The 72,089-nt window shown below is 42.8% G+C and overlaps 1 protein-coding gene across 6 annotated transcripts; it reads left to right on the top strand.

The window, feature by feature from the left end:
• Positions 1–12,359: 12,359 nt before the first annotated feature.
• Positions 12,360–69,673, top strand: HGO (homogentisate 1,2-dioxygenase). Of its 6 annotated transcripts, XR_015189600.1 has the most exons (11): positions 12,361–12,754; positions 50,983–51,216; positions 51,441–51,520; positions 51,624–51,791; positions 51,978–52,153; positions 52,239–52,308; positions 52,427–52,581; positions 52,660–52,743; positions 54,002–54,201; positions 67,472–67,554; positions 69,295–69,673. XR_015189600.1 is itself a non-coding variant. In XM_086523069.1 (10 exons), exons 1-9 carry the CDS (start codon positions 12,549–12,551, stop codon positions 54,194–54,196), a joined length of 1,368 nt encoding a protein of 455 aa, XP_086379195.1. In that variant the 5' UTR covers positions 12,360–12,548; the 3' UTR covers positions 54,197–54,201; positions 69,295–69,672. The 6 variants fall into 6 exon arrangements, 5 of the variants coding, with proteins under 5 accessions (XP_086379195.1, XP_086379197.1, XP_086379193.1 ...); XM_086523069.1 differs by lacking the exon at positions 67,472–67,554 and having other exon boundaries at positions 12,360–12,754; positions 69,295–69,672; XM_086523071.1 differs by lacking the exons at positions 67,472–67,554; positions 69,295–69,673 and adding an exon at positions 54,302–54,514 and having other exon boundaries at positions 12,360–12,754.
• Positions 69,674–72,089: the final 2,416 nt, after the last annotated feature.

The following is a 72,089-nucleotide window of genomic DNA, read 5'->3' as shown; positions in this document are numbered from 1 at the left end:
ACATGGAGGCCCTCTCCTTCCTTGAAAATTTTAAGCTCCATTATATATAGTATAGATGTTGAAGTTTGATTGCACATAAAACAAAGGGGATAACTTTAGTGGAGATTTTGTTACTTGATGTGAATTTACTTTTTGAAGATATAACAAAAAAGAAAAAATGTAGTGATTTTTTTTTGTTTAATGAAAATGTAATTTTTGAAGATATATTTGGTTTTATCTTTTCAAGGGCCTTTTTTCAAGACCAATGTTGATATGTTTTACAAAATTTTGAAAGTATGTATTTCTTTAAAGAGCTTGAGAAAAATAAAAAAGCTCGCCTAACATCGACTTGGGGTTGTCTCGCTTTGAGGACATACATGACATGCAAATGCAGGGATCGTTATCCACATTATTGACCATGAGAGAGAGAGAGAGAGAGAGAGAGAGACCATCACATTGCATGTGTGCATACACATGTATATTTATGAGGGAGGGAGAGAAAGAAAGATTTTACCGTTGAGCTCACGCACTTTTCAAATTTTCAAAATATTATTTTTTGGCATTAGTGTATTTTTTAAAGGATAGCTAAAGTTTTTCACCCGTAGAAAATGGATTAAATGCCCGACAAAGACCAACCCTCACATTAACACCCCAAATGGGTAGAAAGATTTCCCAATTGATTTTTACCAATTCTTGGATATTTTTTTCTTTTCATTTTTAAGAGTTAACATGTAAGCCATGCTTAAAAATCTATAAATCCTTAAATTTTGGCAGGCAAGGGTGCCAATCTAAAATCAACAAGAGAGAACACCCAAAATGGCTAGAGAGATTTTCTAGTTGATAGGCCTTTTACCAATCCTTGGATATTTTGTTCTTTTCATTTTTAAGAGTTAACATGTGGGCCATGCTTAAAACTCTATAAATTCCTTAAATTTTGGCAGGCAAGGGTGCCAATCTAAAATCAACGCGAGAGAGAGAGAGAGAGAGAGAGAGAGAGAGAGAGAGAGAGAGAAGAGAGAGAGGGGGGGGGGGGGGGGGGGGGGGGGAGGGAGGGAGGACAATTGTTAAGTGTCATATTTAATGTGTTGAAATGCAAAGTCTAACAAATGACGCAAGAGGAGAGAGGAAGACATAACAAAATGCTCGCGTGTAGGAACAATCTAAACTTTGAATGTCATACTTATTGTATTAGAACAATAGCAAGATGCCTCTCTGTGACAAATATGACAAACTCAAAACATATGTGACAAATCTTTCCTTCAAGCATATATATGTGTGTGTCTGCGCTTGTGTGTGCGTGTGTACGCGCACTATGTGTACATATAGACATAATTGGAACATATCATGATGTCTCAAGACCTATGTGACAAATCTTCACTTCAAGCATATATATATATGTGTGTGTGTGTATGTGTGTGTGTGTGTGTACTATGTGTACATATAGATATATATATGTATACATACATCCATACATACGTACAAGGATAGAAGCAAGTAAGAGAGTGGAGCAGAGATATTGAATCCAATTGCGTTCCTATCATTGAAACCAATTCTAGAACTCACTCCATTTATAGCTAAAAGTTTTATTATTACATTGAATTCTCTTAGATTTCATCTCTTCACACCATGCTAACTTATCTAATCTCTATAATCAAGCTTGGTAGCATTGCTAGATCAAGGTAGACCAAATGAAGGAATTTCTCTCTCTCTCTCTCTCTCTCTCTCTATATATATATATATATATATATATATATATATATATATCACACACACACACACATACACACACACCCCAATAGAATTAGAGCATTCCTAAGTTTGTTGAACAAAGGCTAGAACCACATGAAAAATAATGTCTATGAGAAGCTTCCAATCTTGGTATCAAAAGAATGCTTTGCAGCATCTATTAAGAGGTCGTGTCATGCATCACTTTTATAAATGCGATAGACTATACGTGTAGGAAGAGAGTATTGACAGTGTTCCACTTGGAAGAGAAGATAACCCTATGAAAATAGAAGCATTGTTTCCTTGGCCGCAGCAACGAGCGGGTCACATACTAGTTATATATGAAGCAGCTTAAATTTTTCAAGCAAAGAGAAGGCATCCACGTGTCACTCATTGGTTCACTTCAAAAAAAACTTTGCAAAATGTTTCATTTATCTAATCTTGGAACCTGTGAACCATTTCAGCTTTCAAGCTGACAAGTTTAAAAAAATGGGATTGACTTTACTTTTTCTTTTAAGGCATACTTTACTTATACTTGTGAAAGCCATGGCTCCACGTTGCTTTTCAAAGGCCAATGGCCATAAAACTTAAAAATTTAAGGAATTGTTTGTATGTGCAGTGGCAAATTTTTAGCGGTTTACTTCAAGGCAAACTTGGGATCTAGCTAAGATTTTGTAATTTTAGACCTTAAAAAATATACTAAAGCCTACTTCTTACCTAACACCAGACTCGAACAATCTCAAAATGAAAGGATGTGTGTATGTGTGTGTGTGTGTGTGGGGGGGGGGGGGGGGGGGCGCCGCACGAAATCTTTTCTCATAATCGAAATAATTTAAAGTAAATAAGGGGCACACTTTTGAAGAATTGATGGCATTTATAAAACTTGCAAACTTTTGCTTGTTTTCTTCAAGGTAAGCTTAAATTCCTCGGGGAGACGTCACTATATGTAAAACCTAAATCATGTGTGTTCAAACACTATTTATAAAACCCTTAGCTGTGAACTTCTCACCAATAATAGGGAGCATTTTTTTATTCAATTTGTAAAGTTTTTTTCAAGAATAGTTTTTCAACACCCTTTGTATGTAAAATTGTGAAAAAAGTATATAATAAAATAATCCACAACATTGGACCCACGTGATAGGTATTTTTTTATTGTAGTGACCCACTCGAGTTGGAATCTATCTGGATTTTAACAATTTAAGATGATTAAAAACATAATAAACCTTGGTTTTTTGTGAACACTGATTTTGAATAGCCCCAAAATAGAAGGGGATGATAGACGTAGAAAAGTTGGATGCTTGGTACATCCAAGATTACTCTCCCCACCCTAAGGACATGCTTTGCGAAGAGAGGAGGGAAGTACATGTGGAAAATCTTTTAGATCCTCACGTGCAACACACACACACACACACACACACACACACAGGAGCCCTGGAAGCATAACCGTCTGCTCAATGAAGGGTGGAATTCTCGGGGAGAGGTCACTATATGTAAAACCTACATCATGTGTGTTCAAGCAATATTTATAAAACCCTTAGCTGTGAATTTCTCACTAATAAAAGGGAACATTTTTCTATTCAATTTGTAAAGTTTTTTACAAGAATAGTTGTTCAACACCCTTTTTTTGTAAAATTGTGAAAGAAGTATATAATAAAATAATCCACAATGTTGAACCCATGTGATAGGTATTTTTTTAATTGTAGTGACCCACTTGAGTTGGAATCTATCTGGGATTTTACAATTTAAGCTGGTGAAAAACATAATAAACCTTGGTTTTTTGTGAACACTGATTTTGAATAGCCCCAAAATAGAAGGGGATAATAGACGTAGAAAATTTGGATGCTTGGTACATCCAAGATTACTCTCCCCACCCAGAGGACATGCTTTGCAAAGAGAGGAGGGAAGTACCTATTGAAAATCTTTTGGATTCTCACATGCAACACTAACATGAGAGAGAGAGAGAGAGAGAGAGAGAGAGAGAGAGAGAGGAGCCGTGCAAGCATAACACTGCTCAATGACGGGTGACTCTATTTTTCCTCTTGAAGGCAATTTGAAAAGTGGCTCTAATTTTCCTTTTGAATGCTTTAAAGAAACCCCCCTTTTATTTTTACACAAATCCAAGAGAGCTCTCAAATTTGAAGGGTGACTCTATTTTGATGTTTTATCATTTTAAATATCTATAGCAATAGTCAAAAAGGTTAATAGATTAAAAGCACCACCAATAATTAAGCCTCATTGCCATTTCCATGAGCAGAAAACACAATTGACCATACCAGTTCACAAGGCTATCTTACAAGGAAGCGTAACCCATAACCAGGTACATGTATTGGTGCCATCACAAGGCCATCTCATTATATTGAGAAACATTGTGCCCATATGAACATGGACCATGAACCATACAAAGAAAAAGGAAGGAAGTCCTGAGAATAGCACATGCTAAGCTCTCCATGATTCCACACGTCAGGTAATGCTAAGCAAAAACCTTGTGATTGGCACCTTAATGCATAGCTATTCTACTAACCTCGAGGTCGTGTACACTACATGTTACAACTTCACCCAAAGAGGCAAAGTCAGATGGTCTCACAACAGGCTGGCATCACATGTGCCTCACATGGGACAACATAAGCATGTGGCATGTGACGTCTCAAATAGGGCTTTCCAAAAAAAAAAAAAAAAACCTAATCGAACTAATTTGCTAGGCTTGCCAAAAAAAAATCATACTCGAAGTAAGCGCACAATTAAAACTTTGGTTTTTAGGCCAAAATTTGAGAAATTACCGCTAAAACTTGCAAAACATTTCCAGTTTTTTTCAAGGCAAGCTTGGAAACTAGCCAATATTTTTCAATTTCAGCTGATTAAAAATATAGTAAACCTTGGTTTTTTGCAAACATTATAAATATATAAAGGCATAATAAAAGCTCTTTTGATTTTCAAGTCAAAATTTGAAAAACTGGCAATATTTACACTAAAACTTGGAAAACAATTCCGATTTTCTTGAAGGCAAGCTTGGAATATAGCCCAAATTTTGTAAGTTTATCCAGTTACAAATACACTAAACCCTAGTTTTTTGTAAACATGGGTCTCAAATAGCCCCAAAATGGAAGGGCATGATGGATGTAGAAGGTCGCAAGCTTAGTACATCCAGTGTCACTCTCTTACCACCCTAAGGATAGTATGTGACAAAAGGAGGCGTGCACCTATCAAAAAGTTGGTACATCCTCACGTGGGGCACCGACATGAGAGAGAGAGAGAGAGTTTCCCCAACAACCAGGTAGCCAACCAAAATCAATGACATATTATTTCAAGAAAAAAGGGAGTCAATTTTATGATAAGAAATGCTTCATCTACTTATATTATTCTTTCTAATTGTAGTAATTTAATAAATAAGGACACAAATAAAACTCCTCTAGATTTTAGGTTAAAATTTGAAGAACTGTCATTTTTCTTAAAGGCAAGCTTGGAAAGTAGCTTGGATCTTTCAATTTTAGCAGGTTAAAAATACACTAAGCCCTTTTTTGTGAGCACGGATCTCGAATAAACCCAAAATGGAAGGGTATGAGAGACACTAAAAACTTGAATGTACAGTACATCCTAGGTCACTCTTTTGCCACCTCAAGCACAAGCTATGCACAAAGAGGAAAGTGGACCTGTCAAAAATTTATTACACTATTGCATGGGACACTGGCATGAGAGAGAGAGAGAGAGAGAGAGAGAGAGAGAGAGAGAGAGAGAGAGAGAGAGAGAGAGATAGATAGATAGATAGATTTTATTATCATCCTCGGAGGTCAAATATGACCTATGGGACCAAAGTTACATGTGATGTAGTATGTGTACGGCTGATGAGTGACTCTCGATGCTCCAAAATTGTAGTGATGAGAGTCGCAATGGAGAGCCCACACTTTGGCTGGGAGAGGAAAGTGTGTAGGTCTAAGTTATGGCTGAAAATGTGAGAGAAGCAAGTTCGGATGTGATCAAAAGCTGAGCACTCTAGTAGTGTGTGGTACTCAGACTCTCGAACTTGCAGTGAGCATAATGTGCACAATCGATTTGACTCTTCTCCATTGCCCCAACGCCCTATCTCGCATCGAAGGAAATGGGAGCTAAGCCGAATTGCTGCGATAGTGCGTATCGCGGACAAGGGAATAGGCTCAAGCATGTAAGTGTGAGTACGGTTTCCTCTCTCAACGAAGAACATGGTTTTGTAGTTGGGGGCAATATAGGTGGTGTAATGTATGAAGCGTGACCCACCGGATTTCTCCCAAGCCATAATACATTGGCGTTGTAGAAAAGCTTCATTCACTTGAGAGTCAATTGAAGCATCATGTAGCAAGTGTAATGCATCCCATCTCCCAAACCACTTCTTTATGTCTTTCATCCATCCCGTGCTCAAGATCTTGCTTTTATGCGTCTTTTGAACTTTTTTGCTTGCTTCCCATGCAATTGTAGGAAGTCGATGTGAGGGGTTTTGACGCATCTTTATCATGTACTCCACAACCCTTTCCATGCCCATAACCTCAATTGGAAGAGATCCTGACTCAAGAAGTAGGAGCATATATGGTGTTTGTGTCTTAACTTGGAGAAAGTTTGTAAGTAAACGCTTTTGGACATTCTCAAACTCTTTCCAAGTAGACTTTGAGATGCTCCCACCCCACACTTCAACTCCATAAAGAAGAACCGGTGTCACCAATGCATCAAAAAGATACTTCTTGAGAACCCAACACTTGATGTTTCCCGCATTACACATGTTCTCAAATGCATAATATGCTCTCTTTCCCGCTTCCAAACGACGCATAGCACATTCATGCCACTTGTGATTGGATGGAACCTCAAGGCCAAGGTACTTAAAGCTCTCAACAACTTCAAGTGTCTCGTTGTTGTACACAATGCATGGCTTCTCCTTATGGTTGGTTTTCACAAGCATAACCTTTGTTTTGGATTCATTTACAATCAGTCCACTATGCAAGAAAAAGTTCTCAAGGACAACCGTAAGCTTTTGTGCATCTTCTAAAGTGTGTGCTAGAAGCACTACATCATCCGCATACAACAAAAGCATGATTACCGCATTGCAAATAGTGACCTCTTCAATGCCTTGTTCTTGCATAAAGTCAAGTATCATTTGTTCCAATTGATCGATGCATAGACCAAAGAGAGTTGGTGACAATGGACATCCTTGTTTAACCCCAATAGTGCTTACAAAAATTTCTGAAATTTCTCTTCCCATGCGCAATTGACAAATCACCTTCTCATAGATTCGAGAAACCGCAAGCATAAAATCACTTGGCACTTGGAGTTCTTCCATCCTTCTCCACAAATTGTTACGTGGAATCATATCAAAGGCTTTCTTAAAGTCCACAAAACAACAATACAATCGCTTGCCTTTCAACCGACTTTCCTCCATGAGAACACGAAGAGTGACAAGATGATCAATGGTGCTATGGCATCGACGAAAACCCGCTTGTCCCTTTGCACGCTTGTCATTCGCTTCAGCCCAATCACTCAATTTCATCTCCATTATGCACCCAAATAAATTTTCCATAAGAGACCCAATCATTATAGTCCGGTAGTTTCTTACATTCTTTACATCCCCTCCTTTATGCAAAGGCTTAACCCAATTAGTACTCCAATCATAAGGCATACCATATTGAAGTGCAAGGTTGAACATATCACACATCCACTCATGGGTAAAATCTCCCGTCCATTTGATCATCTCCGGCTTGATACCTTGAAGATCTCCCGCTTTGCGAGTGGCCAACGTTTCAAGCCCACCGCATACATCCTCAATAGTAAAAAAAGACGGCATACATGGGAGTGAACCATAAAATGGCATTTTTTCAGTATTTTCTTGCTCATATAATTGCCTACAATGTGTGTACATATCCACTAGACTCAAGTTACCAAAATTCTCAACCCGCTTGCCTCTCAAGTTTCTCCAAAATCTTCCACATGCATGTGCCTTTTCTTGGACTTGAAATTCTTGTTGCTTTACTTCCCATCTTCTTCTCTTCTTTTGAATCAATGCCTTGTATGTATGCAAATGACTTTGATAGTTGTCTTTGTCCATAGTTGCATCAAGCTTTATCAAGGACTTTCGAGCATCTTGACATTCTTTATCAAACCACCTTTTGCGTAATCTATCTTTGTTGATACCATGGAGATGCTTTATGGCAAAGCATTCTTCCGCACAAGAACAAATAGCTTTCTTGAAAGCTTCCCATTTAGTTTCCAATGGTGCATCACATTGAAGCTTTGTCATCCATAATTTTTACTCAACCATTTCAATGTACATTGGTGCCCGTTTGAAATCCATACATAGTGATAACTTCTCTTTCCTTTGGCTGAGATTATCATGCTTAGTTGCTTCTCCACATGAAAGGTCAATACATAAGGTGCGATGGTCGGATTCCGGGGTCCATTGACCAAACATAAAACTCTTTATGCGATACATGATGGCTTCAGAGAGTAGCATATAGTCAATCACACTATCCCCATTATGTCTTCTACATGTAAATCCATTGGTTCCACTCCACAAAGATACACCATTGGCAATGAGCATACCCGTGCTATTACACATGTGTAAAAGTAACTTTCCATAGTGATCCGGCTCTTTCTCATCCATTGAAGTACGATCATACAAGTGAACTTCCTCCAACTCCCTTGAAATGTATGGCATATCAAATTGTTGAGTATCATGTTGCAATGTTTTTGTGCGAGCATTCATATCCCCAAATACAATAACATCACCTTCACCTTTGAAATAAGCAATGTCCTCTTCCAAATCAGAAAATGGTTGATCTCTATCCATGCAAGCATAAAAGGGAGAATCATGATGAGGAATGTAGCAACCGGCTACAAAAATGGGTGCTCTTTTTGGTGTCATAATTTTCAGCCATACATAACGTTTGTACTTGTCATCTTTCACAATTGATACAAAATCTTCCAATCCTTTCTTAACCATACATGCTAACCTCCTTGTCCTCTTCGTTGCTTGAGATTCTTTGACCACATCAATGAATGTACATTGTAATCCTCGAAGCCGTTAATCCTTTGTGTATCATGCTCCCAAGTTTCAACAAGAAGTACAACATCGGCTTTGCTTGTTAGTTCATCAATGCCAACCCCCGCATTCCATGGGTATCCATTACAATTCCAAAATCATATTTTCAATTGTAACTCGGTCTCATAGGTCACGCATCCCTATTTGCTTGAGAGACTTGCCTCCTCCTTGGGCACATTTTCTTCATGAGAGATTTCCTTGTTTTTATTATTCTTTTCCTCATATGCCTTGCGACGCATATTTTGTTGCTTAATAGTGCGATCTTCACATACAAAACATTTTGTATTCCTCAAATAGATCCAACTATTATCAAGGATAATCTTTCGCTTGGTCTTATCCGGCATGGTGCATACAATTGGCCGTTCTCCCGAGTGAGGAGCTCCTTGCTTCCCCACTCTATGTGCTCCATAGACCATAACTCCGTACATGCCAAAGTGGGTTTTGAAGAAATCTTCAATAACAATGGCAAGAGAAGGAGGTGTCTCTAACTTCTCTTCGGGAATTCCACGAATAACAATGTTCTTGGAACGTCGCTCCCGTTCCTTCAACTCCTCCACATCTACATTCTCAACATTCTTTGTTTGAACCATAGCTTGCATGAGTGAGGAATTAGAAACCACATTGCTACCACATACATCAGCCCAAGACTTGTTTGTGCATACATTTTTCATGTCGCATACATCCCGGCTCATAGTGTCAAATTTCTCCTCTTTCAATACATGGTCATGCTCTACTTTGCTCATCCGCTCCTTCAAAGCATTCAAGTCCACAAGAGAGCGTTTACATTCCTTGACTTCCTCTTCAAGTTGCATCAAACGTGTTGTTTGCATCTCAAGTGTCCTCTTGAGATTCTCATTCTCAACCACAAGTACCCTTAGTGTGCCATTCTCCATTGCAAGTGCTCGTAAGTCTTCGCCTTGTTTGTTTACGGTCTCTTGCAATGATACCAAGTACGCCATGATCATGGTTTCCGATGTCGTTGGTTGGGTGGTTGTGTTGCTATCTCCACACTTAGGAGATTTTGGATCATTTTCCACAATGGTTGTGGACCTTGTTGAAGAAGAAGAACCCTTGCGAGTGCCGGAAGACATTGTATGTAAAATAGGAGATGAGAATCAATTTTGTTGAACCTGTTCACTTCGGAAATGCTGCTACAGAAACGCCTTCCATAACTCTGAAAATTTCTGTCTTTACATCAATGCGTAGAGGACTTCGTGCTCTTCGATTGAGGCTATAGATCACCCAAATCGGAGTTCGGATGAAGAAGTTATGATCAAAAGAGTGGACTGTTGTCTACTAGGTCAAAAAACGGCTGCACTGAGAGAGAGAGAGAGAGAGAGAGAGAGAGAGAGAGAGAGAGAGAGAGAGAGAGAGAGAGAGAGAGAGAGAGAGAGAGAGTTTTCCCAACAAGTTGACAACCCTTCATAAGCAATTACATATTGTTTTTTAAAAAAGGGAGTCAATTCTACGATATGAAATGCTTCATCTATTTATACTATTCTTCCTAATTGAAGTAATATAATAAATAAGGGCAAAAATAAAAGTCTTCCAATTTTGGGGTTAAAATATGAAGAATTGTTGGTAACATTGATACTTGAAGAATTGTCAGTATTTACATTAACACTTGCAAAATTTATTGATTTTCTTCAAGGCAAGCTTGGAATGTAGCCCGGGTTTTATAATTTTAGCCGACTGAAGGTACATTAAACTTTGTTTCTTTTTGTAAACACAGGTTTCCAACATACCCAAAATGGAAGGGCACAAGAGGCACTGAAAAGATGCACGCTTAGTACATCCATGATCACTCTCTCACAAACTTGAGCACAAGCTATGCACAAAGAGGAGAGGTGTACCTATCAAAAATTTGTTATACCCTTGCATGGGACACCAACACGAGAGAGAGAGAGAGAGAGAGAGAGAGAGAGAGAGAGAGAGAGATTCCTTGGCAAACTAGCAACCTTCCTAAAGCAACTACATACCATTTCAAGGAAAAAGGGAGTTATGCATTTTTCAATGAAAAATGCTTTATCTAACTAGCACTCGCTACTTCGGCTTTCACATACTCCATAAAATAAAAGAGTGTCAGTTTGTAGACATGTCATCCTTGTGAGGGATAGATGATAGAAAGCCAAAGATAAAGTATCCTAATATACATTAATACAGTCTTGATTACAGCTAAAGTATCCAAGGTTGTGAACACCAAAAGAGGGAGAAACTATTGTGCTAGATTGAGATGGTTACACTGTTGGCTATTGAGGTGGTACTTTTGAGGCTCGAAATAAAGCAAAGGGTGGTTCATTTGAGGAAAATGAAAAGTGTCATTTGAGAACGAAGCTTATGAGATTAGGTGATGTGAACAAAATTATATTACCATTAGAATTTGAATATCTAGATAATGATTTCAACGACTTTCTCTAGGGAGAGGCTCTTGCATTTGTGCTACATAAGACATTGCATTTTGACATAGAGCTCCTGAAGATTTATTTCATATAGAGACATCAATTTCTTGAAGGATTTTTTATATTGAAAACTTATTCCACATAAAGAAATCAAGGCCCTGCAAACTGAGCATATCCTTACTGGAGAAGATATCAACAAGGATCAATTGTCAGAATTGTATTACATATACATTTTTGTAGAGACAATTCGTATGCACGCTTCCAATTACAATTTCCTAAGTTTGAGTGTGTGTGTGTGAGTGTGTGTGAGAGAGAGAGAGAGAGAGAGAGAGAGAGAGAGAGAGAGAGAGAGAGAGAAGTGGCAGCTCCTTATGGGCTTCCATTTTTCTATCAAAAGAGAAAGATTGATGGGGGGAAATAGAGAGGGTGATCGCAGGGTTGAATGCCAGTATGCATGCATGTGTGTGTGTGTGTGTGTGAGAGAGAGAGAGAGAGAGAGAGAGAGAAAGAATAGTGGTAGCTCCTTATGGGTTTAAATTTTCCCATAGCGGTACTGATGGAGGGAAACAAAGAGGGTAATTAAGGGGTTGTGCACCAGCACGTATGTGTATGTGTGTGTGTGTGTGTGTGTGTGTGTGTGTGAGAGAGAGAGAGAGAGAGAGAGAGAAAGAGAGAGAATTTTTAATATCATAGGAGCACACTAACAGATCTCAAATTTCTAACCTGACAAGTCTTTAATTTAAGAGTTGGTTTTTAAGAGGGAATTTTCCTAACCAATCCACCACAGTCAATGGTTATTATAGTTTCCTCTTTTTATTCATTGAGAGAGATCTCGAAGATCTACTAGACAAGTCTCCACCTCAAAACTCTATGTGCTTGTGTGTGTGTGTGTGTGAGACAGAGAGAGAGAGAGAGAGAGAGAGAGAGAGTTTTGGGGGGGGGGGGGAGGGAGAGAGAGAGAGAGAGAGAGAGAGAGAGAGAGAGAGAGAATTGTCATCTTTTTGGAGTGATCCACTCTCTCCACATGTGTACATACAGACATTTATCCACACCTACAAATGTGTGTGTGTGTGATCCAATGGCCATGCTTTTCTTGGCCGCAGCAACACACAGGTTGGACACTAGTTGGTTTAAGAATCTGAGAGGCAATATATATACATATGTGTTTTGCCTGCAAACGTGGGAGCGGGGTCTAAAATGTCTTGGGATTTCAGGGTGGAAAGCTATGGTTGATGAGTCAGTACGACCGCCGTGGAGGACTCTCCTGGTCGGGCGTTGAGTTCTCCTTATTAGTAAATTCGAATCTGAGAGCTACCTTGACGAGTCCTTTCTACCGCGTGCTCTTACGGAGCTTTCCAAGTACAGACTAGCAGAGAAGTGTGAATTTGGCTATGGCAAGCTTCACCTCTCGGGAAGACGATGAAGAGTTCCAGGATTTGCTCTACCAGAGCGGCTTTAGCAACCACTTCTCCACTGAAGCGTTGCCTGGGGCCCTACCAGTCGGCCAAAACAACCCTCTTGTTTGCCCTTATGGGCTCTACGCAGAACAAATCTCTGGCACAGCATTTACTGCTCCTCGAAATGCTAATTTTCGAAGGTACACATCTGCTTTTTACTTTCAGCAGATTGCTTGTTGGTTTTTTCTTCTCTTTTATGTGCGAATTTTGAAATTCAGATTTCCTGTCAGTTGTTTAGTGATAAGGTCTTGGTCTTTTGATTGCTGAATTGAGCCACCTGTGCGTGAATGTGATCATCCATCGATGATAAGAATAGCTGCATAGGACTTAACCCTGAACCACACACACACTCGCACTTACAAACAAAAAAAAACCCTTCCTCCTCCTTTCCAAGCATTGGATTTTATCCTTGTTTCCTACACAATTGGCAATTTTGATGCCTGGCATAGAGAAGGTTATCAGATCAAGGGAACAAAGAGAGTGTAAAACAGCTTCCATTGCATGATGGGATTAAGAAGGCGCCAAAGTCGCAAGAAAGCCTCTCGGTGCTCCCGCATGCGGTCGGAGCTGCCCTGAAGTCTCTCAAATTTACCCCTGAGTGTATGAATCACCAGCTCCAGCCAAATGTCACGAACAGTCTCTACCGGTGGAACAGGGCGCCTTGAAGATGCGAAAGCAGCGGGCCAGCCAGATGAACCAGAGTGTCAGGGCGCAGACGAGCTCCCAACACCACTCTCTATCACTGTACGACTCCTGGGGGATGAGCTCTGTGGCAAGCTGAAGTGTAGGTCGGCCCTCCTAGATCACTATCATCCTGCTAGTGGAAGCCAACTCAAAATGGAGCGCAGAGCCTATGAGAGTGGACTAGGATGTAGCACCCTAAGTGTACTGTCGCGATGTGGAAAGGGCTGGCATTAGCCGAAGAACCGGAAGCCAAACTTGTTGTGCCATGGGGAAGTCCCACAAACAGTGACACTGACTCTCCAAAGAATGGCTGCAGGCTGCACATGCTGCAGAGAAGCTACTGTGTACCAACCAACTCCCAACTCCTGTAGTCATGTGCGCTACTAGCCACTAAAACATAGTAACTCTCCTCGTCTGCCTGTTGTCCCACAACCACTCCCAGAAACCTGACAAGAACTCGGCTGTGAGACCCTTCTTCTACCAGTGAAGTGTTGCAGTTGGGCGAGCCTCGCTCCGTGCTTCCAATATGTGTCGCCCCATGTAAGGTGCAGCAGAATGAATGTTGTATTTTCTCAAGATTAGTGATCTTTATTGCTCAAGGTTCCTTTTAGTTCTTAGGGAAGGAGAGAGCCTTCCGTCTTTATGGAGAGTGCTATGATCACGAACAAAGTGAGTGGATTGTGCGTGCAAGTGAATGAGACTGAGAGAAGGAGAGAGAAGAGATACGACACCGAGAGGTTGTAAAACCCTCCTCCGAAGGCCCCACTCTCGTCGGCGAGAGTGGTCTAACTTTGATTGCACAAAGGTGTACAATGATGATGCATGGACTGATGCAAATGGGGTCTATGTCGATGACGACGACGATGAATTTGGGGCTGATTTGGGTCCTCTTCTATCTGCTGTCCACAAGGGGCTTGATGGCTGAAAATCGGGCGATCTTGGGGCTGATTCTTGTGGCTGAAAATACCTGTTTTTGTCGATGGTTTTAGGCTGAAAGAAAACACTGGGATCTAGGGTAAGGCTGCGTTTTTTAATGGACTGCTGCCGGCTGAAAACGCTGATACTCTGCTGCGTTTTTCAATGGCTGAAACTGAGGATAAAACGCTGGTTTTTCTACAGGCTGAAGGGCTGAATCTTTGCTGCATTTCGATGCTGAAATCGCTGAGAATCTGCAATGGGTAGCTAGCGTTAGTAGAATGTTGGAGCTGCTGCCAGAGGATGGTGAAAACGCCAGGGCAAGTGGGGACTTGGATGGCAATGGGCTGGTTCTGGGAAACGCCAAGGAAGGGAGAAGCAAGCGATGGTGAAAACGCTGGCTCGGGGTGGAGTGGCCTCGCCAAGGGTTTGGGGAGGGTCTTGCTGAGAGAGGGAGGGACACCTGTTGCTTGGGGAAGCCTGCTGTGCCTTTGCTCATCTGCCAATTTGTGCTAACTTGGGTTTGCTTATATATTAACTTACCCAATTTGCCCTACTGAGTACCCAACAAAAGTCACTTAATAAATAAGTGAAAAATGTCAAAAATAGGGAAAAATGGGATAAAGTCACTTGAAAAATCCCCAAACTGACTCTGATGGAATCTGATGGAAATGCTTATGCTTATGCAGTGTGCAACCAGAGGATATGCATCTATCTGAGTGACTGGGCATGCACGGTCTACGAATAGACTCACAAAAGTGCCAGATCACTTCTAATCTAACTTGATTGGACTTGACGGAAACCCTCTTATGGTGTAGCTTGTCCACGGACACATAGGGTTGGGATGTGTCATGTGACACCCCAAGCGACCTGTGTGTTGGAAAAAAGGAGTCCTTGGGTGATCGGCTGAAGAGAAAGGATCTCGCCAGAACCACTCTCCCGGGTCCCACTGCATTCGTATCAGAGGGCAGCTCTCCCAAGCCCAAAGTTGCAAGTGTCCAGACTCAAGATCTGTTGGGTCAGGATCGATGGCACAAGTCCTCTCACAGATACCCACAACTCGAATCCTGTGAAAACAGCACTCTGCAACCTGTGGGGTCTCTACTAAGACTCTGTGAAGCCGACCCTCTCCCTGAATCTCGAAGAACATGTGGGGCACTGACTTAACTGCAATGAGGACCTCCAGTTGCGTGAAGGGCCCCATCTATCTAGGAGTTGCTATCTCAAGAGGGGTATGCTACTCAGCTGGTATAGCCTTTGTAATATCCTGACACATGCTTTGCACCCCCCTCATGCCTCGTAGCTGGATGCTCTGAATTTCCTCAGGAAGGCTTGAAACTATAGCCACCAAGAGTGCGGGCTGGACTCTCCGCCATGGGACCCCAAGAAACATGAGGCCTGCTACCAACCAAATGGCCTCTTTGTGTGCTAACCATGGGGCCTTAAACTTTTAGATTTACACCACTCTGCTGCTTCACAGGTCTAGGGCATGCATGTACGGCTAGTATGCCTCCGGGCTGGCCACCCAGCATATGCATAGGCTGCATTGTCCGGTGGCCCAATTCCTCGGCCGGCCGCCTTACCTTGTCCGGATGCCCACTTGAGCTAGGCGCCCATTGGATACTCCCTTATATTTTCCTTGCTGGGTCGTGGAGCATTCCTTTGCACCGCTCGACCTCCTCTTGGGCATCTATATATGTGAGGCCTGGGGGGGGGGGTACCCACAAACAGACGATTGGCATTGTACTGGTCTCTTACTCAAGTAGTCAGGGGGGTTGATTGCCCCCTCTGCCCCTACACCAGCGTTTGTTGTCTAATGTCTCTCTCTCCTCTCCTCTCTCACGCTTCCGCACACGTGCACTCTCACATGGTATCAGTGCTTCAGTTCTTCATGGTCTGGGACCGGGGCCCGGGCGCATCACCTTCTATATCAGGTTCTCCCTCCCAAGAAGAAGATCAGCCAACATTTGCATGAGCCAGGCAAGCGATGGGACATGCTGAGTTTTCATCGTGGAGATTTTCCTCTCCACCTGCGTTTCTGCAGCTTCACATGGCGATCAACCTCCTGGCAGCTAGCGCCAGCCTTTTCAGGCACTTTCGTCGCGAAAACCCTCCTCTGCTCCATCTGAGTTTTCAGGCGTTCCCAGCGTTTTGGGGTGCTGGTGTTTTTTTGGAGCACATACCTGCGTTTTCAGCAGCATGGAGGGAGTGCTGGGCTTCCCGTTCTATTGGTCTTGCCTTCGCATCACCCGTTTGTCATCCGGTGCCTTACCGGCCCCTAATCCTCTCCATATACCACTGTTTACAGCCATACTTCCTTGCTGTTTTCTCTGTTTTCAGACCACCCAGGGTTGCTACATCGATTCCCCACCCTCCCTAGACCCCTTGCACCACTCTGGACCCTGCCGGGAGCGTACGAGCACGCTGAAAATCGCTGGACAGCGGCGTTTCCATCACCTCGCAGTTGCGTTTTTGGGTGGATAGCATCCTCTTGGCTTGTGTTTTTCACAGAGAATGAAGTTACCTCCTGCCAGGACACCATTCGATGGTGGTCCATGCGGTTTCTCTGTGATTGTTGCAGTACACGGTAGCTTTTACATCGGCTTGATCATCTACAGGCGTACTATCCTTGGGAGATTTGTTCATTCCAGCCATCATTCAGCGGTTGCGAGACTCCAGCGGGGGTGGTGACTTGTGGTTTGCTATGGACACACCTATGCACTCATCAGAGGAGTTCACACGAGATATGGCCATGCTCATGGCATATGGGACTCCAACATTCCCAGAGAAGACACCACCATCTTGGGTGGATAGACACTTATCACTTGATCTCGACACGTCAGATCAACACAGGAGCATCTACATGGACTCAGGGAGAGGATCTTGGATCTCTTCTTGGACAGGTTCATTGCTTGGATCTATAGACTGGAGTGGGACTTCAGTACTTTGGACTCTCTTGGAGAGATGCGGGAGATCAAGCATCATGTGACTACATCCGGAGTCACCTGGAGCTTGGATTGGATGGTAATGTAGTTGCTCTTCTATACTCCTGATCATTTGGATTGCTACCTTCAGAGTTGCTTACACTCACCCTCGGTAACCTTACAGCAGATTTATTCCCTGAACTGGCAGTAGGCCACTTCCAGCTCATTCATATTGAGAGCCACACCGAGATGCGGTTTGGTGGCGTTGTTGGCGCGGATTTTGTTTTGGTTGACACCGGAGGATTGGAGGCAGGAGATACAGGTAAGACAGTGTAGAGAGATTGGTATGGCTGAAACAGACTTGGACACTCCAAGTCAAGAATCAACCGGGCCAGTGCAAATCTGTTGTGATCTGTGAATTGTTTTGAAGTGGTTATTTGGTGCTGTCGCGGTTGATTCTTGACTTGGAGTGTCCAAGTCTGTTACAATGGCCTTTCCCCTTCTCAAAGATTATTCACAATGCAGACTGCTCAGTTTGGCTTCCCTTCTTCATACACGATGATTAAGGTGCAGACAGCTTGGTTTGACCACACCTCTTCTCAGAGGCCCTTCATAGTGCAGACTGTTGAGTCTGGCTTTCCCCTCATCTTGGATTACCCTACCTACTGACAGGACACCATCGATGGTGGTCCGTGCGGTCTCTCGGTGACTGCCGCAGCTTACGGTAGCTTCTATAGTGCAGACTGCTTAGTCTTTTCCTTGTTTCGGAGGAGTTTACGGCGCAAATTGCTACATCTGGCCTTCCTGGAGTTTCACAGCTTGGCCACTTGGCCACACTAGGTTGCAAGCTCATGCATTGACAGGCTTCCAGTCATTTTCATGACGGTTCCTGGGCTTCCCCATTTTCTCTAGACGGTTTGACTACAGACACTATTGGAGAGAACACTTGTAGGTCTATTGGCACTTCTTTTACGACAAGGAGTTGTTTTCACACTCAGTTCGGGACCTTCACCGGAGTATCTTCACCCTGTATCGGCGGAGTACAACAGTTTTCTACACTGCTCGTGATGGCACTATACCATGGAGATCTCTCGGAGGTTGGGACACCCTAGACTGCTGCTACACTCATGGAGTATCCTTGAGTGGACATTGCAGCAGACATCTTCATCATTTGCCTCACATCTTCGACTTCACATGGTTTGTTCAGCATCAGGTGCTGAGAGGGGGTGTTAGATTTACACCACTCTGATGCTTCACAGGTCTAGGGCATGCATGTACGGCTAGTATGCCTTCGAGCTGGCCACCCATAGCATATGCATATAGGCTGCATTGTCCGGCCACCCACTTCTTGGCCGTTCGCCTTACCTTGTCTGGCCGCTCGAGTTTGGGGCCGGCCGTCCACTTGAGCTAGGCGCCCATGGGATACTCCCTTATATTTTCCTTGCTGGGTTGTGCAGTGTCACAAGACATGCACCACGTGCCAACGGAAAAGAACAGACTCAGTAGACTTTTAGCACTTCAAATAACAACTAAACGGAAAGAGATAGACGACACGGGGAGTGGCGAAGTTCCGCCCAGAGAGCATTGGCCCCAAACCTTGGTGCCCCTTTCGGTATTTCTTTATATTACTTGAACTCAGTACAATGCCGGTACTCCAGCCTCTGAAGCACCTGTCGTACTGAAGCTTGCCAGAGAATGAGCCCTCTGCACATATTTAAAGAAAACGTCACCATCGTCGTCGTCGACATCATTGTTGTTGTCTACATCGTCGTTGTCGGCGTCGTAGTCGACATCAGCGTCGTCGTCAGGTACCACAACATTTAGAAGCATTGTACCAAACTTTGTGCGTGCAATCTACAGCAAATACCTCTCTAGCAATAGAGAGGGGGGCCCTTGGAGGGGGGTTTGGGACCCCATCTGGTGTCGTCTCTTCTCTCTCTCTCTCTCTCTAGCACTCTCTTGCACTCTCACTCACAGTTTGCATTCCACTCTCGTGTTTGGTCATTGCACATTCTCTCATAAAGTCAAGGAAGGCTCTCCCTTCCCGTCAGTAGAAGGAACCTTGAGCACTTACTGTTCACTCATCCTGAGCCATACACCATCATTCATGTCTGTTGCACATTATAGGCGAAACCCGTACAGCCTGCCATGTGGCATGTCAGCGCAAAACACGGAAGTTTGTACACTTGCCACGTCAGCATGCCAGTGCGATTCACGGAAATTCGTACTGTTGTCCACGTCATCTGCAGGGTTGCCACGTCATGCACTCCCACTGCCTGATCTCCTCAGGAGACTCTCCCTGTGTCTACACAGCTCTAGCAAAAACAACTCGAGGCATCTCTGATCCATGACTCTAGCCAATGGTCGAAAGCCCTCTCTAAATAGACAATGAAAGCGGCCGCGTATCTCATAGTATACCGGACAATGATAAATGTGATGTAACTCTGTCTCTGGCTCTATGAGACACAACTGGCATATTCTGGCCTCTACTGATACTCTCCAAAATCTGCTAGTCTCAATCTCTAGCTGATGCGATGATGTGCGCATCTGACCAATAGCACATCGTATTCCATAGGATAAATGAGTGTCCATATAGGCCAGTCTGATCACATATCCATCCTTTGTTAGCTGGAGAAGATGCTCCCTATAGAAAGTCATCGTCGTGCCCAACTCCTGTATCGGTTGTATCCATGTGCTCCTGCTATCTACCTGAATCAAATCCTAACGTATGAGTCTAATGATCTCTGTCCGTGTGAGAGATAGGGAAATGCGTCTTAGCAGGAGAGGGATCACTCGCATGTTGCGAAGTCAAGGGCTCCAAAACAAGTTCCTTACGTCCATGAACAGGTGGTTAGGACGCCTATTCTACAAGCTTTGTCAATTCAGCCCGCCACCTTTCCAAGCCCGCATGTTGCGTTACAAGGACAAGGAACCAGTTTCCAAGCAATGCATCAGGTTTTTTGCCCTACTCACTTTTCCAACAAAAGTCGCTTATTAAATAATAATTGAAAAATGTGTATTTTGGCAAAAAGGGTTCTATGCACTGTAAAATGCTCATGATAGGTTCTAAATGTCATGCTGTGTGCATTTTTAGAACGACATTTGGTCTTTATGAGTTCTTAGTGATGCCATTTGGTCTTACAAATGGTCCTGCCACGTTCAATAGAATGATGGACCGGGTTTCTTGCTCGCATCAGAAGTTTGTTGGCACATTCTCTGACGACATGATAGTCTACTCGAAGAATGAAGAGGAGCATAGGCGTCACTTGACCATTGTGTTCGAAGAGCTACGCAGTCACACAGGTTACTTGTCAATCCTAAGAAAAGTGAATTCTTCTTGGAAGATGTAAGCTGTAGCGGAAGTGAATGTTGAACTTTGCTCAAGATGAGTGCTTCGAAGTGTGCTCAAGGTTCCTTTTTACTTATGGAAGGGAGAGCCTTCTGTTCCTTTAATGAGATAGTGCAAGTGATCACAAATAAAGTGGATAAACACTATGAATGAAGATGTTGAGACTGAGAGATGGAGAGAGAAGAATACGACACCAGACAAGTTGTCAAACCCTCCTCCACGGGCCCCTCTCTCGATGGCGAGAGAGGTCTACGCTATTGATTGCACAAATCTGGTACAAGATATTGATGCAAGTCATGAGACTATGATGTAATGTGTGTCTAGGTTAGAGACGACGGTAGCGACGAGAGCAGCGATGATGACGGCTGAAAATGCTATCTTCTAGCTGATCCTCTATCTGCTGTACTGCTAAAAAACGCTGAATTTGCTGCTACAAAAACACCGAGTTCTGCTGCTGCAAAACGCTGCCCTTGCTGGTTCAAAAACGCTGCCTATGCTGGTTCAAAACGCTGGATATGCTGGTTCAAAAACTCTGGATATGCTGGTTCAAAAACGCTGATTTGAGAGGCTTCATGTCACCAGTGTGTGACTACTATCTATCCTTTTTGTTGATTTCTTTCTTATTATCTATTTACTTTCACTTTTTGGAAACACCCCTCGGGAAATCTAACTGCCCTGCATTGCATAGCTAGTGTGGAACTGTCCAGAGGGAGTCCAGGCCTGAGGGCAAGAGAGCACTAAGGTTGGACAAGGACTATGGTTAGCCAAGTGGGGTCATTGACTAGCCAAAGTGGAATCCTTTGCTACAGAGGCTACATTTCAGTTCTGGATGTGGCCGCAGTGTACAAAGAGGGTCGGATGACCTAGAAAGATACAATGGCAGCATCTCCTAAAATTTAGGGAACTGCTATTTTGGGACCTGAAAATGTGTTGGCGTCATTACCTCCGGAATGACAAAGGGAACATTTTCTTACTCTGCCGTGAAGTCAACTGGGCCACCGGTTGGGATATTTTTAGGCGGCAACCCCGAAACGGGAAAATGCTTGTAAAAGTGCCAAGTGGCACCTTCTGGTGCACTTGCCTTATGCAACAAGAAGTGGCGCTGAATTTGAAGAGGAGAGAGCCTCATTTTCAGATTTTGTCACAGGTTAAGAGCTATGGAGTGCTTGCTTTCCCTCTTATGCACAGTGCGGTGCCAGGAGTGATGCCCTGCACGCTACGCACTGCCCTCTCTCTCCCCTTTGGCAGTATGTTATGCCCCTCTAGTGGGCTCTTCATTTGACCAATGTACAGTTGTGTGGGTTCATGCGCGATTGCCGAGGCAAGAGCCTCTTGCACAGGTACTGGATTAGCTAGCGGCTAATCCCCCCGTAGGTACAGGTGAATTCGGAGAGGTTTCACGCCAGAAATCTCGTCCGATTCAAAGGGCAAGTAGCCCTACAGGTGCGGGAGCTCGAGGACTTGCTAGGGATGCGACCGGCACGCGGAACGGAGCCCGAAACAGTGAATTACAGCCTGCTTTGTATTTTTGCAGGTTTAGGGTTTTGGCCCTAAACGGACCCTAATACCCCCAGGAGGTTCGGGGACGCAAGGGGACCGCTGTACAGGCGATCTGGCGTATTTTCAGGGCTGAAAACAGAGAATTCAGCGTGCTGCAGATTCTCGCCAGGTTTTGCAAAGTGCCCGTATGCGTCGGGAAAGTCAGTCAATGCGTGGGAATACTGACCGTGAAGGGTTCTAGTACAGTTATGCTGCCGAAATCGGGCTGGAACAGTGGAAATTCAGCCGAGTTTGTGCGGGGCAGCTTGTAGGAACCACAGCGTTTATTCCCTCTTTTGAACAATAAAGAAATACCGAAAGGGGCGCCTAAGTTAGGGGCCAATCTGGTGTCTGTCTACTCATACAGGTGCAATCTAGCAGCCTGTATCCCTCTCCCCTTTGTTGTGTCTTGAAAATACAAGTAAAATAGACGACTAATAATGGGTGAAAGCTAAATCAAGGTTTAAAGTAAAGTCTACCGCCCTTTTTGGATCATACAGGCCGGTTTCATGGTTCCATCGACGGGATTAAATCACTTTTTTCCATAGAAGTGAGCCTTGGTCAGTTTTGGGCTTGAAGACACAGGGGATCATAGACCAGACACAGGGAATTGTAATTATGGCTGACAGACCAGATGATGTGACTGAAGAGGTTTCCTCTTCACAGGGTCAACAGACACATGAAGTGGGTGAGTCCTCAAGACCACCACAGACTGATGATGATATATTCAGGACCCAGTTGGTTACTGCTGTGGCTATGTTCACACAAGTAATGCAGAATCCGAGGTTTTTAGCCTTTCTGCAACCTCCTGTTCTGTCTCAGCAAGTTGGGTCACTGGATCATATTCAAAAGCCTGTTAAGACTCGAACACAGGTGATTCATACCGCACAGTCAATGGAAACACCTGTACACTTGACGGAGAACATGCAGTCTCCACAACGTATGCCTAAGGTGCAAGAACAGGTGGCTGAGATGCCAGTTTTTCAAGCTGTACCAATTCAGCCCGCCACCTTTCAGCAGCCTATAGCTGGTTCTAATGGGCAGGGAAGCAACTTACAGGCTATGCAACAGGTCTTCCCACCACCTTCAGTACACCCTGGCTATTTTGGAGGTGGATCCGTATTCCAAAGCATGGCTGGTCATGCACCTGGAAATCAGTTTTATACGCCAGGAACAGTGTTTGGGGGTGCTCAAACGATGATGCCTAACCCCATGTATAGTGTCATGGGTATGCAACCAGGGTTTCAAAGCACTCAGGGACAATTTGGGATGCCACAAGCAAATTTTGGTATGGCTGGAATTACAAATCAGCAGCCAAATAAGGCATTTCCAGGTCAAGTTAATAGCGGCCAAGGAACACAGATGAACCCTATTAGTGTTCCCATGTTTCAGTCACTTCCATATGACAATTTAACGCCGCTGGAGAGGCCAACTCCGTACAAAGAAGGTGGCAAAGGAGTGTCATTCACGACCTTTACAGAGTTTGATGACAGGAAGAAGGCTCTTTCATTCCTCCAGCAGTTTGACAAGGCCTATGCAGGGGGAAACTTTACAGAGGCTTCAAAGGTCCGCAAGGCAGCTGTCACCAGCGTGTGACTACTATCTATCCTTTTTGTTGATTTCTTTCTTATTATCTATTTACTTTCACTTTTTGGAAACACCCCTCGGGAAATCTAACTGCCCTGCATTGCATAGCTAGTGTGGAACTGTCCAGAGGGAGTCCAGGCCTGAGGGCAAGAGAGCACTAAGGTTGGACAAGGACTATGGTTAGCCAAGTGGGGTCATTGACTAGCCAAAGTGGAATCCTTTGCTACAGAGGCTACATTTCAGTTTTGGATGTGGCCGCAGTGTACAAAGAGGGTCGGATGACCTAGAAAGATACAATGGCAGCATCTCCTAAAATTTAGGGAACTGCTATTTTGGGACCTGAAAATGTCTTCGCGTCATTACGTGCAGTTTGACATGGGGATCATTTTGTTACTCTGTGGCCAAGTCAACAGAGGCTGCAGGTGAGATATTTTTAGACCCGAGGGTCTAAAGCGGGAAAATGCACAAATGAGTGACACTTGGCACTTTGAGGCCAGTTTACTACTTATAGAGAAGGCAAAAACGTGATTTATAGTTGGGAGGCTCATTTTGCAAGTCTCTGTCACAGGTTAAGAGCTATGGAGTGCTTGCTTTCCCTCTTATGCACAGTGCGGTGCCAGGAGTGATGCCCTGCACGCTACGCACTGCCCTCTCTCTCCCCTTTGGCAGTATGTTATGCCCCTCTAGTGGGCTCTTCATTTGACCAATGTACAGTTGTGTGGGTTCATGCGCGATTGCCGAGGCAAGAGCCTCTTGCACAGGTACTGGATTAGCTAGCGGCTAATCCCCCCGCAGGTACAGGTGAATTCGGAGAGGTTTCACGCCAGAAATCTCGTCCGATTCAAAGGGCAAGTAGCCCTACAGGTGCGGGAGCTCGAGGACTTGCTAGGGATGCGACCGGCACGCGAAACGGAGCCCGAAACAGTGAATTACAGCCTGCTGTGTATTTTTGCAGGTTTAGGGTTTTGGCCCTAAACGGACCCTAATACCCCCAGGAGGTTCGGGGACGCAAGGGGACCGCTGTACAGGTGATCTGGAGCATTTTCAGGGCTGAAAACAGAGAATTCAGCGTGCTGCAGATTCTCGCCAGGTTTTGCAAAGTGCCCGTATGCGTCGGGAAAGTCGGTCAATGCGTGGGAATACTGACCGTGAAGGGTTCTAGTACAGTTATGCTGCCGAAATCAGGCTGGAACAGTGGAAATTCAGCCGAGTTTGTGCGGGGCAGCTTGTAGGGAACCACAGCGTTTATTCCCTCTTTTGAACAATAAAGAAATACCGAAAGGGGCGCCTAAGTTAGGGGCCAATCTGGTGTCCGTCTACTCATACAGGTGCAATCTAGCAGCCTGTATCCCTCTCCCCTTTGTTGTGTCTTGAAAGTACAGGTAAAATAGACGACTAATAATGGGTGAAAGCTAAATCAAGGTTTAAAGTAAAGTCTACCGCCCTTTTTGGATTGAACAGGCCGGTTACATGGTTCCATCGACGGGATTAAATCACTTTTTCCCATAGAAGTGAGCCTTGGTCAGTTTTCGGCTTGAAGACACAGGGGATCATAGACCAGACACAGGGAATTGTAATTATGGCTGACAGACCAGATGATGTGACTGAAGAGGTTTCCTCTTCACAGGGTCAACAGACACATGAAGTGGGTGAGTCCTCAAGACCACCACAGACTGATGATGATATATTCAAGACCCAGTTGGCTACTGCTGTGGCTATGTTCACACAAGTAATGCAGAACCCAAGGTTTTTAGCCTTTCTGCAACCTCCTGTTCCGTCTCAGCAAGTTGGGTCACTGGATCATATTCAAAAGCCTGTTAAGGCTCGAGCACAGGTGATTCATACCGCACAGTCAATGGAAACACCTGTACACTTGACGGAGAACATGCAGTCTCCACAACGTATGCCTAAGGTGCAAGAACAGGTGGCTGAGATGCCAGTTTTTCAAGCTGTACCAATTCAGCCCGCCACCTTTCAGCAGCCTATAGCTGGTTCTAATGGGCAGGGAAGCAACTTACAGGCTATGCAACAGGTCTTCCCACCACCTTCAGTACACCCTGGCTATTTTGGAGGTGGATCGGTATTTCAGAGCATGGCTGGTCATGCACCTGGAAATCAGTTTTATACGCCAGGAACAGTGTTTGCGGGTGCTCAAACGATGATGCCTAACCCCATGTACAGTGTCATGGGTATGCAACCAGGGTTTCAAAGCACTCAGGGACAATTTGGGATGCCACAAGCAAATTTTGGTATGGCTGGAATTACAAATCAGCAGCCAAATATGGCATTTCCAGGTCAAGTTAATAGCGGCCAAGGAACACAGATGAACCCTAATAGTGTTCCCATGTTTCAGTCACTTCCATATGACAATTTAACGCCGCTGGAGAGGCCAACTCCGTACAAAGAAGGTGGCAAAGGTGTGTCATTCACGACCTTTACAGGGTTTGATGACAGGAAGAAGGCTCTTTCATTCCTCCAGCAGTTTGACAAGGCCTATGCAGGGGGAAACTTTACAGAGGCTTCAAAGGTCCGCAAGGCAGCCACTTTCTTGACAGGGAATGCGGGACAATGGTGGACAACTTTATTGCTTCAAGGGCAAGCTCCGTCCACATGGATTTACTTCAAGCAGATTTTTGCAGCAGCATGGTTATCTGATGATTTCGAAGCAGATGTCATGACAGAATGGCACCAGCTAAATGCTGCCACTTGCAGAAATCTGGATGATTACAATCGGAAGTTTTGGAAAGCTCTACTTCCAGTAACTTCCTATAGGTTTGTGCCATTGACAGAACAGATAGAAAAATACTGTTGTGGCCTACCCAAAGGATTGAGAAAATACTGCACAAAGACCAAAGTCACTACTTTGACGCAGCTCATCGAGGTAGCAAACACTGGCAATGGTTTGCTCAAGGGAGAAGATTGTGAATTTAACACTGGCGTCAAGGCAGGATCAGGCAAGAAAAATTCAGCCAAGAAGCACGTTCCCAATGAGGCTCCTAAAGGGACTCAGGAGTCGGCCAACGCAGGGAAAGACAAAGCTACGGCTGAATCAGAAAAAGGACCAGCAAAGAAATGGAAAAGACGTTTTCCTCGCAAGTCAGAAGAGCAAAAGAAGGTCCTGAGGACAGAGAACAAATGCTTTATATGTGAGCAGCCTGGCCACATTGCTTACAACTGTCCTACAAAGAAAAGGCCAGCTGATTCTGAAGACAAGGAGGACAGGAAGGGAAAGAAGCCCATGGCTGGTCTAGTGCCAGATATGGTGGGCGACAAGCCAAATTCAGATGCAAGTGAGCTTTGCAGAGCATGGGGAAAGGTTAGGGATCAAACAGTGCTTATCTTCTTTGATCCAGGTGCCAAAGCCAACTTCATTTCCCCAGAATTGGCTTCAAAGTTGGGAATCAGACCTGAAGAGATGGGGTATACAGCAGAGGCAGGTTTGGCATGTCCTGGCCATACAGAGGCTGTGACACCCATCATTGGAAAGTTGCGTCTACATATCCAGTCCTATGTAGATGCTGAAGAATTTTACATCATGCCACTGGACGGATGTGATGTGTTGTTAGGTATTCCTTGGTTGTTTCGTGTACAGGGAATCATGGATGCCTACAACAAAAAGATCACTGTACAGAGCAGGGGAAAGACACATATTCTGGATGTAAAGCTTAAAGGGGAGTCTATTCCTACTGTATCAGCTTCTGTTATTACTTCTGTAATGAAAAAGCATCTTTCTGCGTACTTGGTTTTTGCACGTGAAGTGTCAGATTGTGATGAATCAAATTTATCTGTGCTAGATAAAGAAAGGTCAATGTTTTTACAACAGTATAGTGACTGCTTTTCCGATTCATTACCGTCTCAATTACCGCCAGAGAGACCCGAGGACCATGCGATAGATTTGGTGCCAGGCAGTAGCCCACCAAATAAGCCTCCGTACAGGGTTAGTGCGGCTCAGCAGAAAGAGATAATGGGCCAAGTACAGGAGTTGTTAGAAAAGGGGCTGATTCAGCCCAGTTCATCTCCATTCTGTTCTCCAGTGTTGTTGGTGCAGAAAAAGGATGGCTCATGGCGTATGTGCATCGACTACCGTGCACTGAACAAGAATACCATCAAGAATAGGTTCCCTATACCTAGAATTGATGATATTATGGACAAATTAGAACGAGCAGCTATGTTTAGCAGGATAGATCTAAAGAGTGGGTACCATCAGATCCGCATTAGATCAGAGGATGTGCACAAGACTGCTTTTAGAACAACGTTTGGCCTTTACGAATTTTTAGTGATGCCCTTTGGTCTCACAAATGCTCCTGCTACGTTCAATAGGATGATGGACAGAATTTTCCGTCCACACCAGCAGTTTGTTGGTACATTCTTTGATGACATGATAGTCTACTCAAAGAATGAAGAGGAGCATAGGCATCACTTGGCCATTGTGTTCAAAGAGCTACGCAGTCATAGGTTGCTCATCAATGCAAAGAAAAGTGAGTTTTTTCTGGAAGAGATTCACTTTCTGGGACACATTGTCTCAAAGGATGGTGTCAGAATGGATCCTGCAAAAGTCGAAGCGATCAAGTCATGGCCAAATTTGAAGACGGTGCATGATGTCCGAAGCTTCTTGGGACTATGCTCCTATTACAGAAGGTTTATCCGAAATTTCGCTGAGATTGCTTCACCTTTACATGCTCTTCAAAAGAAGGCAGTCACCTTTAGATGGACACAAAAAGAGATTTCAGCTTTTAATCTCTTAAAGGAAAAGATGACTTCGGATCCAGTCATTGTGTTGCCAGATCTTAGGAAGTCATTTGTGGTCCAATGTGATGCCTGCGGTAGTAGCATTGGTGCTGTGCTAATGCAAGATGGCAGGGTAGTAGCCTATGAGAGCAGAATTTTGCAAGGGCCAGAGATGACCATGCAGGTCTATGAGAAAGAATTACTGGCTGTGATTCATGCGCTCTTAAGTTGGAAACACTACCTGCTAGGTGCAGATTTCGTTGTCCAAACGGACCATCAGACCTTGCGATACTTCTTGACACAGACAAAGTTATCTGAAAAGCATATGCGATGGGCAAATATCTTGTCCATGTTCCATTTTCAGATTGTGCATGTGGAAGGCAAGAAGAACGTTGTGGCAGATGCCTTGTCAAGAAAGCCACAAATTTCAGCTGTGTCGATTCCTTATCATCATGAACTTGATGATATGAGAGAACAGTATGCAAATGATGAAGATTTTGCAAGGGTCTTCGAGCAACTAATGGATGGACAACGTCATGAACACTATCTTCTTAAAGACGGGTTCATGATGATGCATGGCAGATTGTGTGTCACAAAGCCATTGCGACGCAAAGCTATGGAAGAGAGTCATGTCCCACCGTATGCAGGGCATCGTGGTATCGATGCTACAGTTAAAGCGGTTGAGACATTCTTCTATTGGCCTACATTGAGAAGAGATGTGGATGCCTTTGTGCGAGAATGCCTAATATGCCAAAAGGTCAAGTTTGACAGGCAAAAGGCACCAGGGTTATTGCAACCCCTACCTATTCCAGATAAACCATGGGAAAGTATTGCTATGGATTTTATCTTTGATCTTCCGAGAACGCAGACAGGAAACGATGGTATTTGGACCATTATTTGCAGATTCAGCAAACAGGCTCATTTTATTCCTGTCAGGAAGAAGATAAAGCCAGATCAGATGGCACGCTTGTTTATGAGCAATATTTTCAAGTATCATGGCATGCCACAGTCGATTATTAGCGACCGTGATCCACGCATGACTAGTTTGTTCTGGAAAGGCTTGTTTGAGAATATGGGTACCACGCTCAAATTCTCTTCGTCATTTCATCCTCAAACAGATGGGCAGTCAGAAGAGGCAAATTCTACTGTCCTAGATCTGCTGAAGTGCTATGTGTCAGAGCATAAAGGAAAGTGGGAGCAGTATTTGCCATTGGTGGAGTATGCATACAATAATACAGTGCATTCATCAACTGGCAAGGCACCTTTTGAAATAGTTGAAGGTGGCAAGAAAGTTCCTCCCATACTGCATACAAAGGACAAGATATTTGAAGCAGATAAGTATGTTCAGGACATGGATGAAATGTACAAGAAGGTCAAAGTGGCCTTAGAAAGGACTCAGGCAAAGCAAAAGAAAGCAGCTGATCGTCACCGTCGTGAAGTGGTATATTCACTTGGTGATTGGGTGCTTTTACGCTTTGAAAAGGCAAGGTTAAAGAAGATGAAGGGCAAGGAAAGACTGTTTCCAAAGCTCAGCATGCGTTACTATGGGCCTTTTCAAGTGTGCGACATAATCAGTGATGTTGCATATAGGCTGAAATTGCCTGACAGTTGGAAGATTCACAATGCGTTTCATGTGAGTCTTCTCAGACCCTATGTGGGTGATGTGCCAGAAGATATACCAGCTGAAGATCAGCCGGAAGTCGAGGAACTTGACGAAATCTTGGTCCCTGAACAGATTTTGGCACACAAAGAAAGGAAAGTGAAAGGCAAGGTTGCTAGGCGTTACTTGGTAAAGTTCAGAAACTATCCACCAATGGATGCTAAGTGGATGGAAGAAGGTGAACTTGCAGAGTCACCAACTGTGTTATCACTTTACCTGGAAGCCTTCGATTTGCAACCTACCTTGACCCCTTGAGTTTCAAAGCTACATGGATTGTCAGTGTGACAATGGCTTCTGAAACAAATGATGTACATGGTATTTAAAGTGAGCTCAAATGAAATACCTGTTACATGAATGTTAGAGCTGTACAGATTGTCAGTTTGGCAATTGCTCTTATGGAATGTCCAAAAGTTTGGTTAGTGCTATAGAAGTGAGTATTTCTTGTCAGTCTGTCAAGGATACAGTGATTGCTTCTATTAAAGAGTACATGTGTAACTGCATTCTTAAACTGTCGGTTTGGGTATGCTCGAAAGTGTTACGGGATCCAACGTGTACTATAAGACAGTGGCAAAATGTGCAGCTACCATTTTGTCATTGGAAAGTTAGTGACTCAAAGCAATGGCAGAGTGCGAAGCTACCACTATGTCATTGGGACAGGGTTCACACGCAGGCAATACATGAGTCGACGAGGTGTTGAATACACCAGGGTTGACAATGAGCATGTATGTGTCGTATATGTGTCGACAAGTGTTGAATACATCAGTGTTGACAGTAAGCATGTACGACATAGATGCAAACGAGGACGTTTGAGATTTCAGGAGGGGGGTATGTCACCAGCGTGTGACTACTATCTATCCTTTTTGTTGATTTCTTTCTTATTATCTATTTACTTTCACTTTTTGGAAACACCCCTCGGGAAATCTAACTGCCCTGCATTGCATAGCTAGTGTGGAACTGTCCAGAGGGAGTCCAGGCCTGAGGGCAAGAGAGCACTAAGGTTGGACAAGGACTATGGTTAGCCAAGTGGGGTCATTGACTAGCCAAAGTGGAATCCTTTGCTACAGAGGCTACATTTCAGTTTTGGATGTGGCCGCAGTGTACAAAGAGGGTCGGATGACCTAGAAAGATACAATGGCAGCATCTCCTAAAATTTAGGGAACTGCTATTTTGGGACCTGAAAATGTCTTCGCGTCATTACGTGCAGTTTGACATGGGGATCATTTTGTTACTCTGTGGCCAAGTCAACAGAGGCTGCAGGTGAGATATTTTTAGACCCGAGGGTCTAAAGCGGGAAAATGCACAAATGAGTGACACTTGGCACTTTGAGGCCAGTTTACTACTTATAGAGAAGGCAAAAACGTGATTTATAGTTGGGAGGCTCATTTTGCAAGTCTCTGTCACAGGTTAAGAGCTATGGAGTGCTTGCTTTCCCTCTTATGCACAGTGCGGTGCCAGGAGTGATGCCCTGCACGCTACGCACTGCCCTCTCTCTCCCCTTTGGCAGTATGTTATGCCCCTCTAGTGGGCTCTTCATTTGACCAATGTACAGTTGTGTGGGTTCATGCGCGATTGCCGAGGCAAGAGCCTCTTGCACAGGTACTGGATTAGCTAGCGGCTAATCCCCCCGCAGGTACAGGTGAATTCGGAGAGGTTTCACGCCAGAAATCTCGTCCGATTCAAAGGGCAAGTAGCCCTACAGGTGCGGGAGCTCGAGGACTTGCTAGGGATGCGACCGGCACGCGAAACGGAGCCCGAAACAGTGAATTACAGCCTGCTGTGTATTTTTGCAGGTTTAGGGTTTTGGCCCTAAACGGACCCTAATACCCCCAGGAGGTTCGGGGACGCAAGGGGACCGCTGTACAGGTGATCTGGAGCATTTTCAGGGCTGAAAACAGAGAATTCAGCGTGCTGCAGATTCTCGCCAGGTTTTGCAAAGTGCCCGTATGCGTCGGGAAAGTCGGTCAATGCGTGGGAATACTGACCGTGAAGGGTTCTAGTACAGTTATGCTGCCGAAATCAGGCTGGAACAGTGGAAATTCAGCCGAGTTTGTGCGGGGCAGCTTGTAGGGAACCACAGCGTTTATTCCCTCTTTTGAACAATAAAGAAATACCGAAAGGGGCGCCTAAGTTAGGGGCCAATCTGGTGTCCGTCTACTCATACAGGTGCAATCTAGCAGCCTGTATCCCTCTCCCCTTTGTTGTGTCTTGAAAGTACAGGTAAAATAGACGACTAATAATGGGTGAAAGCTAAATCAAGGTTTAAAGTAAAGTCTACCGCCCTTTTTGGATTGAACAGGCCGGTTTCAGCAGCCACTTTCTTGACAGGGAATGCGGGACAATGGTGGACAACTTTATTGCTTCAAGGGCAAGCTCCGTCCACATGGATTTACTTCAAGCAGATTTTTGCAGCAGCATGGTTATCTGATGATTTCGAAGCAGATGTCATGACAGAATGGCACCAGCTTAATGCTGCCACTTGCAGAAATCTGGATGATTACAATCGGAAGTTTTGGAAAGCTCTACTTCCAGTAACTTCCTATAGGTTTGTGCCATTGACAGAACAGATTGAAAAATACTGTTGTGGCCTACCTAAAGGATTGAGAAAGTACTGTACGAAGACAAAAGTCACTACTTTGACGCAGCTCATCGAGGTAGCAAACACTGGCAATGGTTTGCTCAAGGGAGAAGATTGTGAATTTAACACTGGCGTCAAGGCAGGATCAGGCAAGAAAAATTCAGCCAAGAAGCACGTTCGCAATGAGGCTCCTAAAGAGACTCAGGAGTCAGCCAACGCAGGGAAAGACAAAGCTACGGCTGAATCAGAAAAAGGACCAGCAAAGAAATGGAAAAGACGTTTTCCTCGCAAGTCAGAAGAGCAAAAGAAGGTCCTGAGGACAGAGAACAAATGCTTTATATGTGAGCAGCCTGGCCACATTGCTTACAACTGTCCTACAAAGAAAAGGCCAGCTGATTCTGAAGACAAGGAGGACAGGAAGGGAAAGAAGCCCATGGCTGGTCTAGTGCCAGATATGGTGGGCGACAAGCCAAATTCAGATGCAAGTGAGCTTTGCAGAGCATGGGGAAAGGTTAGGGATCAAACAGTGCTTATCTTCTTTGATCCAGGTGCCAAAGCCAACTTTATTTCCCCAGAATTGGCTTCAAAATTGGGAATCAGACCTGAAGAGATGGGGTATACAGCAGAGGCAGGTTTGGCATGTCCTGGCCATACAGAGGCTGTGACACCCATCATTGGAAAGTTGCGTCTACATATCCAGTCCTATGTAGATGCTGAAGAATTTTACATCATGCCACTGGACGGATGTGATGTGTTGTTAGGTATTCCTTGGTTATTTCGTGTACAGGGAATCATGGATGCCTACAACAAAAAGATCACTGTACAGAGCAGGGGAAAGACTCACATTCTGGATGTAAAGCTTAAAGGGGAGTCTATTCCTACTGTATCAGCTTCTGCTATTACTTCTGTAATGAAAAAGCATCTTTCTGCGTACTTGGTTTTTGCACGTGAAGTGTCAGATTGTGATGAATCAAATTTATCTGTGCTAGATAAAGAAAGGTCAATGTTTTTACAACAGTATAGTGACTGTTTTTCCGATTCATTACCGTCTCAATTACCGCCAGAGAGACCCGAGGACCATGCGATAGATTTGGTGCCAGGCTGTAGCCCACCAAATAAGCCTCCGTACAGGGTTAGTGCGGCTCAGCAGAAAGAGATAATGGGCCAAGTACAGGAGTTGTTAGAAAAGGGGCTGATTCAGCCCAGTTCATCTCCATTCTGTTCTCCAGTGTTGTTGGTGCAGAAAAAGGATGGCTCATGGCGTATGTGCATCGACTACCGTGCACTGAACAAGAATACCATCAAGAATAGGTTCCCTATACCTAGAATTGATGATATTATGGACAAATTAGAAGGAGCAGCTATGTTTAGCAGGATAGATCTAAAGAGTGGGTATCATCAGATCCGCATTAGATCAGAGGATGTGCACAAGACTGCTTTTAGAACAACGTTTGGCCTTTACGAATTTTTAGTGATGCCCTTTGGTCTCACAAATGCTCCTGCTACGTTTAATAGGATGATGGACAGAATTTTCCGTCCACACCAGCAGTTTGTTGGTACATTCTTTGATGACATGATAGTCTACTCAAAGAATGAAGAGGAGCATAGGCATCACTTGGCCATTGTGTTCAAAGAGCTACGCAGTCATAGGTTGCTCATCAATGCAAAGAAAAGTGAGTTTTTTCTGGAAGAGATTCACTTTCTGGGACACATTGTCTCAAAGGACGGTGTCAGAATGGATCCTGCAAAAGTCGAAGCGATCAAGTCATGGCCAAATTTGAAGACGGTGCATGATGTCCGAAGCTTTTTGGGACTATGCTCCTATTACAGAAGGTTTATCCGAAATTTCGCTGAGATTGCTTCACCTTTACATGCTCTTCAAAAGAAGGCAGTCACCTTTAGATGGACACAAAAAGAGATTTCAGCTTTTAATCTCTTAAAGGAAAAGATGACTTCGGATCCAGTCATTGTGTTGCCAGATCTTAGGAAGTCATTTGTGGTCCAGTGTGATGCCTGCGGTAGTAGCATTGGTGCTGTGCTAATGCAAGATGGCAGGGTAGTAGCCTATGAGAGCAGAATTTTGCAAGGGCCAGAGATGACCATGCAGGTCTATGAGAAAGAGTTACTGGCTGTGATTCATGCGCTCTTAAGTTGGAAACACTACCTGCTAGGTGCAGATTTCGTTGTCCAAACGGATCATCAGACCTTGCGATACTTCTTGACACAGACAAAGTTATCTGAGAAGCATATGCGATGGGCAAATATCTTGTCCATGTTCCATTTTCAGATTGTGCATGTGGAAGGCAAGAAGAACGTTGTGGCTGATGCCTTGTCAAGAAAGCCACAAATTTCAGCTGTGTCGATTCCTTATCATCATGAACTTGATGATATGAGAGAACAGTATGCAAATGATGAAGATTTTGCAAGGGTCTTCGAGCAACTAATGGATGGACAACGTCATGAACACTATCTTCTTAAAGACGGGTTCATGATGATGCATGGCAGATTGTGTGTCACAAAGCCATTGCGACGCAAAGTTATGGAAGAGAGTCATGTCCCACCGTATGCAGGGCATCGTGGTATCGATGCTACAGTTAAAGCGGTTGAGACATTCTTCTATTGGCCTACATTGAGAAGGGATGTGGATGCCTTTGTGCGAGAATGCCTAATATGCCAAAAGGTCAAGTTTGACAGGCAAAAGGCACCGGGTTATTGCAACCACTACCTATTCCAGATAAACCATGGGAAAGTATTGCTATGGATTTTATCTTTGATCTTCCAAGAACGCAGACAGGAAATGATGGTATTTGGACCATTATTTGCAGATTCAGCAAACAGGCTTATTTTATTCCTGTCAGGAAGAAGATAAAGCCAGATCAGATGGCACGCTTGTTTATGAGCAATATTTTCAAGTATCATGGCATGCCACAGTCGATTATTAGCGACCGTGATCCACGCATGACTAGTTTGTTCTGGAAAGGCTTGTTTGAGAATATGGGTACCACGCTCAAATTCTCTTCGTCATTTCATCCTCAAACAGATGGGCAGTCAGAAGAGGCAAATTCTACTGTCCTAGATCTGCTGAAGTGCTATGTGTCAGAGCATAAAGGAAAGTGGGAGCAGTATTTGCCATTGGTGGAGTATGCATACAATAATACAGTGCATTCATCAACTGGCAAGGCACCTTTTGAGATAGTTGAAGGTGGCAAGAAAGTTCCTCCCATACTGCATACAAAGGACAAGATATTTGAAGCAGATAAGTATGTTCAAGACATGGATGAAATGTACAAGAAGGTCAAAGTGGCCTTAGAAAGGACTCAGGCAAAGCAAAAGAAAGCAGCTGATCGTCACCGTCGTGAAGTGGTATATTCACTTGGTGATTGGGTGCTTCTACGGTTTGAAAAGGCAAGGTTAAAGAAGATGAAGGGCAAGGAAAGACTCTTTCCAAAGCTCAGCATGCGTTACTATGGGCCTTTTCAAGTATGCGACATAATCAGTGATGTTGCATATAGGCTGAAATTGCCTGACAGTTGGAAGATTCACAATGCGTTTCATGTGAGTCTTCTCAGACCCTATGTGGGTGATGTGCCAGAAGATATGCCAGCTGAAGATCAGCCGGAAGTCGAGGAACTTGACGAGATCTTGCTCCCTGAACACATTTTGGCACACAAAGAAAGGAAAGTGAAAGGCAAGGTTGCTAGGCGTTACTTGGTAAAGTTCAGAAACTATCCACCAATGGATGCTAAGTGGATGGAAGAAGGTGAACTTGCAGAGTCACCAACTGTGTTATCACTCTACCTGGAAGCCTTCGATTTGCAGCCTACCTTGACCCCTTGAGTTTCAAAGCTACATGGATTGTCAGTGTGACAATGGCTTCTGAAACAAATGATGTACATGGTATTTAAAGTGAGCTCAAATGAAATACCTGTTACATGAATGTTAGAGCTGTACAGATTGTCAGTTTGGCAATTGCTCTTATGGAATGTCCAAAAGTTTGGTTAGTGCTATAGAAGTGAGTATTTCTTGTCAGTTTGTCAAGGATACAGTGATTGCTTCTATTGAAGAGTACATGTGTAACTGCATTCTTAAACTGTCGGTTTGGGTATGCTCGAAAGTGTTACGGGATCCAACGTGTACGATAAGACAGTGGCAAAATGTGCAGCTATCATTTTGTCATTGGAAAGTTAGTGACTCAAAGCAATGGCAGAGTGCGAAGCTACCACTATGTCATTGGGACAGGGTTCACACGCAGGCAATACATGAGTCGACGAGGTGTTGAATACACCAGGGTTGACAATGAGCATGTATGTGTCGTATATGTGTCGACACGTGTTGAATACATCAGTGTTGACAGTAAGCATGTACGACATAGATGCAAACGAGGACGTTTGAGATTTCAAGAGGGGGGTATGTCACCAGCGTGTGACTACTATCTATCCTTTTTGTTGATTTCTTTCTTATTATCTATTTACTTTCACTTTTTGGAAACACCCCTCGGGAAATCTAACTGCCCTGCATTGCATAGCTAGTGTGGAACTGTCCAGAGGGAGTCCAGGCCTGAGGGCAAGAGAGCACTAAGGTTGGACAAGGACTATGGTTAGCCAAGTGGGGTCATTGACTAGCCAAAGTGGAATCCTTTGCTACAGAGGCTACATTTCAGTTCTGGATGTGGCCGCAGTGTACAAAGAGGGTCGGATGACCTAGAAAGATACAATGGCAGCATCTCCTAAAATTTAGGGAACTGCTATTTTGGGACCTGAAAATGTGTTGGCGTCATTACCTCCGGAATGACAAAGGGAACATTTTCTTACTCTGCCGTGAAGTCAACTGGGCCACCGGTTGGGATATTTTTAGGCGGCAACCCCGAAACGGGAAAATGCTTGTAAAAGTGCCAAGTGGCACCTTCTGGTGCACTTGCCTTATGCAACAAGAAGTGGCGCTGAATTTGAAGAGGAGAGAGCCTCATTTTCAGATTTTGTCACAGGTTAAGAGCTATGGAGTGCTTGCTTTCCCTCTTATGCACAGTGCGGTGCCAGGAGTGATGCCCTGTACGCTACGCACTGCCCTCTCTCTCCCCTTTGGCAGTATGTTATGCCCCTCTAGTGGGCTCTTCATTTGACCAATGTACAGTTGTGTGGGTTCATGCGCGATTTCCGAGGCAAGAGCCTCTTGCACAGGTACTGGATTAGCTAGCGGCTAATCCCCCCGCAGGTACAGGTGAATTCGGAGAGGTTTCACGCCAGAAATCTCGTCCGATTCAAAGGGCAAGTAGCCCTACAGGTGCGGGAGCTCGAGGACTTGCTAGGGATGCGACCGGCACGCGGAACGGAGCCCGAAACAGTGAATTACAGCCTGCTGTGTATTTTTGCAGGTTTAGGGTTTTGGCCCTAAACGGACCCTAATACCCCCAGGAGGTTCGGGGACACAAGGGGACCGCTGTACAGGCGATCTGGCGTATTTTCAGGGCTGAAAACAGAGAATTCAGCGTGCTGCAGATTCTCGCCAGGTTTTGCAAAGTGCCCGTATGCGTCGGGAAAGTCAGTCAATGCGTGGGAATACTGACCGTGAAGGGTTCTAGTACAGTTATGCTGCCGAAATCGGGTTGGAACAGTGGAAATTCAGCCGAGTTTGTGCGGGGCAGCTTGTAGGAACCACAGCGTTTATTCCCTCTTTTGAACAATAAAGAAATACCGAAAGGGGCGCCTAAGTTAGGGGCCAATCTGGTGTCTGTCTACTCATACAGGTGCAATCTAGCAGCCTGTATCCCTCTCCCCTTTGTTGTGTCTTGAAAATACAAGTAAAATAGACGACTAATAATGGGTGAAAGCTAAATCAAGGTTTAAAGTAAAGTCTACCGCCCTTTTTGGATCATACAGGCCGGTTTCACTTCAAAACGCTGATTTGTTTGGCTTCAAACACTGATCTGCTGGGCTTCACAAACGCTGAGGTGCTGCCTTGAAAAACGTTGGTCAAAGGGGCTGATGAAACGCTGGCTTTTACCTGTTGGAAAAACGCCAGGCCTTCAAGGCTCTTGCTTGCTTGAGAGAGAGAGAGAGAGAGAGAGAGAGAGAGAGATGCCTGCTGCAAGTCACTTGCCTATGCACTTCTTCCTCTTCTACGAGACTTCACTAGCGCTAGGTTTTCTTTTATATTGCCTTGGCTCATTTGCCCTACCCAGTTCCCAACAAAAGTCACTTAAAAATAATAAGTGAAAAATGGCTAAATAGGGAAAATAGGTTTTGTGCACTGGAAAATGCTCCTGATGGATCCTGGTGGTAATGTTGATGATCATGCTGTGTGCAACCAGAGGATATGCATCTACTCCAAGTGCCTGGGCATGCACGGTCTGCGAACAGACTCACAAAAGTGCCAAAAGACTTCCTAAGCTATGCTAACTGAACCCTTGTCCTGAAGTAGCTTGTCCACATGCACATAGGATTAGATGTGCACGTGACATCCCCTCCTTTTTAAAGTGAGGTATCGGTACCGAGCTACATGGCTTCCTTGTATTCTGCCAAGAACTCTTGGTAATCTTTGAAAAACTCTTCATCAACCCACACTGCTTCGTGGGTTCTGCGATCTTTGAGCTTCAAAAAGTATTGTCTCACTTGCTTCTTTGAACCATGTCGAAACCGATGCAACAACACTTGCTCCTGCTCCATGACTTCTGCTTCATTGATGATCTACGGTTCTTCTTCTTCCGAAATGTCCTTTGGAGGTGTTACCTGAAACACTTTCAACCAAGAAACATGGAAAACGTTGTGCATTGATCATGAGTTAGGCAATTGCAACTTCATTGAAACCTCATTTATCTTTTTAATGATAGGAAATGGACCATACATTCGAAAAGACAACTTGGGACACTTCTTTCCAACTTGCTTAAGACGTTGCTTCATGATTTTTAAATCACCCAATCCCCTTCCTTGATCGAAACATCCTGACGATGCTTATTAGCCTGCCGTGAATAAGATTCTTGAGCCTTGCTTAGCCGAAGCTTCACACTCTCAGAAATCTCATCCAATAGCGTGAACCAATGGGAGATAGAGCTTCCAATGAGACTGTTGATCATGCACATATGACTTTAAAACATCAAAAGCCAACTGATTGTAAATCTCTGTCTGACCATCTGACTGTGGATGAAAATTGACGAAAAATTAAATTTAGTGCTAAAATTTTCTAAGAGTGTGCGCCAAAAATTGGACGTGAACTTAACATCCCTATCTGAAACAATCGATTTTGGTAAACCATAGAGGGGGTACCAATGCTTTATGAACAATCGTGCCACATCTTGTGCAGTGACTGTGGCCTTACAAGGAATCAACATGCAAAACTTGTTGAAACGATCAACAATTATCAAACATTGAGTGTTCTTTGAATACAAACTAGGTGGAAGGTTAGTCACAAAATCCATGGAAATATCTTGAAAAGGTCCATCGGAAATAGGCAATGGAAGCAAGAGGCCTTGCTGCTTATCTCGAGGCGCTTTTACCCTTTGACATATAGTGCACCGTGTGACATAACGAAACACATCCTCTCGCATTTTAGGCCAATAAAAGAATCTTTCTATTTTATCCAAAGTGGTGTTCATTCCCCTGTGCCCACCCGTGAGAGAATCATGTGCATCATGCAATATGGTTGGCCTGAGAGAGGGCAACACACATAGACGTTGAAGAAAATACAACAACCCATCACGAATGAGATAGTTGTTAGGCCCTTGTGTCGAAAGACACACCCTAAATAGAAACTGTGGATCCTGACTCAAGAGCCAAAATCTGTCCTTTGCGACTCAAGGCATCTGCAACAGGGTTAGCTTTTTCAGGCACATTCAATCAAACCTCCAAATTGCTCAAAAAATTGTGACCACCGTGCTTAGCGATCACTCCGATGTGCACTAGGCATAGACTAGAACCACTTGAGGGCTTGGTGATCTGTGCGAACTGTAAACTCTCTGCCATAAAGAAAATGCTTCCAATGCTTAAGAGAGTGAATGACAGACAAAAGTTCTTTATCATAAACTGAATAGTTCTTTTCTCCACTATTGAGCTTCCGACTAAGGAAAGCTACAGGACGACCGTGCTGCTGAAGCAAGCGCCTATGGCAACATTGCTCGCATCCGTCCATACCTCAAAGGGGTCATCCCAAGAGGCAAGTATAAGACGCGGTGCTTCTGTCACCGCAACCTTGAGAGCTGCGAAAGCCTCAATGGCTTCTTCGGGCAAGTCTACGCGCTGACGGCGAGTCTTTATCCCTTTCAAAATATCAGTCATAGGTGTGGCAATGCATGCAAAATTCTCTATGTGTACGAACTATATGCTTAACATAACCCAAGAAAAGAATGCACGTCATATACAGTTTTGGGCAAATCCCAATTATGTACCTGTTCCACCCTTGCAGGGTCTAGCTTGATGCCTTCTGTAGAAATGATATAACCAGATAAGTAACTTCAGTGAGAAAAAACTTAGATTTCTTAGTTGCAATGTACAATTGGCAGTCTGACACTCATCCAAACGGGTTAGTACCCTTTTGACATCCTTTTCAAGTTGTTCCCACGATGCAAAAAAATGAGAATATCATCAAGAAAGATGAACACACATACACCGACCATATCGCCGAAACGGCCTACCATGAGACAATTAAATGTACCCAGGGCACCTATCAATCCAAAAGGCATAACAACATACTCCCATTGTCCTCGCTCTGTGTGAAAAGCAGTTTTGAAGATGTCGCCTTTGAATACCTGTACCTGATGGTATCCACTCTTGAGATCGACCTTACTGAAAACCTTTGCCCCATTGAGCCTATCATGGATATACTCAATGTGAGGCATCGGAAACTTGGTCTTGACTGTCATCTTGTTCAATGCCCTGTAATCAACACACAAACAAAACGGATCATCTTTCTTGCGGACAAACAAAATAGGAGCAGAAAAAGGACTTACACTCAGACGTATGAATCATCGAGCCACCAACTCCGTGAGTTGCCGCTCGAACTCTTCCTCCTGTGTCTTGTTCAAACGGTAGGGAGCCTTACTGATAGGCTGTGCCCCCTCCATAAGCTCGATGCAATGGTCCTCCGGCCGCTCGGGTGAGAGACGGGGTGGAAGATCATCTTGCAAAAAGAGATGCTTAAACTTGGTAAACAAAGTTGAATACCTGTCTAGAGCCTGTATGCTCTGGGAAACTGGAGCAACATAGATGAATGCCGCTTGTGCTCCTCGTCGAAATTCACGCTTTACCTGCACATGAGAAATGAGAGGCAAAGAATGCAGACCCTCCTCATCACAAATGATCATGGGAGAGTCGCTTTTGGCATTTAATGTGAGAGTGTTGGCCTCCCAATCAATGAGAGGGTTATGCTCCCGAAACCATCTAATGCCCAAAAGCATATCACATCCTGAAAGAGGAGACACGAGAAATTTCCTACGGAAAGTAGCTCATTGAACTGTAAACAACACATCAAGGCACTCTTTCGTGATGAGAGAGTCCATACTGGGAGCGAAGCCAGACACCTCGAGAGGAGATTTCTGACTAACCTCTAGGTGGGCTCTCTCAACAAGAGAGGCACTAATCACATCATGCATATTGCCTGGATCAAACAATATGATAAAACGCTGACCCTTTACATGATCATAACACTTCATGAGAGACTCATCAATGTGTGTGTCAGAGACATGAGAAGATTCAGCTTGGTTCATTAAAGTGCTTGTGGTTGCTGTGGGTGCCTTAGGTTCTTTAGGTGGGGCTGTCTTAGGACAAGCCTTCTTAATGTGACCCTTGACGTGACATTGATAACATCTACCTTCCTTAGCATAAATCACTTGTTCTTCAGTCGTTATGTATCCTCCTATAATTCCTTGTGCGGATTTTTCATCCGGGGTTAGCTTAGGTTTTGCAGGTGCTTTAGCTTTACCCTTAGATTCATTTTGAGAGTTCTTTTCCGAAAGATTAGAGGAAGCTGGGCTAGAAGAGTTACCATTCTTATCGTTCTTACCATTCTGCGGGTTCTGAGAAGTCTGAGAGGTTCCTTGAGAAGTCTTGTTCTCCTTAGGCTTTCCCTTATTGTGCTTCATCTCTTGTGCGAGATCAATCGCTACCGCCTTGTTGAGATCGATTTGATCAAGTACCTCCACAACAAACTTGATATACTCGTCCAATCCTTAAAGGAATGCCTCTTTGCGCTCCGCATCTGATTTGTGTAATTGAGTGCCGAGCTGCAAAACACGATTAGAGAAAGACATAATTGGCATACCATTTTACTTGAGACTGCGCCAATCGTCCTTCAATCGTGCGAGAAACTGGGGTGGCATAAACCGCGCCTTTAGCTTGTCTTGGAAGTCGGCCCAATTGAAAGAAAGGGGCACGCCGTCCTCGGCTTCCTCTAGGTGCACGGTCAAGTGTGCCTCTTGCCATGCGTGGTACCAATTAATGGCATCACCGGCAAGGTACATAAATGCCGTCAAAACCTTGCTATTTCCTGTCTTCTTAGTTGTCGCAAAATAAGCATTAAATTGATGGAATCAAGAATGAATAATAGTAGCATCCATCTTATCATCATACTTACTGAAAGTAAACTTCTCTGTGACGGGGTTGTTGGAGTCAAAATCTCGGCTTGCGCCATTGGATGAACTACCAACATCTTTGGCCGGCTCGGACTTCGAGGCAAGAACATGGCGGACCAACTCTTGCATGCGGAATTTTCTCTGAGCCTCACGCTCTACCTGTCTTTCTTCGGCCGCCAAGCGCGCTTGCTCACGCTCACGCTCCATGGCTTCCTGTCGTTCTGCTTTTCTTTCTTGTAGTGCCATCGCAACGCGATTCGCTTCTTATTGTTGTGTCATCATGTCCATCATCGACTTGACCAAAGCCTCCATAGGATTTGGTGCAAACCGTGGTGTAGATGGGAAAGGGGAAGGGTCAGAAAAACCTCCTGGTGGGGAAAATTCTTCTTCGCCACTTCCATGCTCATCACCTCCATGCGAAGTATCCATTCTGCTTCGGGTAATGACCATACACTGAAGTCTTGGGTTCTTAAGTTCACGAGGAACTTGGGTTCTTGGGTTCTGGAGGTTCTTGAGTTCTTGAGGTTATTGAAGTTCTTAAGGTTCTTCTTTCACTTCCAATCTGTGTTAGAGAAGGATCTTCTTTTCACCCGAGTTCTGCTCTTTTTCGCGGGCGCATCCCTTAGCGGCCTTGCGCTCACACCAAGGTTGCTTTTTCCCACCTCACGTCAATTGGCCAGCTGCTAAGTGCACGGTCCGCTCTCAATGAGTGAAAAGAGGTACAAGGGGAGGTTGGACAAGCCCTTCTTTCTTGGGTTTCCTGTCACTCTTCAAAACACGATTAGGAATCGACACGCCCAAGAGGACTTGGGTTACGTGTGACCGCAATAAGCAAAAAAAATTATGTGGTTCTTGTGGTTCTTTCCTTGAGTGATACAGAACACTGCCAAAGCTCTGATACCAATGTAAGGTGCAGCGGAAGTGAATGTTGAACTTTGCTCAAGATGAGTGCTCTGAATTGTGCTCAAGGTTCCTTTTTACTTACGGAAGGGAGAGCCTTCCGTTCCTTTAATGAGATAGTGTAAGTGATCACAAACAAAGTGGATAAACACTGTGAATGAAGGTGCTGAGACTGAGAGATAGAGAGAGAAGAATACGACACCAGACAAGTTGTCAAACCCTCCTCCAAGAGCCCCTCTCTCGATGGCGAGAGAGGTCTACGCTATTGATTGCACAAATCTGGTACAAGATACTGATGCAAGTCGTGGGACTATGATGCAATGTGTGTCTAGGTTGGAGACGACGATGACGACGAGAGCGGCGACGACGACGGTTGAAAATGCTATCTTCTGGCTGATCCTCTATCTGCTGTGAACGCTGAAGTTGCCGCTGATTATACTGCTGAAAAGCGCTGAATTTGCTGCTGCAAAAACACCGAGTTCTGCTGCTGCAAAACGCTGCCCTTGCTGGTTCAAAAACGCTGCCTATGCTGGTTCAAAACGCTGGATATGCTGGTTCAAAACGCTGGATATGCTGGTTCAAAAACGCTGATTTGAGAGGCTTCAAAACGCTGATTTGCTGGGCTTCAAACGCTGATCTGCTGGGCTTCACAAACGCTGAAGTTCTGCCTTGAAAAACGCTGGTCAAAGGGGCTGCTGAAACGCTGGCTTTAACCCGTTGGAAAAACGCCAGGCCTTCAAGGTTCTTGCGAGCGAGAGAGAGAGAGAGAGAGAGAGAGAGAGAGAGAGAGAGAGAGAGAGAGAGAGAGAGAGATGCCTGCTGCAAGTCACTTGCCTATGAACTTCTTCCTCTTCTGCCAGACTTCACTAGCACTAGGTTTTCTTTTATATTGCCTTGGGTCATTTGCCCTATCCAGTTCCCAACAAAAGTCACTTAAAAATAATAAGTGAAAAATGGCCAAAATAGGGAGAATAGGTTCTGTGCATTGGAAAATGCTCCTCATGGATTCTGGTGGTAATGTTGATGATCATGCTGTGTACAACCAGAGGATATGCATCTACTCTAAGTGCGTGGGCATGCACAGTCTGCGAACAGACTCACAAAAGTGCCAGAACACTTCCTAAGCTATGCTAACTGAACCCTTGTCCTAAAGTAGCTTGTCCACATGCACATAGGGTTAGATGTGCATGTGACAGAAGAGATCCACTTTCTTGGCGCAAAGGTTGAAGCTATTAAGACATGGCCAGACTTGAAGACTGTGCACGATGTCCGAAGCTTCTTGGGATTGTGCTCATACGATAGAAGATTTATCAAGAATTTTGCAGAGATAGCTTCACCTTTTCACGCTTTTCAAAAGAAAGAGGTCACATTCAAATGGACCCAAAAAGAAATTTCAGCTTTCAATGTCTTAAAGGAAAAGTTGACTTCAGATCCCGTGATTGTTTTACCAGATCTTAGGAAGTCTTTTGTGGTCCAGTGTGACGCGTGTGGCAATAGAATCATAGCAGTGCTAATGCAAGATGGTCGGGTAGTAGCTTAGGAGAGCAGAATCTTGCAAGGGCCAGAAAAGACTATTCAAATCTATGAGAAAGAGTTATTGGCCGTCATTCATGCGCTCTCTAGCTGGAAGCACTACCTGTTAGGTGGTGATTTTGTTGTTTAGGCAGATCATCAGACCTTGCGATACTTCTTGACAGAGTCAAAGCTATCCGAAAAGCATATGCAATGGGCAAACATTCTTTCTATGTTCCACTTTCAGATTATGCATGTGGAAAGCAAGAAGAATGTTGTGGCTGATGCGTTATCAAGGAAGCCACAAATTTCAACTGTGTCAATTCCTTATCATCATGAGTTGGATGACATGAAGGAACAATATGCTATTGATGAAAATTTTACAAGGATTTTTGAACAGTTGCAAGAGGGGCAACATCATGAGCACTACCTCCTCAGAGACGGTTTTATGATGATGCATGGCAGACCTTGTGTTACTAGGCCGTTGCGACCTAAGGTCATGGTAGAAAGTCATGTCCCACCGTATGCAGGGCATTGTGGTATTGATGCGACAGTTAAAGCGGTAGAGACATTCTTTTATTGGCCTACCTTGAGGAGAGATGTGGATGCCTTTGTGCGAGCATGCGTGATTTGCCAAAAGGTCAAGTTTGACAGGCAAAAGGCACCAGGGTTGTTTCAGCCACTGCCGATTCCGGATAAGCCATGGGAAAGCATTGCTATGGACTTTATCTTTGATCTTCCCAAAACGCCAATAGGGAATGATGGTATATGGACCATTATTTGCAAGTTCAGCAAACATGCCCATTTATCCCTGTCAGGAAGAAGATAAAATGTGCTCAGATGGCACGGTTATTTATGTACAATGTGTTCAAGTACCATGGTATGCCACAATCGATTGTCAGTGATCGTGATCCTCGCATGACAATTTTATTTTGGAGAGGATTTTTTGAGAACACGGGCACTACGCTCAAGTTCTCGTCTTCAACTGATGGACAGTCAGAAGAGGCTAATTCTATTGTCTTGGATCTGCTAAAATGCTATCTGTCAGATAATAAGGGCAAGTGGGAACAGTATTTGCCTATGCTTGAGTATGCGTACAACAATACAGTGCATTCGTCAACCGTAAGGGCACCTTTTGAGATTGTTGAAGGTGGTAAAAAGGTTCCTCCCCGATGCGGAGGTCTCACCGAGCTCTGCCAAGAAATTTCAACCAAGATTGGATTCTTCCAAATCTTCGACCTCGTTGATGGGAGGCAGGTACTTGTGGACAGGAAGGGGGGTCTCTGGCTCGTCAACCATGGTGTACATAGGAGGTGGCTGCCAGCGCTTGAAGAGGAAGAGCCAACGTAAAAGTGGGCTGGGAGATTGCGTAGAGTTGTTGAACGCTACTGTTGGCCATTTTTTTCCTTTTTTAATGTACCTTGTTTCTCTTCATGGGTGAGTTCACATTGGGGTTAAATTTTGGGATAGGCCAGCCAAGTTTGGCCGGTCAATGGGGGCTTAAAAAACTTGGGATATTTTTTGTATAGTGTTAATAAAGTGTGTGACCGGTCTTATGCGTAAAACAGCCAGTGAATAACAATTGTCAGCGCAAAGCAATTTCAGCGCCAAAAAAGACCAACAAAAGTGTATCTTAACAGCCAGCAAAGAGTTTATTGGTTTGACAAAGGGGCAGCCCAGCGTTTCAGCACTCCAGTGCTTGGAGAGAAATTGCTCAAAGGGCATGTCTCCTGGGAAGGGGTGCAAACATTGGAGCAGAGCTGACGCTTCACAAGAGGATGCTCCTCACAAGGAGGGGGCACAACCCATCACTTGCGAAGGGTTATGTGAAGAGGTACGGGAAGGGTTATCCATAGAATGTGTGAAGAAATTCACCGGGTACGTCACACACACACTTGTCTCTCTTATCTATTACCGATGTAATTGGAACAGAAAAATTCACGTTACCTCATACTCGTTTGTGTGTGTATACCACCTTTCTTCTGCTTCCATGCAACTCCGGGAGAGGGAAGAGAGGGTAGCGGCGAGGGTGAGTCGCCCACAATCTTCGGGTCCTGTCAAAAAAATTTCTCTGATACCACTGTGAAGAATTGTGCTTTTCTGATCAGAACTAGAAAGACACTCTGACAAGAGACTTAAGAGACTGTGTTTGATTGATTGATTGAAATTGAGTACAATGGGCTCCTTTTATAGGAGATGAAGGGTTACAAATGAAAAGACACGTCTCATGGCGAATAGACATGACTGTAAGCGTAGAGACACATCCTTTGGACGAAGAGCTGCAAGCATTGGGCGAAGAGTCACGACTGTAAATAACCAGTTGTCGAGGGAGTGTGGCTTTTGGCGAAGAGGCATGTTTCTTGAGCGAAGGGTCGTGACCATCCAAGCGTAGGGGTCCTCCTTGGCATGGCACTTCGCATATCTGCATCCATGAGTGTGTATGATGTAAATTAGTCACAATGGTGACAACATGTGACAAAGGATCAGAGTAACTTCCTCAGTCTGCACTGCACCAGATTCAACCTTTTGATTCATCGGTAACTCTTGTACTAGTCGGTATAGACCAAAAGCTTCAAGGTAAAGCTCTAAAATCTGAGGAGTATTTGCTAGGTCCTCCTCCTCCATCCATTTGCATCCAAAGCCGGGTACTTCCCGAACTTGACTAAATACCGACATGTCAGCTTTCCTTTCATTTTCCTTTCCTTGTGAGCTAGGACCTCTTCTGGAATGAGAATCTCCTCTGCCTCTTCCACTTCGGCCTGCTCCATGGCTCCCTGTCCACTGGCACTTCACCTTTGAAAGGTCTCAATAGACTCACATGAAATGCAGGTAGGTGAATCTAAAAGAAAATATACGTGTGGAACCTGGAGCCAAATCTGGGAGAATCGAGAAGAAAAGCTCCCCAATTTGAAGAATGCCATGGCTAATCGTAACTGATTCCTAGTCCAAGGAGGACCACTATCCACCTGTAAGAAACTACATGCTAGTCTAAGGGTAAGAGAAGTACGTGTGTCTTGAATGGTACAGTCTCCGGGGATCAATCTGGAAAACAAAGCACATGAACTACTACTCGGATGCACTGGGAAGAGCAACTGTGACACCAAAAGACGAAGCAACCACCGAAGTGTCTTAAGAAAACATATGCCAAGATATTAACTGCATTGTGGGCTAAAGCACACCATCCACAAGAAATAAGCAAGGAAACCAAGGACTCGGAAGACATCGTGCATGGCACTCTGCTGAATGGAGTACGAGAAGTCGATTGAAGATATTAGCTTGGGAGCCCCCTCTGAAAGAGAAGTATCCTCAAAAGTACACCTGAGGTAACAAGTGACTCAACCCCACGTCAGACTTAACAGTCTCTGAAAGCTCCAGAGCTAAAGCCGAGAGCTCCCTCAAGATAGGAAGCCCCCTTCCCGCTCAAAGCTGGGAAAAGAGAATAAGTACCACTAGAAAGAAATCTGAGACAACCTGGAGTGAATCTGCTTCCTCTGTAACTAAAAACCTGAATCTCATAGAACTCGAGACTTAAAGAGTCTCATACCATCGAACTGCAAAGAATCGGAAGACCGGAAAGGTCGTCACGTGAGGATCATGTTTGCCAATGAATTCATTGGGGTCCAACAGGACCTAGCTACTCAAGCAAACTCCCTAAGATTAAACCAAATGTTCGCCATTCCTCCACATCTGCCAAGATCAAACGTGTAGGTACTCCAAAACAATATATCAAACTCTAGACAGACTCTGAAGAGCACATATACTGCCACTGTTGTAACTGGCATTCTTAAAATCTTCACCAAAATTGTCCTTTCTATTGGTGTTGAAAACCACCAATAATATACAACATAACACCAGTACTCAAGGTAAGAGCAAATGAACCGCCTAGGGGAACTACAACATGCCCATGTAGATCAAGTGGGCTGCCCCAAGGTTGGAGCTCTCCAAAGGGATGTACAGGAGAAGCATCCAAATGTTGCTGACTATGGAAGTAGGAACTAGATGTCCCCACCAACTGCTGACACTACTTGCAAACATGTCATCCAAAGGATCACGACAAATCTGCCGTCGATCGTTAAGAATACCGCCCCAAAAGGATTGCAAACCTGTCCCATAACTCGTACTGACAAGTTCATTAAAGGGCAAAAGAATGACCAAATCTGTAGGCCAGACTACCATCGGTGAAGAGAGAACATGGAGATAGGAGATCCACTCTCCATAAGTGCTTCTGGAGATAGAAAAATCCCCCTTTGCCTGTCAAAGCCAACTCCAACACATGCACCGGAACATGCACCTAGTCTGATGCATACCGAATGAACAAGAGACTACTGAAGCCAGAACTGAAACTTCCATCCGCGGATGGAAAAGAAAAAACAAAGAACATCCACTTCTTCAAGGAGGAAAAAGACCCCCTCTATAATCCATAATCCACAATCTAGTACTAAAATGAAACTGAATCATCAACGTGCTACCCATCAGACATGCATTTGCAAAAGGCATTGCAAATCTGCCAATCCGTCTCCTCCAAGAAAGTACAGCCATAGAAACGTGCTCCATAAGTGTTGAAGAAGATCCTACTGTTGTCCAAACACTTCCCTTTGAAGAAGCAGCTGCAAATAAAACGGTTCCCTCCCTGGATCCAAAAGCAGCATGCATGCTCCCCTTGCGAGAAGGCATGGCAACAAAGCTCCATCTGAGAAAACAGGAACAATCCAGCAATGCTACACATCCTGAAACCTCCAACAAATTCTCCTTGGTCAAGAGAGGTCGGGTAATCAAGGGTAAAACACGGGGAAGGTGTAGACGAGGGGCCATAGCCTCCACATACTTAAATCAGCCCCAAACTGGAGAAAAACCAGGAAAAAACAGCAAGCTTCTTCTCCTTCAATCAAGTCCAAAACAGCGCTGGATCATCCAATACCGAGCAACCAAGGTGGTCGTGTCACCTAGGGCTCTGATACCATGGCAGAAGCAGAAGATGCAATGAAGACAAGAACTGGCCTCATGCTGATAACAAGCTGCTCATTCAAACTACTATTAATCCTATGTTTAAGACTTAACTATCATGATTAAGGACAACTTGAACCGAACAATGGTTGAATTGATTTGATTGATTGAACTACATACATAGCCTGCGTTATATAGGAGATGAAAAGGCGACCTACCAAATAAATATATGAATCCAGTTGCCTCATGTGAGCCTTAGGTGAAGGAAATTTTGTCTGAAATCAAGGGTTGTCCTCTCTAGATTGCCTGATGGAGATGTCTTTACAGCCATGACGTATGCAAGCAATTTAGTCCAGAAGAGGGGTTAAAGTGCACTGCATAAGCATGAACCATTATATGTAATAATTCTGCTGCAGTTGAAAGTTTTGTTCTTTAAGTAGTCCTCTTAAAGTGATGTTTACCAAGTATTTAATCTTTATGAACTGTACGGCAGCTGGCTATACCGTATCAAGCCATCAGTGACTCATGAGCCTTTCACTCCACGGTTTCCCAAGCATGAGTTTCTAGTCGCAGATTTCACATCATCTGAAAGGACTGCTGTGACACCAACTCAGCTTAGATGGATGCCAAAGAAGATTCCTGAAAGTCCCACAGATTTTTTGGAGGGGTTGTTTACGATTTGTGGAGCAGGCAGTCCCTTTTTACGACATGGATATGCAATACATCTGTAAGTTATATGACTTTTCCCTAATGGAGCTCTTCCTTTTCTGGATCTTGAGAAAAGTTTTTTTTTTTTTTGTGTGTGTGTGTTTGGGGGGGGGTAGGGGTTTGGTTTGTTAATAAATTAGTGTCTTCACATTTTCGGGTATGGTGTGCACAATGTCTCTCAACATTCATGTGGCTGGATTACTGTTACGTATATCTATTTTCCTTGTATGCTCATTATGACAGATATGCAGCCAACCAATCCATGAAGAATTATGCCTTAGCCAATGCAGATGGGAACTTCCTCATTGTTCCTCAAGAAGGACGTAGGTTACTTGTGTTAATTTTTTAAGATGTAGCTTTACAACAGTCGTGAATTCCACCAGATAGACAGGTTTGGTAACTAATGGAAAATTGTGGTTATGACAGGTTTACTGATCAAGACAGAGTTTGGTAAATTATTGGTATCCCCGGGTGAGATCGTCGTGCTTCAGCAAGGATTTCGTTTTTCTGTAAGCCTGCCTGATGGACCTTCCCGAGGCTATGTTGCTGAAGTATATGATGGCCATTTTCGACTCCCTGAGCTAGGACCAATCGGTAATTCTTGATAGACTTTGTACTAGAAATAAAAACCATTCTGTTCCAAACCCCTTGACTACTATCCAGTTCAATGCAACCCAAGACTCAAAGCTTCTTTCCTCACAAATGCAAACCATGAAAACGATCTTTGTGCAATTTTTGTTAGGGACACAAAACTTTCTCTCATCTTTAATTCTTGGGCAGGTGCAAATGGTCTTGCCGCACCGCGAGATTTTATGGTGCCTACTGCATGGCTTGACGGTGTGCAACACACGGAATTTGTTATTGTGCAAAAGTTTGGAGGAGAGCTGTTCGAAGCGAAACAAAACTTTTCTCCTTTTAATGTTGTGGCCTGGGATGGGAATTATGCTCCATACAAGGTAAATTTATATGGTTGTTTCAAAATTAATAATACATACCTTTGCGGATAAATAAACAACATGTTTTTTTCTTTTGTTACTGTAGTACGATTTGAAGAAGTTCTGCCCCTTCAACACAGTGCTGTTTGATCACGCAGATCCGTCCATTAATACCGGTCAGTATTTCTAAGTAATGTGCGAAATGTACAAGTCAATCCCATTTACTGAAACTCATCTCTTGAAAATTCATGTCTTTTTCTTCCAATATTCTTTTCTGAATGCGAAAACCTGCAGTTTTGACGGTGCCCTCGGAGAAGCCCGGTGTGGCCATCCTTGATTTGGTGGTTTTCCCCCCGCGATGGCTCACAGCAGAGCACACTTTTCGTCCTCCATACTTCCATCGAAACTGTATGAGCGAGTTTATGGGACTTATTTATGGTTCCTATGAGGTGATATCATGATTCCTGGTAGTCTTGTTCAGATTTTCTTTGTTGACAGTTCAAAATCAGAGCTTTTTATTTGTGCAGGGTAAAGCTGAAGGATTCTTACCTGGGGGTTGTAGTCTGCATAATTGCATGACACCCCATGGTGTTGATACCACCACTTACGAGGTAACAAGCTTTTTTCTGTGTTGAAAATGTTGTTTTTATCTTGTTAAACTGAATGCTACAGAATCATAGAAGCTCATATCGATAGAGAAGTAGGTAATGACTGCTTTTACTGCATAATCTAAGAAATACCTAAGAGCTTTACTTAGACATGATAATCTCTTTGTGGTAAAGTTCTTTTGCATGTGTCTCTTCTCTAGAGGCTCTATTCTCCTAGTGCATCCAATTGCCATATTTGCACACACAGGCATGCTGCAAATATCCTACCCACCTCTGCTCTTTTTTTCTCATGAATGTGTCTGCTTTTTATCAAGGGGGAAAGTCCTCCTTTGGAACGTAATTGGTTCTTCTTTGAAAGCAAAGTTTTTAGGCGCTGCTGATTTACCCAAACATATCCATCTTTTTAACCTGACCCACTTTCAGCAATACTTCATGCCTAAGAATGGCTGAGATCGGAGTTGGAAGTTGGCAAATTCTTGTATGATTTCAACGGGTGTCCATAGTAGTCTAAAGTTTGTGATCGTTCAAGAACCATCACCAGTCTGCTATTTGAATGCACGAGTGATATGTGTGTAAAAAGATTGAAACTTTGAAGCATACTGTAACTTTGACAAGTTACTTTGTAGTTTACACTTTTCTTGATCCTAAAGCTAACCTTAACTTCCTTAGTTCTACTCTTAGTGGCGGGAGAAATGTAAGGTGCAGGGGTTTTGGTGAGGGTTTTGGAGCCTCCTACCTCCTAGCCTAACCCTAACCCCAAGATGAATAAGAAAATGTAAGAAGCACCAAGAACATGCACATGATGATTCTCTTAGGTTTGAATCCTAGCACTAATCCCTAGCAATGCCGCCAAAAGAACATTGTGCCGTCCTTGCAGCATAGGCCCCAAAGACTAAACCCTAACCTAGAGTTAAGTTAGTCTTACCCTAACCTGGAACGTCGCTATGAGCAAGCTAAGTTAGTTTGACGCTATCGTAAACGTCGGAAGTGAACTTATTCAAAGGTTAGTAATGCAAGATTGCCCTAAACTTTTGTCTTGTCTACATTACTCGAGTACAGAGCATGCTTTAAAGTTGTTGGTATTCTTTGTTTTTAAACAGGTAAAATGTATCTCTTATCATACATGGTTAATATTTGGTTTGGCTTGTCAATCTACATAGAGTTGGTGCCTTTTCTTATTGAATGATGAAACATGCTTGAGTATGGCTGCTTGCTGAAGCATTCCTTGTTGATTTTTTTTCCATCTCATGTATTATTACAGACAACGATTTCCAGAGGTTGTGAAACTCCAACTAAAATCTCTGAAGAAACTCTAGCCTTCATGTTTGAGTCGTCTCTCATTCCGAAGGTCACGCGATGGGCGCTCGACAGTCCTCATCTTGATAAAGATTACTACAAGGGATGGATCGGTTTGCGATCACACTTCCATGCGGAGAATGGGCATACAAAAGCTTGAAGCAGGTATAATAATCTTGCTCCCAAACATAGGATGGTTACATGTTTTTGTAGGTAGGTGTGTACACATAGAGCACAATGTCAAATGTTCAAATCAATTGTACAGAGAGAATGCACAGCAAAAAGGGTGGCGGTGGGTGAGAAAGCAGCATGTGCTGTAAGCATAATGGCCTTTCATTGTATATAGTATATGCCAGTTCTATAAAATGTGAGTGCATGTTTGTGTATAAACACCAAACTCATTGTTGTGGAGGTTCAGCGGTTCGAGTCCGTTATGGCTCATTCTTTTGTTTTGTTAAACCTGCACTGTTCTCAGCCCTCTCACTTTCATTTTATCTGACACGCACGTTTTGTCAGACATGCGAAGAGGAAGTCATGTTGTACATAACTCCCCTGGGGGGCTTCGCATCGCCCCTAGGGGTCTCCATTCAGAAGATATTAGTGCCCAGGTTTGCGGGTTGTAAATCCTGTTGCCATTATGACCAATTTCATTGATGTGGAGGTTCATGTGTCGGTTCATTCATGTTGCGATGTTAGATTAGCATATCCCTAAGATTCAAAAGACAATTGCCTAATAGAACAGAGAACTCACAATCGATTCAAAGAATGTAAAAATCATTGTTAATGAATGATTTCCTAGAACTTTGAGGTTTTGCCTAGGGTTTACATATGCTAAGCAGTTTTGGCATGTTAAAACACGCCTTAGAGAACAAGGAGAAATGCATACAAACTTTTGCATAGAGTTTTCGCATGTCAAAGCATGCCATAGAGGAGAGAGGCGTACAAATTTTTAAATGCCTTTTTTTAAAATTTTGAAATAAGTCCCTCCATTAAGGGCCTCATGACTTCCTCATTTACTTTATGTTTTTTCTTTTTTTTGCAAAACTCACAATTGTGAGTGGATAGTATTAAGAACATCAGAAACATACACCAACCTCGAGCTCAGACCGAGCCTTGAGGGTCACAAGTTTTTTGCTTGACAGAGAAACTACAACTACTCCTAGGCTTTACTTATTACAAGATGTCATCATGACATGTATTGTTCTAGACCAGTCCTTTGATGCTTGTTTGCCTCCGATCATGTGGATCGTCACTCTGCTCTCTTGTATAATTTCACAAAAGCTTGCCACAGCCAGATCCCCCTCAAACACGCGGCGGTTCCTTGCTTGCCAAATATGGTGAAAGAAGTAGTACTTGATTATTTGAGTGCAGACAAGAAGAACAGGACTTCCCAACCTGTTACTACCAAAGAACAGATGAATCTTGAAGAACTTAATTTTCCATGTCCTTTGAATCCACTTGCATATTTTCCCAACCAGGCCATTGATTGCCTGGCATCCCATGAAAAGGTGGGCTAGGTCTTCACTAGCTATTCTGCACCCCGAGCAACGATCCGACCCAATTCCTCTTTGTTGAATCTTTACACCCGTCGGTAGAGCAGCCCACATCACTTTCCACAGAAATATCTTCATATACTGAGGCCACCTTGGCTTCCAGATGTTCTCCATGACTCCCTCCCACCGTTTTTCCGTCCAGTGCCTCTTCCATAATTTGTTGAGGGGGCTACACCAATTAGCCTCGTGCATTAATGCATGGTAAATGCCTTTAGAATGTGGTTTCCAAAAGAGGCTACTCCGGGCCATCTCCAAGCGTCCCATTCAAAGTTGGATTCACAAATTGGCATCACCACCTTATCAAGCTCTTTCATCACCCTGTAGACTAGTAAGATCTCAAAGCCATTCAGTTGAAATTGGATGGCTAAAGAGTCAGCAGTTTTGTAGCACTTACTGTTGCCATCCCAGAATTGCTCTAGTCGAACGAGCCCCTTATTATTCACATTCCTGGCCATTTCTATCCAATAGGGGCTTTGCGGCGGCCCCAATATTTTAAAGAGCCAAGGGGACCAGTGCAAAATGGAGTTCTTAAAGTATCTCGTTGCTTCCCCCCATTCCAAAACCTCGGCTGCTCTTTTGCACTTCCTCATCAGTTCCCCTGAGAGTCCACTAGATCTAAGATAAGACCACTTCGGGGCGAGAAGTTTGTCGTGCATCACAACCCCCTTCCACTTTCCCCCTTTCGATCCCAGTTTTACTGCATCAAGCATTTCCTTGGTCATGATAGCCCAAGCTTGGTCCTATTTAGCCAATGAGACCATAAATTTGGCACAAAGGGCCTCAGCATGGGATACAGGGTTAAGAATGCCGAGCCCTCCTTGGTCTACCGGGCGAGCAACTACCTCCCATCTAACCCATTGCCACGGCCGGGAGGTTTTCGTGTTGTTCGAAACCTTTTGATCCCAGTTTTACTGCATCAAGCATTTCCTTGGTCATTATAGCCCAAGCTTGGTCCTATTTAGCCAATGAGACCATAAATTTGGCACAAAGGGCCTTAGCATGGGATACAGAGTTAAGAATGCCGAGCCCTCCTTGGTCTACCGGGCGAGCAACTACCTCTCATCTAACCCACTGCCATGGCCTGGAGGTTTTCGTGTTGTTCTTCCAAAGAAACCTTTTCACTGGTTTAAAGAATTATTTCCGGTTACACTTAGCCATCTTGAGCACGGGGCTGAGGAAAGCAATATATGGAATTATAAAAGCATTAATCACTCTAATTCGGCTTTGGAAGGGGAGGAGAACAAACTCCCATCTTCTCATTTTTGAGCTTATTTTTTCAAGGACCCATTGAAATCTTTGCTTGTGGGTTACGTCCACCCCTACGGGGGCTCCCAGGTGTCTGAATACACTCCCTTCTGAGATAATCTCTCATGTCCAAACTGCATGGTCAAAAGAGTCGTTCTCCGACAGGGAGATAAGTCTTGACTTCTCTATATTGCACTTGGATCCCGAGGCCACGGCAAATGTTTGCACAATCTCCAGAGCTCTCCTGACAACTTGAGGGCACACCTTCAAGAATAGGAGCGAATCTTCTGCGAACATTTTGGCCAGTAGCTGGTCGTTGCTCGGTAATGCCAGACCTTCAATTTCTCCCCACGCAGCACTGGCTTCGAGCATCGTAATGAGAGGATGCGACCTGATGGCGAAAAGCAAGGGGGCCAGGGGACATCCTTGCTTGATAGACCTGTGAACCTCAAAAGAGCCCACAATTCTGTCATTAAACAGGATCTTTGATTGGCTGCCAACGCCTAGTGTGTGTATGAGGCGAAGGCGAGGCCCAAAGCCCAGAGCTCCCATGACTTCTTGTATATAGGACCATTCTATTCTATCATAGGCTTTGTCGAGGTCCAGCTGCAGCAAGATGCACTCTTGCTTGGAGAAGGATGCATCTATTTCTACCATTGCCGCCAAGATATTTTCATATATAGATCTCCCTTTAATGAACCCGTGTTGATGGGGAGAAATGATCCGACTCAGGAGGGGGGCAAGTCTGAGAGCTATCGCCTTGGCAATATTTTTGTATGCTATTGACATCATTGTAATGGGACGCCAATGTTTAAGTTGAGAGCAACAGGTTTGTTTGGGGATGGGCTTGATAAGCCCTCTCTTAACACTTGCATCCAACGACTCTTCGGAAACAGCTTGATTGGCCATCTGTGTGACTGGACCCTTGAGATCATCCCAAAATTCCCTGAAGAATTCAGTCGTCAGTCCATCCCAACCGGGGGACTTTTCATTGCCAAAAGCTTTTAGTGCCGTTGAGCATTCCTTCTCAGAGAAGGCAATTTCCATGCGGTTGGCTTCCTCCTTGGGAACCTTCTTTTCAACACTCCCAAGTAAAAACGCTCGGGCTTCTTCCACTTCTTGAGATTGGGTCTCTGGCTGGCCGATAATCTGGCCGAGATAATTGAGCATAAGTCCAGCCATCTCATCTTGGTTCTGAATTGTATTCCCTTTCTCATCATCGAGCACTTGCACGCAGCCTCGACTCTCTCACTTTCAGAGCCCTAAAAAATGTGAAGGCTCCGGTTGAAGGAAAGTTTCCCTAAAGAGGAATCTCGCCTTCTTGATTTCCTCCAGCTGTTCATTGGCCAGGTGAGATTTATCTTCAAGCCATGCTTGTGCTCATTCTCGGTAGCTAGTCCGACAGCCTTCCTAGATGCTAATTGCGCTACCTTTTCTGTGAGATGTTTGATATGTGCCTCATGGGCTTTTTTAGCCCGAGGACCCGAAGTTTTGATAGCTTTTTGTACACTCCGAACAAATAGATTCCAAGCATTAGGTTTATTCATCCCCACATCTTTCTTGAGCTTTTCCAACGCTTTCTTGGTGATGCTTGTGAAGAGAGGGTCTTTGAACTTTATGTTTCAAATGTGAGCTTTCACCTTGTTTCATATTCATTGACATTTACAGTGCATTCAGTTGGTAAAATTGTATGAATTGTCTCAATCGTGGGGGAAAAAAAGCAAACAAAGAAATGAAGCATTTGCCCCCGCCCCCCTTAACTTTCTAAAAATTATATGTTTGTTTTAGAATGGAAAAACGCAAGACATAGTTGAGAAACATTGAGGCATTCTCTATTTCTTATCACCAGTTTTTATGCATAAAAATCATAATCACTACCTAGGATTATAATCATCCTTTAAACAAACAATTGAATAATATTCTACAAGCTTTAAGTGGACACAAGGCTACTTCTTGCTTGTTGATTATGAATAATGAAGTCTCAAATGCATAGGGCTAAGGTAAAGGTCTCGACATCAAGAGTTCACTTGAGAAGCTTTGCTCTTATAGAAGATTAAGTGCTATAAAGAAATTTTGAAATAAGAGTATGCAAGTTGTGATCATAGACCTGTTGAAGTTGGTGGTGGTGATTTTATTTTGTGGGTTGGATTGAGCGGTCCTAGCACATCTAAATCTAGGTTTATGTAACACATAAGCCTTTCACCATTGACGGTAGAATTCAATTCCTAGCAATCAGAGTTATGGATAATTGCATATGTGTTGTGTGGTTAGGTTACAATTCCAAATAGAAGGGTGTGTGCAAATTCCTACATCGATTGTCACCAATCACCAACACAATTTAAATGAACATCATTGTTCAATGTGTAATTACCTTTTCTTAGGTGTCTTTAGTGTTTATGAAATGATAGTAATGTATCTAAACGACATGGTTGGTAATGGATTGATTATGAGTAGGAGCATCCATTATAAGGGCGGAGAATGTGTGTCAAAATAATATCAATCGTATCCTCATTGCCTACTTAAAGTCGTTGAAATATGATAACATTCATCAATCTCAAAGCAAGTTTCCAAGAATTTTGAGTTATTGAGCTCATTCGTAATGACAAAAAGGGTGAGTTATTTTTGCAACTTATTTGCTATTTGAGACATTTTATACAGAAAGATCCTACAAAGTTGCCGTAATAGAAAAGCGTCTTCAACCTTGAAATCTCAAGTTTTTATTAGCATTTGCTTCTATTATAGGAGGTTCGTAAAAAAGTTCTCTATATAGCAAGGACACTATGATTTGACAAATAAAAGGTCAAATATTAGTGCTCTTTTGTGTCAGTGCTTTTGGATCTTGCAAGAAAAGGGCAAGTTATTCAATGAAAGCTACCGCTTGCATCTAGATGAGTATACTTTAGGCATCTATGTGATCCATATCTCCATTTTATTTCTATATTTCTCACGGTTGTTAAAGTTAATTCAGGAGAAAAAGTTTTCTTGGTACAATATCCAAGGGCCCATGTTGGTACAATAGCATACTACAACGATCTATTGGTGGAGAAATTTTATATGAGCCTAAGCACAAAAATTAATGAAAAGAAGTCTATTAAAGGCTTTTCCTTTTCATGTCAAAGTTGAACACCCAATTCAAGGCAAGAAAACAAAAACTAATAATGATACCAGGAGTTTCTTTCAATGGGTGGACTCTTCCAAGAGAATCTCTCAATTTTAAAATATTTTGCAAATTACATAGCTTTTGTATTGCACAAAGAAATTCAAAGGAATTTTCCTCTTAGGGTTTTTACATTCAAATTGTATATACGACTTCTAGCTTGTTCAAAAGGGTTTGTACAAACTAGCCATGCAGTTGGTAAGACCGCCATATACACCTATCTTTCTATTTCCTACGACTTTTCTTAGTAACATGGACACTCATCAGCTTGTGAGTCAAGTGATGCTCACTTTTGATTAGCCTCTGAACCATGCATGGTGGTTTCCTCTTATCCATACTTGTTGTTCAACTAAACCATGTTGAGGTGATCACTTGTGAACCTATCAAAATTTGTGCGCTTGTATCCACTACTTTTTGGTAGCTTACCTTTCTCACCTTAAGAGTCATCTTGTAGATTAGTTTCACCTATGTAATGAAGGGGGAAATGTTAGCATAGTCTTTGTCCTAGGTGAGAATCCACTCTAGGCTAGTATGCACTCACTGATACAAGCAGTTATTCACATTGTCGAATATGCTCATGGTCTCTCATTACATCGCTCTCATGTATTAGAATTCAAGATTATCTAGATTAGCAGATACCCAATTTGGGAGAAAATTTAGTACTTCTTTGATCTATCAATTTAATAAACACCAACAATAATGGTAGAAACATGTACGATATGTATTATAGTGAGTACAACATAATAGCAACAAGATCTTTTCAAGCTACAAATATGGAAATTTTTTCGTGTCAATATGGGAGAATGGAGAAGCTCCAGGGCACACAACATAGGAAGTAGTATGACCCTTGAATGATGGGTGTAAAACAAGCTTGGGAAAAATACACCTCACGAGGGATTGGTGCACTCATCCATAGTGTTTTAGATACGTGTGATTGGTTCCCTGCTTGATGCATGTTCATTGAACTTTGACCTACGGAAATTCCATTTTTAGGAGCCCCTAAGAAGCTCAAGTAAAGAAGTATGCAGAGGAAAAATGTGCACAGAAGAGAAAACACCATCATTTTTTAAAAAATAGCTTCAAAAGCTTTAGTTTTCGAGTCCTTTGATGACCTCATGGATTAGCTATCCATAATACCATGTTCTCCAAGAGAATTCACTAAACATATTGGAGTAGATAAGGTGAATACTCTCCAATATCAATGGTTAAATAGATTTAGGGCTTAGTCTATTATTCGATTGCAAAAACCTCTCTTATACCATGTTGGGAATAGGGAAAAAGAGAGAGATAAAGAGAGAGAACTTGACACAAGACAAGAGACAACTCAATGAGAATGAACTGAGTGAACTGCAAGATTGCTGCAAGAGTGGTCGCATATCTAGCCATAATGATCTGCAAGTGACATCACTCATTGTGTCAGTGTACAATGACCTAAGTGATTGTGTCAAATGTATGGTGCTAGGCTAGGAGAGTGTCCCATAGATCTAACATGAGGTCTTTTGTTGATGGAAACCCCTGCATTAAAAAATTCAAAAATTCTAGCTCTCAAAGGACCCAGCAATTACAATTGGGCAGCATGAGATTTCACTTCAATAGGGTCTAATTCTAAATTGATTTATTATTTTATATATTTGCAATCTTCTCCCTCTAAAAAGAACCGTCTCCCCTTGACTTCCCTGATTGATTGTGTAAAATCTACAACAAGGACATAGAAATCTAAAGTGATTTGACTGTAAGAACCTATGTAAATCATGGAGGTAAAAACAAGCATGAGAAAACCTTTCCTATTTTTCGGTTGGGTTTCTTAACCTTGGATTATCTACAACTTGGATCTTGAAGCTATGTGACTTCCACACCTCTTTCAAGTCATGCAACAACATTGCTAATTAGACCTCTCCTCAAACCCATTATCACGGGTGACATGGAGTACATTTCTAGTTGCACCTCTCCTAGCCCCCCACAACCATTGGATGCTATAAGGAGTATCTAGTCTTTGCAAGACACGGCTTACAGATGATGATAATTTACAAACTATCTAAACCTTATGGTGAGTGCATTGCAAATAAAGCACAATACCAAATTAAGAATTTTGCCATCATCAAGGGCTACAAAGATAAGGACCTAAGTCTAAGGTTGTAAAATAGATAAATCTAAAGATGATAGGCCATGGCTCTACATTTGCATATTAGTCTCTAGCATACATACTGGGTCTCCTACTATAAAAACCCAATAGTTGGGATATACCCCAAGCACCTACTAAGACAATATTCGATGCCCCCTCTCTCCCATCTCCTCTATTCTTCTTGTGCACCCACCACACCCATCTCCCTTATCCGGTGCAGCTACACGAGCTTGTGATTCCCCCTTTCTCCTCTTGAATTCTCTCTCCCTTATTGCATCTTAATTGAATCTAGAGGTCATCATGGTGAAATCATAGGTCATTGCATCTGTAGAAAGGCGTTCTCTTTGCTTCTAGTGAAAACAATGAAAAGCTTCCATGTGGACACTCAACCAATAACACGCATAGGGTTTGCCAGTGGATATGCTTCTGCTTTGTGGGAGGGGGGGGGGGGGAGATATATATATATATATATATATTTTAGATAGATCTTATTATCATCCTCGAAGGGCAAATATGACCTATAAGACCAAAGATACATGTGATGTACTATGTGTGGGGCTAGTTAGTGATTCTCGATGCCCAAGGATCGTGGTGATGAGAATCACAATGGAGAACCATGCTATAGCTAGGAGAGGAAAGCATGTAGGTCTAAATCATGCCTGAAAATATGAGAAAAGCAAGTTCAAATGTGAGCAAAAGTTTAGCACTCTAGTAGTATGTGGTACTCTAACTCTTGAACTTGCAGTGAGCATAATATTCAAAATCAATGGGACTCTTCTCCATTGTCCCAATGCCTTGTCTCACATCGAAGGGAGTGGGAACTAAGCTGAATGGTTACAATAGTTTGTATCATTGACAAGGGAATATGCTCAAGCATATAAGGGTGACTTCAATTCCCTCTTTTGGCAAAGAACATGGTTTTGTAGTTGGGGGCAATATGTGTGGTGTAATGTATGATGTGTGACCCACCAAAGATTTCCTAATCCATAATACCTTAGCATTGTAGAAAAGCTTCATTCACTTGGAAGTCTATTGAGGCAGATAGTAAGTGTAATGCATCCCATCTCCCAAACCACTTCTTATGTCTTGCATCCATCCAGTGCTCAAGATCTTGTTTTTATGTGTCTTTTGAAGTTTTTGATTGCTTCCCATGAAATTGTAGGAAGTTGATGTCAAAGTTTTTGATGCATCTTTATCATGTACTCCACAACGCTCTCCATGGTGCCAATACGTCAATTGGAAGAGATCCTAACTGAAGAAGTAGGATCATATACGCTATTTGTGTCTAAGAAAGCGCTTTTTGACCTTCTCAAACTCTTTGTAATTAGACTTTGAGAGGCCTCTACCCCACACTTCAACTCCATAAAGAAGAATTGGTGTCGCCAATGTGTCAAAAAGGTACTTCTTGAGAACCCAACGTTTGACATGCCTCACGTTACACATGCTCACAAATGCATAGTATGTTGTCTTCCCATCTACCAAACGATGCATAACACATTCATGCCACTTTTGGCTAGACAAAACCTCAAGGGGCCAAAGATATTGAAAGATCTCAACCACTTCAAGTGTGTCATTGTTGTACACACTGCATGGCTTCTCTTTATAGATGGTTATCATAAGCATAAATTTTGTTTTGGATTCATTTACAATCAGCCCACAATGCAAGAAAAAGTTCTCAGGGACAACCCTAAGCTTTTGTGCATCCTCTAAAAGTATGTGCTATAAGCACTACATCATCTGCATGAAACAAAAGCATAATTACTGCTTTGCAAGTAAACACTTCAATGCATTTTTGTTGCATAAACTCAAGTATCATTTGTTCCAATTGATCAATGCATAGGCCAAAGAGATTTGGTGACAATGGATATCCTAATCTAACCCCAATAGCACTTGCAAAAAGATTTGAAATTCCCCTTCCCATGCGCAATTGACACTTCAGCTTCTTGTAGATGCAAGAAACTACAAGCATAAGCTCACTTTGCGCTTGGAGTTCTTTCATCCTTCTCTAAAATTTGTTATGTGGAATCATATCAAAGGCTTTCTTGAACTCCACAAAGAGACAATACAATTGCTTACCTTTCAATTGTCTTTCTTTCATAAAAACATGAGGAGTGAAAAGATGGTCGATGGTGCTATGACATTGACTAAAACATGCTTGCCCTTTTGTACGCTTGCTATTATATTTTTCCCATTTACTAAATTTTATCCCATCATGCACCTAAACTATTTTTTCCATAAGCAACCCAATCATTATAGTGTGGTAGTTATTTACATTCTTTATGACCACTCCTTTATGCAAAGGATTGGCCAATTAGTGCAATCACAAGGCAAAATATGTTGAAGTGCAAGGTTGCACAGATCACACATCCAACGATGTGATGCCTCTCCCATCCATTCAATCAATTCTAGCTTGATACCTTGAAGATCTCTTGTTTTGTGGATGGTGGGCTTCGTTTGGTGCGCAAAAGAAGGTGTTCAAGGCTACTACTTGCTTGCCCTTTCACCCATTTAGTGACACACTTATGGAGGCTTAATGGTGTATCCATGTCATGGGGGTAAGATTTAGGCCAAACCACCAAGAGACCAAGGCTTGGAAGAGGTAGGTCCCCCAAGAGAACCAAAGTATGCAAAATGAAGAAAAGTTAGAAAGTATGTTGTCCAAGACACTTACAAGTGAAGAAAGAGAGGAATTTAAATGTTTACTTGGAAATTTTCCTAGGATTTTTGCTAAAGACTACACAGATGTGCATGGAGTAGATGCTTTTTAGCACAAGATTGATTTAAAGCCTGAAACCACACCTAAAGCACAAAAACTACGAAGGTTAAAATTCATAAAGGATCAAGCTCTACTCAAAGAGGTAAGAGAGCTTCTAGTAGCTACTAGGTTTATCTATCCAGTGGAGAATTTAGAGTGTGTCTCTCCAATGTCTTTATAGGAAAATTTGTGGCCAAGAAATAATCACTTCATCCAACATTTTTTGGGATTGAGTTGGCCTCTCTTGTCGTAAAGTTTTTTCAAGCCTTATTCTACCTTTTGCAACAATTTAGAGCTATAGATGCAAATGTAATCAATGAGCACTCTAATGGACTTCCCAAAGTAATGCTTGAAACGTCATGTTCATGAAGCGTTGAAAAGTTGCACAAGCATTGTGCAACCCAAATGGCATGACTCTAAAAGAATAACAACTGTAAGGAGTGATGAAGGTTAATTTCAATTGATCTTATTTAAAAAGAGCCTAAGTAGCCATCACACACAATGTACTTTTCATCGCCACCTACCTCATCCTAAAATGGAAGATGAAAGTGATCTAGCTGTTGTTGGCTCTAGTGTTGGAAAGAAAACACTTGGAACTAATTTCCATCGCCTTTATTCAAAGTAATCCGCTTCTTCCCAATAATTTGCTTCATTTCTAAGTCCATTATTTTTTAGCTTTCAGGGATAACGCCATCTGCAAAATGGTCCCATTGTTTGGGATACTTCCTTGCTAGCTCCCAAAATTGTTCTCTGAACTCTAAACTTACAACTTCTTCAAAAGTTGCAACTGACCGATCTTTTGGAACCCGTTGACTCTTCATCTCTGCTTCATAGTATGCAAGAAAACCTTTTGGATTGTGTCCTTGGAAAACACTACCTTGATCACATACGACATCAAACCATTTCCATCACATCATCTATTCGCTTCTTCCACCTTCACAACTTCTATTCAAACAGATACCCTTGAACCAATTGGAGCAGCTTTGAAAAAATTGCAACTACCAAATTGCCAACAACACCTTTTGAAGTTAATTCATCAATTGTTTTGGATCCTCAACCTGCACCTCTCTCCTTGGCTTGTTTCGCATCGAGTTCACCTCTCGATGTCGGGGATAATTTGTTTGGGAGGTTGGTTTCATTGGGTTGCTGACTGTGAGAGATACAAGAGGGAGAATAAAGAGAGAGGTAAATGGCAACATGAACCAAAATAAACACTATAAATTATTGAAACTGTGATAAATTGTACAAGATATGGTCAAATCAACCTCTAACAATCACCAAAAATAATCAAAAACTAAGCTCTAGAACTAACAATCAATCAAAAACCACTACTTCACTTCCAATCAATCATAATCTTGGAGTCTTCTCGATGCATGCTCAAGCCCTCATAGTTGCATTCACTATAGCCCCTCAATGAACATAGATTGGTCCTTACTTCGAACATCGCCAGCCTGTCCGCTTGTTGTTGAGCTCACCCTTCCTTTTCCAAATCCATTCCATAAGTAACAACCCTTGAAGTCATTAGTTAGCCAGACTTTTCAGATCTTTGTTAAAAAAAACCTTCAAAATTAAACTCCAAGTAGCTATGGCATCGATAGCTTTGTGTCGATGAGCCAAGAGAGAGAGTTGATAGCGGGAACCCAACAAAAAACCCCAATTAACCTCTTTTCTTCTTTCTTCTCTACCCTGCTTCACTACCGAGGGAGAAAAGCACAATCTTGTCATCCTTGCCAGCTTTCTATCCCAAATCTATGGAAAAATAGCTCCAAAAACTAGGTCTTCTTCCCCCTAAAATCTTTTTTCTTCTTCCTTCTTTCCCTCTTCCTCTTCGCCAAAGAGCTACTACTTTCTTTGTTTTTGAGAGAGAGCTTTCGTGAGATGAAGCAAAACCTCCTTTACCTCTAGCTTCAATCAATCTTGAGAGAGAGAGAGAGAGAGAGAGAGAGAGAGAGAGAGAGAGAGAGAGAGAGAGAGAGAGAGAGAGAGAGAGAGAGAGAGAGAGAGAGAGAGAGAGAGAGAGAGAGAGAGAGAGAGAGAGAGAGATCTTTCTCTTTGAGCTTTCTTTCTTCCTTTGTTACTACAAGATTGTGGTTCTTAGCTTATATTGACAGTTGGCTGGCTTGAATTGCTTGGCTAGATAATGAGCTTTTAAACCTTTATACTTGGTATAGGTTTGTTTAACGGTGCACATTCTTTCCTTATAGGGTTTTAAAGGGTAGGTTTTATCTCAAAAAACACTGGTTCACTCTTTGTTGACTGAGGGTTCTTAACTTACCTAGTGCTGGGTTGGTAAACTGACTAAATTTAGGGGGGCTTTTTGCCTACAAAGTGATAATGTTGGCCATCTAGGTGATGGCGGCTGTTTGTTGGCTCCAAATGCTTAGCTGAAATGGTGTTATTAAGCTTTCCCACTTATGGTTTCTAGACTTAAAAACAATCCACTTTTTTTGGCTTAGGATGCCTAGTTGGTATGAGGCTGAGAAATTTTTCTATTTGGAAATGTTTTGATGATAGGGTTAACTTATGTTCACATACTAGTGTTAATTGGTTTTACCTTCTTACTAACATACTTGCCTAACCTATGTTGCATACTTTGGTGACAGGTTATTTCATAACCTGTTTAGTGCTAGGTTCACTTTGGGAATCTACAAGGAGCATCAGTGGACTCTGGAACAAATTGACCTAGGTTGAGCACTATTGTTTTTAGATTGCATAACAAAAATTGGGGATCACTTACATTGTTTAGTTTTGAAATATGCTCAGCTGATGTAAATGACATATATTTTTGAGTTTTTAATATAGTCATAAAGCTTTAGACTCCCTTCTTGGATTTGTTGCAAGTAATGAGCATGCTTCTTATGGTGATTATATTCTAATGCACATGTTAAAGATCATTGCCTGGATATTGATTTCCATGCTGCTATTTATGATAGTTACACTCTAATTGTAATTGATCCTAGTTACCCCTCTATGTTGCTAATCTGATAGCCTCGCATGGATGCTCCTAGACAATAAAATTGATCTTAGTAAAGAATTTAGGCTCTTGTTGATTGAAATCATTGCTGGCTCCTGATGCCTTCATTGATTTGGTATTTATAGGAGTACTGATCCTTTACTTCTGGTTTTTTTTGTCCCTTTAATGACACTAATAGAGCTATATTATTATGACCTGGAAATACTTGGGCATAGTTAGTTGACTTAATATACCTAGCTTGGGCATTTGGGTGTGCCATGGGAAACCTTTTTGCTGATAAATTAGTTGCCTTGATAGACTCCACCAATATGATTAATTACGTCCGACTTACACTTGGGGGATGGCTGCTGTGATAATCTTTTTGTATTATGATATGATCCTCAAAGCAGGATATGGGTTGATCTTTACTACACTTTTTTGGATACTCTCACTCCCTTGAGGTTAATACTTGGGATGGTGTGATCCTAGATCTATTTCTTGATTAACAAAAACCACTTTAAACTATAAGAGGTTTAACAAGAAGGCTGCTTGAAAATAATGCCATTGCTGGCTAGAAATAGTTGTTGGTGGCCACTTACTAGCTCGGAATACCTGGCTAATTTGGGGTTGTTAGGCTTCTCTACTTAGTAATGTTTTGATGCTAGACATGTTAAATTTCTCACTTTTTCCCTTTTAGGTTATAAAGGGGGTGTTTTCATCTCAAACCTAGTTTACCATTGGCGTTTGCTTTAATGACTGTTGGTTCATAACTTGCCTAATGCCTAGTTGATAACACCTGTTACTTCCTAGCTTGTACTAATGATTTTGACTAGGAATGATTTAACATTTGTGATTCCTGAAGTTTATTTCTTAAAACCAGCAAGTTGTATTGCATGGATAGGGATTAAACCATTTTTTGACTAAGAAATGATTAAACCATAGATTTTTTGGCTTGAAGTGATTAAACCATTTTTTGACCTTGGAGCTTATTAGAGACAAGAACATCTTAAAGACTGGAGTGGTTTGACAAAAAGGTGTCATAGGATAGAAATGGATGAAACACTTGGATCAGAAGGGGTGATGTCCTTTTGCTCCGAACTTAATCTAATTAATATGTATAATTTCCTTTTTAAAAATGGAGTAACTACTTACTTTTACAACCTATTATAAGAATTCCACTTGGATTAGAAGGGGTGTTGGTCTTCTAATCACACAAGCCTAAAATGAATTCTAAAATAAAAAACACACTTTACACTTGATAAGGAGGGGTTATGGCCTCCTGATATCTCACTGTGACAGCCTCATAACATTTTTTCTAAGAATGGATACTTGATGGTATTTAATCCCACATGGATGGTAGGTATAAGCTAAAAAGTTTTTAAGAAGGACATGGATACCAACTGATAGGTTTGTTGACACTTGTTATACGTATTCAAGGCTAACAAATTTGTCGTCTTGTTTTTATGGATGCAGGTGAGGACTCTATCTTTACTTAGGATCTTTTTGGCTTTGCTACTGTACGTTGTTGAGAAGTTGGCGTGCTTGCCAAGAAGATACCAGGCCTCTGGCTGTGAGAGCTTGTGAGGTAGCAAAGGATTCACTCCATGAAGTGTGGTGTTTGGTGGTGAATACTTAAAGTGCAGTCATAGAAGACTCTCTCACCCTCTCATATACACATAGAACTCTCAAAATAAGACAAAGATGAAAACATCCAAGCTTTGATCATATATAATCAAGGGTAGGATATAAGGATTTATTGATGTATTTATAGCGGCTAATCTTTGTCTTCCAAACAAACCCTGAATTGTTCTTTGAAATTGTAATTTTGTACTCACAAAGATGTATATATATTGCCTAGCGATTGGAATGAGTTGTGTATAAAAGTCTTTAGGGTTCATAATCAATCAAGACTCACCCTCTATAGCAAAATAAATATGTGCACATTGAATGAGTTAGAATAATCTAGGAGTGGTAGAATAATGGGGAGTGGAGAGAGAAGAATTTCTTGTAGTCTTTCAGGTCCAAAAAGAAATACGATTCTTTGTTCAAAGTGAACTTTTGGACTTAAACACACATTAATCCTAAGAGATTGTACATTATTGAAAGGGGAAATTTGGCATCGTGTGATTTAAGATAATATAGCATATAGAAAAAGATTCGGTTATGGCCAGTAGCTAAGAATAGAGGTAGAGGCTTATGTAGAGAAAGATAGGTGATTATGGAGCAAGATAGTTGGAGAGATAGATTAGCAAAGAATGTAAGGGAGAGAGAGATAGATTTGGTTAGACAAGGAGATAAAGTTAAAGATATAGTCTGGATTAGAGAAGATGAAAAAGAAAAGAACAAGAAACCAACAAAACCTCAAAGTAAAACGCATCTTACTTGACAAACCCTTTATAAGTTATTTGCCATTTTGATGGAGAGAGAAGAAGAGGGAAGACTTCAAACCATGATTGATGCACCAAGTTCAACTCGGTCTTTGATTAGAGTTGATCTTCCAAAGATTGCTTACAAGATTGGCTAGTCTTCCTCAAGGAGCAAGTGTAGGCTTAGGCTTATGTTTATAGCTAAGTACAATTAGACATTAATTCTCTCACTCTCTAATGAATGGTTTTCAAGGAAGAAGTGGTCCCCTTTTATAGGTGAAGGGAACCCCCAAGGATTACACAAGAAAGAGAGGAGCCAGTGTGAACAAGAACTACCACAGTTGGAAATGGGCTACCCTTGCATAATGTAGGCAAATTGAGGTCCACCATTTTGAGCATATCTCCTCAACCGTGGCTCCAAATAAAAAAATAAAAATAGGAGCAAAAAATTCAGCTCATGAGATATGACTCCCATATTATATATCCTTTCCAATTTGAATCGGAACCATGTGTAAAAAAATCATCAGAATAGGGTATCTTTCTGGCAGCAAAAATCTTCTTGTGATCCCCTTAGCTTAGACTTTCATTTGATTCCAATGGACACCTCATGCAATATGAAAGCATGAAATTGCTCCTTGACAAATTTTTGTAAGCATCCTAGCAATAATGCATTAAAATGGGTGCATCTTCGAGAATTATGCAAGTTAGTGTCCCACTAGGATTTGATACCTTCCTAGTAGCTATAGAAAAGAAATATAAGAAAAATACATAGAAAATATATGTATTGGAAATTACACTAGCTATAGGATCTAGATAGAGTGTGAGGTGATGATGGGATAGTAGAAAGAAAGAACCAATGCTTTTTTTCCCAAGTTAATGAGGCGCATCTATCAATGCTTTTTTCCATAATACTTTAGTATCAGTAAAGTAAGAATATGTTATCCTTGAAATAAATAATAGGATGAGATAGAAAGCTTATTATTATACTTAGATATGCATATGTACATTATGGGAAATATACTTATGTATCTAAAAAGTCACAATAAATCTCATAGCATTTGTTCCCACTATGTACATGCCACAGCACGACAACATCATCGTCAAACTTGGCCTCTATCACTTTAGTACCAGTTGTTCTTAACTATCTTATGTACAAATCACTAGAATGATACCTCATTCTCACTATGATGTACAAATATGAATCAAAGACTAAGTCGTTTTTGTACTAATCCTTGTCCTTTTTCAGATGTCTTTTAAACTGATATGTTCTTTCGTGTATAAGGATTAGTTTAAAAACAACACACCCACCCACCCACCCACACACACACACACACACACACACACACACACACACACACACACACCAAATTTTGTGATTGATGATTTAGAATCTTCATGATTTCACCCGACACCTTTGTTGTTTCACTCGATGCAATAGGAAGGGTTGCTCGTAGCAGTGTGGCCGTGCGCTTCCTGTCTTCCCTACAACTATTGCATGCAACATACTTCTCTACCCCCTTTCCCACTTTAATACACTTCTTATCCTACAATGGCATACCTCTCTCTCTATTCATGAACAAATACAAGACTAACACACCTTGATGGTCTGTTTGGAGAGAGAATTCACGAGGAGATTGCTACTCAATGCTATTGGAGAGAGAGAAGTCTTCTGGAGGTGAGTGAGTGAGGGGACTGTAATGGAAATGGCTTATGAACTTTGAGAATAGCGGAATTAAGAGAATTGAAGTGAGCATTTTTGTGAGATCACTTTGAGAACATAAAGGGTGAACTTAATTAATGGTAGCAACATAAACATAGTACTTAATTAACTGGGCATAAACAATACTTTTGCAAGAGAGATGGAGTATTAGAGAGAAATTGATTATTATTGAAGCACTCATT

The sequence above is a fragment of the Adiantum capillus-veneris genome, chromosome 11 (assembly GCF_014529385.1).
Source record: "Adiantum capillus-veneris isolate H3 chromosome 11, ASM1452938v2, whole genome shotgun sequence".
Lineage (NCBI taxonomy): Eukaryota > Viridiplantae > Streptophyta > Polypodiopsida > Polypodiales > Pteridaceae > Adiantum > Adiantum capillus-veneris.
The sequence above is the reverse complement of the archived record's forward strand: the minus strand, read 5'-3'. Positions and strand labels throughout refer to the sequence as shown.

Coding starts and splice junctions, on each gene's coding strand:
- HGO (XM_086523069.1), top strand. CDS start 12,549: ATGGCAAGCTTCACCTCTCGGGAAGACGATGAAGAGTTCCAGGATTTG. Junction 51,521..51,623: donor CATTGTTCCTCAAGAAGGAC/GTAGGTTACTTG, acceptor TGGTTATGACAG/GTTTACTGATCAAGACAGAG. Junction 52,154..52,238: donor GGAATTATGCTCCATACAAG/GTAAATTTATAT, acceptor TTGTTACTGTAG/TACGATTTGAAGAAGTTCTG.